This window comes from Ixodes scapularis, unplaced genomic scaffold, assembly GCF_016920785.2.
Source record: "Ixodes scapularis isolate PalLabHiFi unplaced genomic scaffold, ASM1692078v2 PGA_scaffold3__209_contigs__length_174095766, whole genome shotgun sequence".
Lineage (NCBI taxonomy): Eukaryota > Metazoa > Arthropoda > Arachnida > Ixodida > Ixodidae > Ixodes > Ixodes scapularis.
Genome location: NW_024609868.1, coordinates 124,163,895 through 124,235,983, shown reverse-complemented (window position 1 = coordinate 124,235,983; position 72,089 = coordinate 124,163,895). Strand labels below are relative to the sequence as shown.

At 46.7% G+C, this 72,089-nt stretch overlaps 1 protein-coding gene across 1 annotated transcript; it reads right to left on the bottom strand.

Annotated features, from left to right (window-relative positions):
• Positions 1 to 18,587: 18,587 nt before the first annotated feature.
• Positions 18,588 to 71,294, bottom strand: LOC115318696 (arylsulfatase B). Its single transcript, XM_042292868.1, has 9 exons — positions 71,097 to 71,294; positions 57,299 to 57,458; positions 44,816 to 44,928; positions 44,632 to 44,748; positions 43,638 to 43,766; positions 42,301 to 42,427; positions 31,319 to 31,615; positions 30,241 to 30,689; positions 18,588 to 18,740 (listed from the first exon to the last, which is right to left on the bottom strand). The coding sequence occupies exons 1-9, from the start codon at positions 71,292 to 71,294 to the stop codon at positions 18,588 to 18,590; spliced, it is 1,743 nt and encodes a 580-aa protein (XP_042148802.1).
• Positions 71,295 to 72,089: the final 795 nt, after the last annotated feature.

The window sequence follows — 72,089 nt, the reverse complement described above, 5'->3', positions numbered from 1 at the left end:
TGTGGCGGAATCCCATCCGGCAAAAGACACTCGTTCACAAGAATTCAATTGAATGGCTTGTCTTTTACCTTGCTTTTACTGTGAAATATAACTACGTAACACCTGGTGTCAGAAGTAGCAAACAAAATTTTTTACTCATATCAGAGTCATACTGTGTACCCGACGCCACCTTGAGTAACACTCATTTATAGTGCAGGCGCTATCGTCCGAATAAAATAAGCACACCATTCTTGAAGGTTGAAGACAGCAGCAAGGTCAATAATCTCACTTTCCTAGACCTGAAATCTTACACATGACATTATGCTCTGTTTACACATTGGGTCTGGTCATTCTGAAATATCATTGCTACAAAGCATCACACTAATTGAAGCAGGAATGACGGAGAGTAAAAAAGCGAACTGCTTAAATGGGTCATGCATTGGCAGGCACACATATTTGTTTTGCACATCTGTAAGTGGCCACATTTTCAGCTCCGAGGGCTGGGACATTACATCTATCACAAGGTGCGACGATTTGCATGGCACAGAGTACAAATCGCGCATTTCCAAATACTGTCGAGCAATCAAAACTTCGTCCTTCCACATGACATAGAAAGTTTTCAATGATAACTACACTACTGTCTTTTAAAAAGCAGCAGTTGACTCCTTGGCTAGTTCTGAGTGCAAAGTTCTCAAAGCAGGCTTTCCGAAACTGCAGGCTCAAGCATCCGCCAACAAGAAGTCCGTCATGATTCTCCATTGTGCAAACAATATCCTTGCTCTCCTGAAGTTTAAGAGAGCTCTTTATCAACTCTCTGATTCGATTGAACAATTACTCAAGTAGTTCCCTACTACTCCCGGCAAGTCTTTATGAGTTTACAGTGGACGCCTTCAGAGTCAAACGCACTGAACTCATCAAGTGGGCCGAACATGAAGACATCATGCCCAAGGTATACAAGACTGTGCACATTGTACGGAACGGCTTCTTTTCCATAAAGAACTGAGAACTGTTTTACAAAACAAAGCAAATCTTTCTGGGCATATTCACTGAATTCATAACAGAGCTGTGGAGTTGCTAGCAAAGAAATAGTAACATGTAGAACCAGCGTGCTACTGCTTATTTCGTTTAAGGGCTCTTAAACAAGAGGCCTTGTTTACAAAAAAAAAAAAAGCTGTCTCAGCTCAGTAGCTTTCCACCTGGAAATCTCGTTCAACGACCATGGCTTTTAAGAAAAGACTTAACAGGTACTGAAAGCAAGTCTTGACAAAGATTGCGTGATGTCAAGAATGACTTCGAGGACACACGACATTTTGGTATGCTTCCCTGCATTCATATCAGCAGCATCTTTCTTACAACGCCAAGGCATACCAAGGGCAGGTGTTCGCACGGGAATTGTGACACGAAGCCCACCGGCAGTAACGACGGAGGCGTGTCGTGGAAGTGGTAACCTGACTGAGACTTGTAAACTAAGTCTTAATTTGTGCGCAATGGTGCATTTGTTTTCAACAAAAACTACCCTGTTTTCAATGTTACTGCACTTTTGCTTGCACTAACCACAACCAAAATATCCAGAGTAAAATATTATGCCAAAAAAGAAATGCTTGTCCTAGGGTATCACATACAAACCACTTGATCGCTATTCCAAAGTTTCTTCCAGAGACTCGGAACTTATTCTTGACGAGTTCAAGCAATTCCTCCACAAGTTCTTTCAAGTAGTTATGAATCGAGGCTGGTTTACTCTAACCACGGTAGCAGGCAGTCACAAATATCCTAGCACTTTTGAGATCCTTCGATTGTACCAGTATTTGTGAGACTAGACTCCTGCTGCTTTTGCTTATTTGGACGCCATCGACATAAAACATCAGTCCAATTTGCGACGGAATATCTGACATATTAAGTAAGGATATTACTGCCCTCGTTGTCTGACGAAGGGAAAAGTGACAGTACTTCCCACGAACGAAAGCACGTGTGATGTCTAAGGCACCTAAGCAAAGAGGGCACAGGATTTTGGGGTATGTTGTGCCCAGTGCTCCAAGAAGAAAGAAACTCCCCGACGTTTTCGCTTTCACTCGCACCGACCTCAGTACTTTTCTAAGGCTGAAATGAAGACCTCTCTTCGCCGGACAAAAATATTTTAAATGAGCAAGAGCTCAAACTGTCACTTGGGGACGCGTCGCTTCCGTTAGAGCGTAACTCATCGGTGTTATGTATGAGCTCAGTCTTTGTACCAGGCGTGTTTTGAGACGAGTTCACTGCTCCACAAAACAAGTTGTTTTGCATGTCAGAACCACCTGGCTCTTTTAGGGAATCCAATAAGCTTCCTACGTGGAGACCGAGATGGCGCTGTCTTTGCTGCTTGCTGACGCTGTCAATTGCCTTCTGTCTTCTCTCCCTTTCTATCTGATGTTAAAGGGGCTGTGCAACGATATTCGCGTGGAATTTTTTTATCACTTTATACGAGCTTACTGGCAATAGTGGGACCCAAGTATACTCGCACGCAACGCCACTGACCCAAAGGCTCTTTGGTTGCGGTGTAATTTCAACAACAAAAGTGAGCGTTTTCTTTTAATATCTCCTTTGCAAAACGTGACGTAGCTGGGGGGTTACAGTACCTCCCAGTGACGATATTTGATTGCGGCTCGTAAATTGGACCTAAGCGTTGCGTTAGCACTCGATTGGGACTCGTGATCATCAATAGCCCGACAAGCGTTCGGGTAGTGGCCCGTGTCCAATCGCTGCAATGGCGACAATAGCCGAACAATAACAATGTATGGAACTCAGCGCGTGTCCTGTGCTTTGCCAACACCAGCGCGTAGTTCTGATGAACATTGGCGCATATAATCGACTCCAGATTACGTGGATGTTTGTTGTGACTGCGAGTTGAGGGGGGCGAACGCTGCTCGTTTTATTTAATTTGTTCGGCGAATTCTATTACCTGTTGTAAAAAAAAAAAAAAAAATGAACGCCTGTTTTATAGGTCATTCACGCCAGGGATTTGTTCTAAGCGGTATTTGCGCAAAGCACAAAAACCGTTTCATCGCCTCTTTAAAGAGCGCGTGTTAGTAAAAAGAAAGCGGCGAACTCGCATTTTTTTAGCTCCAACTCAAACAGTAGGCCCTCAATAAACAAACAGTGGATGAACGTCGTGTCCGCATAATCAGCGTAGGCTCTGCTTAATAAAGGAACACTGACACCCCCCGCCCCCGCCCCCTTTCCCCAGTCCCCATTTTTTAATTTTGTTGCCAGGTGATTTATTTTGGTGTCAGAAGATTACCCAGTCAATATTTTGCTACAGGGTCATATTTATTTTAAAGAAAGTAAAAGAAAAAAAAAAAAAAGCAAATGCTCAAAACCAAAGTTGAACTGGCGAAAAAGAAGAAGTGTAAAGAAGAGAGTTGCCGGAAGTGACGTGGCTGTACCCGACTGCGTTTTTGTTCCCCTTCACTTTTCCGGCAGTACGTAGCAGACGGAAGAACGCGCACATCGCACGTTGCACAAAAAACGCAAAAGTCAACCACTTCGTGCTTGAAGTTTGCTTGCTGTCGCAGAAAAGCCGGCATTGGTGTCGGCGTCCTGCCGGTGAGACAGGAAAATCCTGATTGGTAGATACGGTCAAGGCGTCACAGCCACATGACCTCGCGCGGGGATTTCAAACAACCCACAACGCTCATGTGGAACGGGACGTCACGGGTGGAAGGAAAGTGAATAAAACATGACATATAATGTGATCTAAAGGTCGCCGCATGTTTCAAATGATTTCACTTAATAAATTAATTCATTTGCTTTAAAGCAAAACTGCGAACAATTTTAGTCGGAGGCGGGATTCGAAAACACGACCCATCGGTTGCGCGCTACCGACTAGGCCACGCAGACACGCTTGCACGGCTTGGGAAGGAGAGGGCCACGACTTCATTGACAACAAACATCGCTGACTCGTCTGTAATGCCGATTAGTAAACGGGAAGATCTATCGAACGCTTTTGCGAGTTATTTTGCCTCTGTGTATTCTTGCTGCCGGAAAGGTTTATCTGCGTCTGACGTTACTGACAGTGGCAGAGATTGCCTATCAATTCCATTCTCTGAAAACGCTGACATTAAGCTTGCGATCAAAAAGTTAAAACCTAAGTGATCGGTCGCATTTGACGGTATCCCGAGCTTCATTGACAAAAAATGCTCTTCCATTTTTACACCCATTCGAGCCCATATTTTTAACCTTTCATGATCGACCTGCACTTTTCCTTCGATTTGGATAAACGCGATAACCATGCCGATATATGAAAGAAAGAACACATGATCGAAAAAAAGTATAGACCCACTTCATTATTATGTTTATTTGCAAAGGTCTACGAAATAGTACTTTCGGAACATATTTTGAGCTTTTTTAAACATAAGGTCCTCCCCTCAGAACATGGTTTTGTGAGCAGAAGATCAGTGGAATCAAACTTGGTCTCTTACCTTAATTTCAGCTCACCTATTGTGTGACAGCGGGGTCAGGTTGGACACTGTATATTTTGGTATGTCTAAGGCATTTGATTTGGTTGACCACTAGCTACTTTTACACATGCTGAAATCGTACGGTATGAGTACTTCACTATGTATATTGCTTCAGAATTATTTGCCCGATAGACACAACTTTGTACGCATCCTTGGTCATCTCTCCCGGCCTTTTGTGACCCTCTCTGGTGATCCCCAGGGGTCCATTCATGGGTCGATTCGTTTCAATATTTTTATAAACGACCTTATCTCATTTGTTGTACATTCAGAAATCCAGCAATATGCCGATGACATCTAGTTAATTAGGCGGATAGTCTCTGTAGAGGACTGTGTGAAACTAATGGATGATGTCAAAGCAGTGAGTAATTGGTGTGGTCTCAACAGCTGAATCTTAATCCCACTAAGACTGTTGTTATGTCATTTGCTAAGAAGCTAAGGCTTTTTCATTTCTTTTACCAACTCTGCAATGCCCAATTGCAAAAGGTGGATTGTACTCGTGATCTTGGAGTTTATATAGACCCTTCTCTGTCATTTAATACGCATGTCAATAACATTGTCAACGCCTCTTTACGTACGTTATGTGTCATATCCAGAATTATACGTGAGTTTTCCATTTCGGCCTGTATTATGCAGTTATACTTTTCATTCATTAGGTATAAGCTAGAGTTTTCCTCAGTTGTGTGGAATTCTATTGTGAGTAAGCACCTAGAGCCGATTGAAATTTACCAGAAACGTTTTTTTTTTCGAATTTCGTACGACCGCTATGTTGGTCGCACTGTTTACTTTGAATATAGAAGACTTCTAGAACAATACAGTTGTTCTACTTTGAGTGCCAGACTACGCGACAGAGATCCGATATTTTTGTTCAAATGCCTTCACGGAGTCATTGATTGCCCTGACCTAACTTCAGCGACAGATAATCATGTTCCGAGAAGGTTTTTGCGAATTTCTCTTCCATTTTATGTTAATCAATTCTTCCAAACCTTCCCCATGAAACGCATTCAGACCTTGTATAATACTTTCGATGATTCCTGTATTGACGTTTTTAACCCATCTTTGAGAGCGTTCAAGTTTTCTCTTATTAATTTGTACAATCATTCTTTCTTTTGCTGTATGTTAATTGTGCATCATTACAAAGGCGAAAGCTGTTCATGAGTACAAAAAATAAACAAATGAATAAGTGAATGAAATGAATAAGTGAATGAATGAATGAATGAGTGAATATGTTATACGACCGTGACATGACGTCACAAGGGTGCTGCGGTATGCGGTAGAACCAATCAACCGCAGCTCCACCGTGACGGGACGTCACAAGGGAGCTGCGTCAGTGTTCCTTCACCAAAAACTAACCCGCGCTTGACGCCTGCTAAATAGCAGCTGATCGCATTTTTAAAATCGGCTAACGGGAGTACGGGTCTTCACTTGGACGTTATATTTCGGCTGTGTTCATATTTCGTACCACTAAAGCGATACCAGTAATTAACTTTGGTTTTGCTTCCGACCGGAGGTTGAAATTACGGCGGGACTCAGGAGTCAGGACACCACAGCAATTTTGTCGAACGGGAAATTTATACTTACCACTACCCTCTTTCACGAAGAGGCACGGGCGACTGCTTAGATTTTTAGTGATTGGACAGATCAATCGGTAGGCATTTCATGTTTCTAAGAAACAATAGCCAACCAACAAATCACAATATCGATAGTCACCTAAGCACAATGGTGCAAGGGGTGGCAAACGGTCTAGGTCACTTGGAAGTGAAAATTGCTGTGTGTTGTTGTTGGCCCAGTCGTGATTTCAACCTTGAGTGAGCGGCCTCCTTCACTCTGTCTGTTGCACTGAGTGCTGCTCCCGGCGTAATATATATATATATATATATATATATATATATATAGAGCACAAACGAGCACGTACCACGTGACACAAAGCGTCGCACCGCGTTCCACGCGGCGGCGTGTGTTTCCAGAACACCTCCGATTGGATACATTTCGTTTCTTGTGCATTAATAAGACAGGTAGGAAACGCCAGAAAGCTAAGGTGGAGTGGTGTAGTGGTTAGAACACCCGACCGGACATTGGGAGGCCCAGAGCTCAAATCCTGGCTCCGCCAATTTTTGGCTTGCGGCGGGTTCCTGGAAACTTTGATTCTTTGATTCATTGGATTAAGTATGGTTCATTCATCTGCACATATTTGTTCATATCCTCCTCGGAGACCACGTACGATGACGTGAAGTGCCCGTGTTGTATACTCAATAACGTGGCTCTTGATTCTCGCAGATGATGATGATACCGTGTCTCTAAAAGCTCATAAACAAAGAATACTACATGTACACGGGGCGAGACAAACAGTGGGAGGATTTCTGGAGCACAAACGAGCATGTACCACGTGACACAAAGCGTCGTACCGCGTTCCACGCGGCGGCGTGTGTTTCCAGAACACCTCCGATTCGATACATTTCGTTTCCTGTGCATTAATAAGACAGGTAGGAAACGCCAGAAAGCTAAGGTGGAGTGGTGTAGGAGTAAGAAGAAGACGCCGTTTCGAACGGCTGCGTTTTCATGTTCTCCGCCCAAGAAAACACATCGGCCTCTGGCCGAGGTAATCCGTCTACTGCTGCAACTGATACCGTTACTCCGATGAATGACTACCGAGTGCTGATGCCACGCCTGCCTACAGGTAACCTCGTTCTGAATTCAGTGTTCCTGCATGGAGATCTCGCCGCTCGACCCTACCGAACTCCGGACTTTCGCGACGCTCTGAGTGGCGTCATTGACCGAAAGGACATCATCGCCATGGGACAATACCAAATGTCGCATGTCTGGATGGTTGTGTGTGCGACTTCCCTCGCGAAATCCAAGCTCGTCTCCTGCGGAGAGCTGAAAGTGAAAGGCAAAAAATGCCTCGTTGTTGACCCAGAGTCAAAAGAAGTGAAGCTCAGGCTTTTGTGGCTACCCCCCCACATGGAAAACCGCAGAGTCGTTGAAGCACTGGAACCTTTCGGTACCGTGCGCTCTATCGTACGAGAAAAATGGAAATGCGAAGGAATGGAAGGAATGGACACTCTCAACAGAGAGGTGCAGCTGACGCTCCGAGACGACATAAGCGTGAGCAAGATCCCTCACCTACTGACTATCTACGGGTGCCAGAGCTTGCTACTGATCCCCGGTCGGCCTCCCCTGTGCCTGCGATGCAACCGCGTGGGCCACATCCGCCGTCAATGTCGGACTCCGAGGTGCACGAAGTGCCAAAGGTACGGACACAGCCTCGCTGACTGCGTCCTCACCTACGCCGACAGGCTGAAGATCGGGACAGTGGACGAGTCAGCCACAGAACACCTGATGGATGCAAGCGAGGTGGTTGAACCAAGTGGGGATATCCCCATGATGACTGAGCCTCCAGACCCTACACTTCAGCCGCTCCCGCCAGAACAGCCAGAAGGAAGCCTCCCCTCTCCAGATGCGTGTACAGAACATCCCGCCAGCCCCCCGACCAACCCAAAAAGTACACTGAACATTTCTCAGACACCAGAGCACAGAGAGACTCTCAGACGACCAACGGAAAACAACCACCACCGAAGTTGAGGATGAAGGTAACTCAACACAAGAAACTGACGATGCAGCCGATCCCATACTCACACTTGAAGCCCTTACAAACGCAAAATTGAATGACGGCCCTTTAACTAGATCAAAACTGTCCGACAGACGACAAGCCGGAACGCGGCACAAGCCGTATTCGAAGCCACTTTCTGGCCCTAAGCTTGTCGAAGACACCCCAGTGAGCGATAACGCTCAACCATAAGCGATTGCATGTCCAGCGCCCCTCAGCTCCGTGTAGCTACCTTAAATGTGAGAGGTCTTAACTCTAAGCGAAAGCAGTGTCAGCTTCTTCAGCTCATGTCCCTACAACAGGTAGACGTGTTAGCTGTACAAGAAACAAAATTATCCGGCGAGGAAGAAACCGAGATCGCTTTGAAACCTTTTCTGAATGATTTCGAAGTATGTGTCACCCACGCAACGGGCACCTCGGCTGGGTGTTTTTTGTTTCTAAAACAAGGAACGGGTCTGACTGCTAAAGCTCTCACCACCGATCGGGAGGGGCGCTTCATCGTGTGCGATCTTACTTATGGCAATGACGAATGGCGCATAATGTGTGTTTACGCTCCCAACGCTGTGAATGCACGTAATGACTTCTTTTTACTTATACAACCATACTTAAACACCGATAGAAAATTACTGCTACTTGGAGATTTCAACTGTGTGTTAAATTTTAATGATCGTTCCCAATTCACGGCCAGATTTGACCCTAGTGCAGCGTTACTACAGTCCCTTGTTGACGAAAACAACTTAGCTGACATTGGAGAACACAAAGGCAGCAGAGTTCATTACACACATTTTCAACGCTCCTCTCACGCACGACTGGATCGAATATACATTTCAGGAGAACTCTATGAGGCTATTTCAGATTACACAGTGAAACCTGTATTTTTCTCAGACCACTGTCTCGTCTCAGCTATCCTTGGTGAAAAGAAACGGCATTCAGTACGTCCTGAATGGCGCCTATGGAAACTAAACATAACTCTTCTAGATGACGAAATATTTACTGACCGTATCCCAGAAATCCTTTTACGAGTGCAACAGATACCCTCACTACACATATTTTGCAAATGGGACATGTTCAAACAAGACGTTAAAAATTGGGCAATCGAACGCGCCAGTACTATCACATTTGAAAAAAGGCGAGAACTAAAGACCCTCTTTAATATGCTGTCAACGCTTTATGAGCTTGAAAGTAAGAAACCCGGTGAATACACAGAAGAAATAAACATGACTAAAACACAGCTCCAGCGATACGATGCTGAGAAGCATCGTGGCGCAGTGATTCGATCGCGCTCACAAAAATTTCTACTCGGCGAGACGCCCGGACGGAGGTCCTTAGAGGATGAGCGAAAGTATGCTTTAACAAAAGAAATAGTTGAAATTGAACATAAAGATAGTACGAGAATAGATACACCAAATATTTCAGAAGCCTTTGTCGACTATTACACTAGTCTTTTTTGGGAAGAGTATTCCAATCGAAGAAAGTACAGATATAGAAGAGCTAGTTCGCCTCGTGCCCTCCTTATCAGACGAGGAAAAACAAATAGTCGACGGTTCTCTGACCTTGCAGGAAATTCAAAGTGCCATAAAAGCTCTTCCTTCAAACAAGACACCTGGTCCTGATGGCTTAAGTGCTGAATTCTACAGGAAATTTTCTGATCTGTTAAGTCCATTACTACTTGATGTCTTTAAAGCTTCATATGAGCACCAAACACTACCACCAACCTTTTATCATGGCCGCACTGTACTAATTCCCAAAACAGAAGACACATTAGCTTTAAGAAAGGTCGAAGCTTATAGACCCATATCACTTTGTAATGTGGATTATAAAATCTTCGCAAAAGTTTTAAACGAGCGCTTACACATCGTAATACATAATCTAATTGGAGAACATCAAACTTGTGGTATACGAGAACGAAACATTCAAACAAATATTCACGTAGCGAGATCTGTGATTGACTCTGTATCCGATGAGCAAGATCAAGTAGCTATAGTTCAACTTGACTTGTCCAAAGCTTTCGATAGAGTAAGCCATTCATTTTTATTCAAACTACTTTCTCACGCAAACGTAGGGACCATGCTTCTAGAGGGCATTCGGCTCTGTTATAAAAATAGCAGCACGAGGCTAATTGTAAACAACTCTCTTTCCGATTCCATCCATATTAAATCTTCAGTTAGGCAAGGTTGCCCATTATCCCCGCTTCTTTTTGCTTTATACCTTGAGCCTCTATGCATGAGCATTATTACGAATCATAATATCCGTGGCTATACACTTTGCTTCACTGAGGTAAAGTTACTGGCGTATGCTGATGACGTGGCCTTGTTCTGTTCGAATAAGGAAAGTGTGGAAAAAGCCCTTCATGTAACAGAAAAGTATTGCGAACTAACTGGAGCGAGGTTGAATGCCGGAAAATCTAATGGCTTCTGGATAGGGGAGTGGGCAACTATGCCAGGACGTTTTGCTGGGTTGTCGTGGAATTGTTGTCCATTCAAATATCTTGTCGTTCCACTAGATCAAACAAGATCCAATAATCTATACTGGAATTCTGTTGTAACTGAGATCAAACGAAAATCATTGGCATGGAGGGCGCGAGATCTTTCCATCTTCGCAAAAGCAGCAGCGTGTAACATTTTTTTAATGTCCAAACTAATGTATGCCTTACAAGTATTACATTGTAGTATTCAAAAGTACAAGCTTTCCACAGAATTTTTGCGACCTTCATCTGGAGCTCATCTTGGGAACGGATGAAGCGTGACAACTTATTCCTTTCGTTGGAAACTGGCGGCTTAGGTCTGGCACATTTATTCATTCGACAGCTCGTTTCGCGACTATTTTTCTTTAGGAATTTATTCCATCCTTTACTGCTTACCGTAGTTCAAAGAAAACTAGCACATCACTTGCCCTTCATGATCATTTCAACAACAAATTCTACCCCAGGCAAACTCTGGGGATTTTGGAAAGAGATAGTCGATACCTTCATGTTTCTAAAAGTCCGCTTCTCGCTAGAATTCCTTTTTGAGGTATCAAGAAGAAGACTATCACAAGCCCTAATTGAAAGTGTCTTTCCTATTCCCCTATACAGAACACGGTTTAGCGATTGTGAAGGACGCGATGTTTTAAAACGAGTGAAACGAATGTGCGTATCTCCAAGTGCTAAAACATTTTTCTTTAAGTTGCACACATCAACGCTTCCAGTAAAATGGTGGCTCCAAGAGCGTGGTTTTTTCGTACCGTGGTCGGTTGATTGTCGTTTATGCCACCGACCAGAAACCATAGAACATTGCTTTATCTACTGTACAGATGCAGTTTTCTTCTGGGATGTCCTTCAACGAACTCTTAAGAAGGACATACACTTTACAGACCATAGTATTCGCTTTCTATACGTCCCCACCGAAACAAACATTCCTTATGATTTATTCATGCTGATAGGCCTACACAGCCTCTGGAGAAGCCGGATGATTGACAGGAATGCAGACACACCACGAACCACTAAATCCATTTTTCTAGAAGAAATATCTAAAGTAAGAAGTGTTTATGAAGCTCACCAACCGGTGCCTGACTGGTTTCCTCTTTTTGATGCGTGCTTAAGACTTCCAGATTTTTAATATCTGGAAATGTTTGAGACTATTGCGTACCTGAAACGTTGTTTGTGAAGTGCCACGAGTGAAAATGTGCTCCAGGACTGTGGTTCAGAAAGACAATCACCTTAACTTTTCATCTCATTTCTATCACTGTGTGCATAGTCATCTTTTCACCTTATGCCCTTGTAACCTGAATTTTTAGCGCAATCTTCCATGTATTAAAGAAAAAAAAAAAAAGGTGGAGTGGTGTAGTGGTTAGCACACCCGACCGGACATTGGGAGGCCCAGAGTTCAAATCCTGGCTCCGCCAATTTTTGGCTTTCGGCGGGTTCCTGGAAACTTTGATTCTTTGATTCATTGGATTAAGTATGGTTCATTCATCTGCACATATTTGTTCATATATATATATATATATATATATATAGATGCGTGTATGCGGGCGTACAAAAAATGGAAAGTACTGATGCAGGACATTTTTGAAAACAAAAAAAAATATTTCTTTCTAGACAAGTGTACGAGTAAAACAACATGAAAGTAATCTGTAACGTGACGAGTAAAGTAATCCGTTACCCTTCAGCGAAAGTAAAGCTTAACCATGATACTTTACATTTGAGGCTCGGTAATTTGTAATTGTAATCAATCACATTTTTCAACTAACGGGCACAAGTATGTCGCAGGGCCAGGATCTAGGGAAAGCTAGGGAACAACTCGCAAGCAGCACCAAAATTGGTGGGAAAGTTTCCCCGTTTGAAGCGGGCCCAAGGCCCCCTTAAGACGGGGCAATTTTTCTCAGCAATTTGACAACGGAACACCAGCCACACGGGTCGCCCGCGTTCGCACGCAGCAACCGAATTGCTACGACTTGCCATCATCATTTAATTTAATTTTTCTTGCACTATTCGGAAACGCAGTTACGCGCTATAAACGTGTATTATATATATTTAAATGGTGCAGAGAATACTAGCTAATCATTCTGAAACGGTTAATTCCCAGAAATGATCAATTTCAAACCAGAACCGAGTCTTTAATTAGCTATCATCACCACCGCCACAGGGATGTCAGGTGAAAGTATCGCGTCCCAGATTGACTGCGGCCGCTTCAAACGTCTCCGCGTTGTCCGAGTTGCTCGTCCGTTTGGACCTAGGAAAAACTAGGGAACAACTCGCCAGCAACACCGAAATCGATGGGAAAGTTGCCCGTCTGAAGAGGGCCTCAGATATTGGGGTAGTGCTCGTTCGTGTTGATGTTTGTGTGTCCCGTGTATGTGTATGCGTTCGTTGTATGTGTTCAGCCGATGCTCTGGTGCGCTTTATATATGCACATAGATGCGTGTATAAAAAGATGCTCTCAGCGTAATGGTGGCGCGTGCAATTAAAAATAGTTTTGTGGACTACGCATTAGGGTGCACCCGGCGCAACCTTGCCCAGCTACTTGCAATGTATGTATGTATTTCTGGCGGCAATTGCTCTTTTTAATGATCTTCTATAAAATAGGCATGCCAATAATGAAAAGGAGAAAGATAATGAAAATACAAGGAACTAGAAAATCAGAAAAATGGTTCGTAGGCACTCTGAAGTATCACGAGTGGACTTTCCACCATGCCTCGAGCCTCCTCTTTGAGAACATCACCATGTTTGTTCTCCTCCGTAAAACCGAGGGCCTGTTCAATCCGGGTGCCGACGTCTGTCGCAGGTACGATTGCCGGGCACTCAGGGAGCAAGTGTTGGATAGTTTCTTCTACCTCACCACATGCACTGCGCACGGTTTCGGTCCCGTTCACATCGTACCGCTGCCTGTAGATGCGGGTGCGTAAGGCACCACCGCGGGCCTCGGCAAGGAGTCGGCTGCCCAGTGTGTTTCCACACCAGCGGACGGCAGCGATGTTGCTCTTGAAAGCCGCGTATAGGTGCATGTTGGAATGTTCTTCCATGTCGGCTCTCCACCGATTCGTCTCGGCGGTGTTTATCTGTCCTCTCACCTCCGCAACCCAATCTTTGTTTGTAGAAGGCTCGTTGCTCATCGAAAAGGCGCCGCCCTTTGTCCCGAGTCGATTGGTACGCCGCCTCCATGTCGTGAGTAGGCTCTTTAAATTAATGTATATAAAAACTCTTCGTGCCCAGCGATCTCCGCCCATATCCCCTATAAAAATGATTTTTTACTTTTTATTGAAAACGGGTAGACTTCTTGCTGACTCTGATTACCTTTTTGACTTTGACTTTATGTTGACCATGGCAACAGAAAGTTTGTTGACTTTGTGTTGCAACTTTTCTGGTGATTTTCTTCAGCCCGAGTCAAAAGAAAATCTGTTGACTTTCTATTAACTTTATGTTGACTTTTTTTCTGCTGACTTTCTGTTGACATGGTCAACAAAATGTTTGTTGAATTTCTGCTGAAACTTTTTTTGATGACTTTCTTCAGCCTGAGTCAAAAGAAAAGCTATTGACTTTCTATTAACTTTATGTTGATTTTTTTCTTCTGACTTTCTGTTGACAGTGTCATCAAGTTGACTGCAAACGTTCTGTTTACTTTGTGTTGAAAATTCTCAGTTGGCTCTCGGTAGCTAATGCCAATAGAAAAGCTACAGACTTTCTGTTGACTTTTTGTTGAACATAGTAGACCCCGACTAGATGCCAAAAGTCGCTATGTTTCTCAGTAGTTTCTGACAAGGTGAGAACGGGAAGCAACTTCAGTCGTTCCGCATCCAGCGCGAACCTACTACCCTTGACAACGCTTCGGCGTTCATGCACCTTGAGCGCGCGCGTGCAGTCAAAGCACGAAGGAAGGTATGGGATGCGTCCTGGAGGCCAGGCATTCGAAAGGCATGCCCTGCCGTTATGACGTTGTGATTATAGGGACTTTAATGACCGCATTAAATAGTCGACTAGTAAAGAAAATTAAAATAACTATTTGAAAGGGGATAAACTGCCTTGAGTCGCTTCGTCCTGAGTCGCGCTATGTAGGGAAGCGATATTTTTTCTAGGAACCGTTTTGTGAATGTTGTTTTAGCGACTGCGCCGAATTAATATTAGTTGTACCAGTGCGTTTTAGTAATAGATATTGTCCACGACCTTCGAAACACTGTTTTGCCTTTGACAGACTCCCGAGGAGAACATTAAAAACTTGGAACCTTAATAAGTGCTAAGGTGGTCACCGGCCAAATGATTACCTTCAATATATAGGCTATATAAGGCTCTGGAGCAGTCAATGGGAGTGTGACTCAGGTGTTCCCTGTTTCATGGTGCTTGTGTTCGTTTCTGATATGTAGTTGTAAAATATATGTAGTTGCGCCTTCAAAGATTTATAATATAAAATATAAAATTCTGGGTGGTGACTTCTTCCCTATCATAGTCCCATGTAGGGACTGATAGTATTATGAAATAAATAAATAAATAATTTCCACACATATTACTAACATGTACTGATTTAGTAACATACTAACATAATATAAAAAAAATATTGGTTTTTTTTTTGTGACTACCTTGCGACCTTCGAGGCCCAGCCTCGAAAGTCGCAAGGTAGTTGCAAGAAAAGCTGTAGGCTCTGGCGACACAGAGGCTACAAGTGGTCTGGCGCCAATGAGTCGCCTTGGAGTCACAAGGTTGTCTTATGCTAAAGGTTTAGCTTTTCAGTGGAAACAAAAAGTTGACATCTAGGCGCCAAGAAGTCTACTGTCTTTCTAATAAACTTTGGGCCAAACGGCTCCTGGAAGTCAAGTCAAAGGCTAAATACAATCTACAGAAAATATGATGGAAAGCTGTTGACATTTAATACCTGTGTTGACTTTTTTCAGCAGACTTCCCACAAAAAAGAACACTTTTTTTTAAGGGATGTCACAGTCGGGCGTAATACTCCAGCTTACTGCTGGCCTCCCGTGCCTCAAATGAGGACCAGCCTAGGTCCCCTTGGACATGTTGATTAGGCACTCTCCCGTGACATCCCATCGCCTGGCGCCCGATCTCCCTTTGCAGTCGCTCAATGTATTCCCTAATCTCGCTGGGGACACATGTAACAGCACTGACGAAAGTGAGGCCTGGTACAGCGACAGCTTTCCACATTTTTGGAATTATTAAATAACGGTCGCAGCTCCACAGGCTCTTTCGACGAAGCACATTGCGCTTTCTCAGTGCCGACGTGTTGAGGTTCTGGTGGTGTTCTGCCAGATAATCTGCTGAACTAGTTAGTGTCACCCCGAGGTATTCCCGAAAACGGGAATACCTCTGATTGACCCTGCCATCTGGTGGCAAGCCATTTAACATTTTTTTTCACGCTTCGCGATATGCATTTACTTGTTACTGTGCAAAAACCTGCGACGTAGGCTGCATCGAGTTAGATCTCTTGAAAGCTGCTTTTGGTTTTGCGATCGAATGATTTACCACTCCTCCGTGACGTGCGGTCCTGACGAAATAATTTCGGCACGAGGAATAGAAAAGGTAAGGCGTGAAGTGCGCGAAATGTGCGGGTTTTGGTTGCCTACATTTAACTGCAGTGTACTAGAATACGGGGTAGTGTTTGGACCGGCGCGGCTCGGCAATGTGAGTTTGTGAGTCTGCGCCTGTAGACAACAATCGCGGCGCTGCAGTCGACAGGGCAGCATGGAAAGTTGCTGCAGCCCGCACGTGCAGCCGCGCGTGCTCGTGCACGCGGTGCACGGGCACAACCACCACCATACTGACCCTACTGCCGGTGTCGACACCTATCGCGATCTACACCACATGCCATACGCGAGCCGCTCAGGTCTCAACACTACCCTGTAATCTAGTACACTGTCATTTAACATCGCAGTGTGGACGACGATAAAACTGAGCGACTGAGTGACCGCGCTCGAAACGCGAGTTTTCTTACCTGCGCCGGAAGCTGGCATCGGCGATAAATACAGTTCGTGAAATGCTCGTGGTATGTTTTTATTTGCTGCTGCTCTCGCCCCGAAAGCGGTGACTTGTTTAGATAGTTGCGGAGCTGCTTACCGTTTTCTTGCGATAGCTGCTTGCAGACACTGGAGGACCGCCAGGTATCTGCCTATTCGAAAAGTGTGGCAACTATTTTCGGTTGATTCGAGGCAGCGTTGGCGTGTAAAGACCGAAAATAGAAGTAGCGTCCTCGCAAAGGCTTACTGAGCTTGATTCGCTCGATTCGAGGCCAGCATAATAAGATGCAGACGAGGGAGAAACTTTTCTCTCCTGCTTTCAAGGACGGCTTTTCCTCCCTTTCTGATGGAACGTAGGTTACAAGACCGTTTCCACCTTTATGGAGGAATATATATACACTCGTTTCTCCCAGAGTGCGTGCTCTAGTGAGATCTTCGGCCTTCGTCATTCCCGTCACGTGAGCCACACTTCTTCAGTCGGAAGCCACTGCGCGCGCCGATGGTCACCTGCTAACGCAGGCTCCCTTGAGTCATACTTGGTTCTGAAGCTTGCGTCCCCTTTCGTCTCCTTATGGCGCCGAGAAAATGCATCAGGCTAAGCACCGCACGGTTCGGGGTTCAACTCTCGCTGAGCCGCGTGGTGAATCTTGCTTGTTGCAATTAATTGCATCTAATGATAATAGCGTATGGTTTTATATGACTAAGTATGACTTCACTTTAGGTCTTTGGGTGCATGTGCATTGCGCGCTATTGACTTATTATTCTTTACATTACTTTGGCCTGTGTGTAACACTTTTTCTTGTCACTTGAGCTTGACAATTTTCGGCATATATAATCCAGTCAATAGACAGATCTGCGTTGAAAGCTCACTTCGCCGAATAGGGCACAAACTACAGCCCCAGCTTGCAGCACGCGTGCCGTAATTTCTTGAGAGGAAGAATCTACCGTACATCAGAACAGATCATCTCCCAAGACCCACCGGATAGACTCATCACTATCATATGAACACTCGCCCACTCCGCTGTACCAGGCAATGCAACCGCCTGCTTCTTGGCCCGAGAGTTATCCCGCCGGGCCCTGGAGACGAGAAGGAGTGGCCGGTCCCATAGGTAACATATCAAGAGATCACGCAGCACTATTGGATGCAGCAACGTACCTACCCACCCGCGCATGAACAACTATCGAAAGGGTACGAACGGCATCACCATGCCCTACAGACTAACACCTTCCCCCATCCGACTAAATGCCACATGTTTTTCCTCACTTTCTATTCCCCGCTATGCCGCTTTTATGGAGCCCCTGGGACCCTCTTTCATATGGTAGGGAAAAGCGATTAAAACCCCTCGCAATCGTCTAATCTCTCCAAGTTTTCATACGAGCTTTGGGAGAGGGCACTGACCAGCTCGAACCTCGATGACGAGCTCATGCTCGTGTCGAGGGCTTCGGAAGCAGGAAAAGCTCAAGGTGCCTTGGACTAAGGACTCCTCCCCACCGCTTTCTCATATTAAAGATGTTTATTTTCTCTCTTGCCGAATAGGCAGCACATGCGGCTCCCACGAGGAATGTTTGGAAGTTACCGCTCGTATTACTGGTGCAAGACTGGCTGTGCGGAAACGCGGTTGATGAGAGACGACACAAGGAGCGGGGATGCGTTTTCGGACCGCCTGCCTTGCGCCTGCTGCACGAATGCTAACTTCAGAGCCGCACCGCGCTTCTCGTGCGCTCCACGTGTTTCTACGGCTGATTTATTGGTCTTCAGAGACGCTCAGCAAGTTCCTTGTTGGAATGAAAGATTGAATGAACGAACTTGAAATTTACACTTCTGTAATTAACTTCGAAACATTTCGTGCCTAGTCCACATCACTATTGCTTGAGCCAATTACTACAGCATTTATGCCGCAGACAAAAGCATAGTTCCCTTTCTCGAGAACGCCCGTAAAAGCCAGGTTGGTCACCTTCCTTTGTTCTCTTAGCCTTCGTGTCTCCCGATGGCTGCAGCATCATAGGTGCCTGATACTCACATCATCATCCCTAGACTTGAATATGGCCAATTGGTAAATAATAAAAGAAGAGTATCATCTTGTCAAGTTGGGCCCTGAAACATCGTTCCATGCAACCCAGACGTTATTATGCAAGCCTGGGTTCGATCGTGGGTCATCGGGTAGGTTCGCTGGTTTCAGGGCGGTGGCCTCATAGCCAGCCAATTTTTTCAGAAGGCGCTCCACAACCTGTAAATAAAAAAAAAAGTACAACAAAATATATCGCGGGAACTTTCTGCAAAGAGGAAATAACCAAAAAAATGCAGATTAATGAACCGTACTCGATCGAATGGATCGAAGTTTACGAAGCCGCCGAAAGACAAGATTTTTGGCGGAGCCGTATTTGTGCTAACCACTACGGGTCGGGCGTGCTAATGTCACACAAAACGGCAGTGATAGTATGCGGAGGTCGGAGACAGAGACTCTGTCGACGTGAGCGGTCGCCTGGCTTTCCGGAGTCTTCCCCCATCTTCGAATTCTCCGACGCGTGCGGTGTTTTTGGACCCTTCGCTCGGTAGCTCCCTTCTCCTCACCTTCCCCTCCCGGGCTCAGTGGGAAAACGCGTGTGGCCCCCGGTTCTTGGCTGCCTTGCCGGAGGCTCGGGTTACTCCCGAAGTCATGGGCCGCAGACGACCGCGTCTATGGCGGCCACAGGCATAAATACTGCGAAAGACGCTGTCTCGCATCTCAGCCCCAAAACAAAACCAAACACAAGAATATAACATGAGGTCTTTGACCCTAGCGGAGTTGTGCTACTTTAAACAGCAGGGAATGTTTGGGTTTAGAGGGCAGACTGCTTTCAGGGCCAAAGGGAAGATCCGCAGGGCAATGACCGTCTGGGAGAGGGGAATTTCCGGGCTTGGTGTGGGAACCAGGGTTTGAGTGCGAGGAACAAAGGGCAGTGCGAGAAGAGACTCGAAGGCGAATGGACGCATCGCGTCGTCGAGCGGGGCGACGAGACCACTGTCAATGGTCTCTCGCCAAGTACAAGACGGAGTACGGCTGTGTGTGAGCGTGTCAGCTGAAGAAGTGGGTGCGAGGCCAGGGGGCCCCGCCCATAGTAAGCCAGCCGACGGCCGGAACTCCTCCACCTTGAGAGTCGTCAACTATTGACTCGTCAGATGAGACTTTCCGCACTCGCTGTTACTTCTTGAATTATCATCTTTTGATTCGGTTAGTCGTAAAATTTTCATTAGTGACTGTATAAGCCTCCGTAAACCTAGACTTGTAGACCCTGTTTTTAAAAACGTTCTACCCAATATTGCAGAATCAATTTGTCAAGAGTGTATGTGTCTTAATTTGCCTTCTGCTTTCAACTAAATCAGTTTCTTCCCATCCTCGCCCTACGTCTCTGTCTCTCTCCATTGGTTAGACTGTCTACCAAAACGTGGACCTATCCCTCGGTCAGTGGCCCAACCTTTACCAACGTCACACCCGGAAAACTCTCTCTCGATTTTTTTTTTTTGGGGGGGGGGGGGGGGGGCTGTGACAACTAACCGCTACTGAAAAACCAGGTGTTCAAACCCCGACTCCGTCAAAAAATGTGTCTTTTGGCGGCTTCATTCGATCAAGCATGCTGTTTACGATAAAAAGAAACTTCTTACAGGAACAAACAACCGGCGTCGGCGGACATGAAAGATTACAAAAATATGCTGATTAGCAAGATAATGAACTAAAATGTTCTAATTACCTTTTTACTTAGTGAAAATAAACAGACAACTTTAATTAAAAACTTGCAAAGCCTCATTGAAAACTACTATATCGATTCTTTTTGGAAAGATATAGACGCTTTGCAGCAGCTGTGCATGGGCGCCGCCATAACTGACCTTCAGTTTTTGTTTCCTCTTATTTCTTTTATTGAATTTCATCATTACCATAGCAGGCCAGGTTATTGCCACATTATATTCAATTGGATCCTTTTCTAAAGCATCGGCCTTTGTAGAGGATCGGCAACTACCGTTTCAGTTGCTCGGCACCTCGGTTAGACAAGAGGAGGTCAGCAATGGCGGCTGTAACTTGGCGCGTGTGTAAAGCGTCTATAAAGCAAAAACAGCACTTCACAACGTTCTAAAAAAACAGTTTGGAGGGGTTTTAAGTTTTGATATCTTATCGGAACGCATCTCTGCTCCCCCCGGTGCTCCTGCTGCGCAAAGCCACCGCCTCGGCTCCCTCGTAGGAATAAATTGCAGCAAAGTGGAAAGTTGAGCCAGTTGGTTCATGGTTCTTTAAATAATTAAAAGCGCCGAAAAAGACAAGGACAAAGAAGTGGAACGACACAAGGCGCACTATCAACGCTAACGCCACTGGAGGAACAAAACGTCGCTTCTTCGTTTTTTTTCGATACATTTCCTAACCGCACAAAAGAGTGGCTCATGCGGTACAGAATAAAAAAGATCTTCAGCATCCACCGAAAAGGCACTTTGAAATCCCCGCGCTCCTACCTCCAGAAATTCAATAACGCTCTCAGAGTTTCGCACCAAAAGAGGATCGTACAGCTTCATTGTTGACAAGTGCTTGCTGAGGAAGCTAGACAAGTGTACCTGCCAGGAGCCCCTTTCCGTTACAATCGCTCTAAAAGGGTTCCCAATTTTGTGCGTTTTGGCAGAAAAGAAAATGTTCAGATGTAGACCGGTGGCAGATTGCACGCTTTTTTGCAACCCGGCCAAGTGCAAATCACCACAAAGCTCCTTTGCGCGGGCCTTAACCTTAGACAAGGAACCCGGGCTCACTTTTTTGAAGTTCTTGAGGATTGCTTGTTGTGACCTTTCAGCAAACATGTCTCGCGTCACAACCACAAAGCCACCTTCCTTATGGGAAGTTAGCAGCTTCAGGTCGTTGTCCTTGAAGTAGTCGATGATGTGCATGTTATCCCATCCTTTCATCGATTGACCTTTAATTATTTAAAGAACCATGAACCAACTGGCTCAACTTTCCACTTCGCTGCAATTTATTTCTTTTACAACGAGCTCTTTTATTTGTTCCCCCACCCATCATCAGTCGGTGTATCCCATAATCAACCTAATTGCTGTGTCACGCTGCCGGGCTAGGATCTATACGTATGCCATTCGACGTGGATGCTTCCCAGAGGACGTTATTGCGTTATTTCATGGGATACAGCCGTCCATCGGCCACGCCAAAAGAATATGCCGAATCCTACGCTCTGAATCTTGGAAACAGGTAAAAAGATACAGTGACTGCCTGAAGATCCGTTGCTACTACGGGGGTGTTGCGACGCAGGCAGCGGGTGGGCCTACAAGGGTCACCTGCGGACAGCAGCAGAGTACACTGAAGTTTTGTGGCAGCAGGCAAGAGCGTCGATACCAAGAGCCCAAAAACGCGGCAACATACGACAACCACAGGTGTCTCTTCTCGGAGGTGCGGTCAAGCCATCGAACACCGAGGCAGCCTTGCAAAAAGGTCCAAAGTTCTGCAGAGAACCCAAACTGCGTCCTGTTGCCAAGCTGTCCCTGGTGAGAGGGATGGCGGAAAAAACCACCCCTGAGGACAAGGAAAGGTGCGTCGCGGACGGCGTCGATGTTCTTCGGCGCCTGCCAGGTCAATCGATGAAAGGATGGAATAACATGCACATCATCGACTACTTCAAGGACAACGACCTGAAGCTGCTAACTTCCGATAAGGAAGGTGGCTTTGTGGTTGTGACGCGGGACATGTTTGCTGAAAGGTCACAGCAAGCAATCCTCAAGAACTTCAAAAAAGTGAGCCCGGGTTCTTTGTCTAAGGTTAAGGCCCACGCAAAGAAGCTTTGTGGTGATTTGAATTTGCCGGGTTGCAAAGGAGCGTGCAATATGCCACCGGTTTACATCTGAACATTTTCTTTTCTGCCAAAACGCGCAAAATTTGGAACCCTTTTAGAGCGATTGTAACTGAAAGGGGCTCCTGGCAGGTACACTTGTCTGGCTTCCTCAGCAAGCACTTGTCAACATTAAAGCTGTACGATCCTTTTTTGCTGCGAAACTCTGAGAGCGTTATTGAATTTCTGGAGGAAGGAGCGCGGGGATTTCAAAGTGCCTTTTCGGTGGATGCTGAAGATCTTTTTTATTCTGTACCGCATGAGCCACTCTTTTGTGCGGTTAGGAAATGTATCGAAAAAAACGGAGAGGTGTCGTTTTGTTCCTCCAGTGGCGTTAGCGTTGACAGTGCGCCTTGTGTCGTTCCACTTCTTTGTCCTTGTCTTTTTCGGCGCATTTAATTATTTAAAGATCCCTCGTAGGATGGAGGGAAGTATGGCACTCGCAGTGATGTGATTGGCCTGAGCCGTTTTGGAGCACCTTCTGGAGCAGCCAAAACAGAGTTTTGGAGCAGCAAAACTGGCTTTTGGAGCAGCTAAAACAGTGTTTCGGAGCAGCAGAAGTGGCTTTTGGAGCAGATATTCTTAGGGAAAAAAAGAAGATATTCATTTCAAGTGGTGGACAACCGAAGGACACATTGCTCGCCGCAATCAACCAATTATTGTCGAGATAGGCCACCTGGGAGTCTTTTAACATGTAACTGAAATGCTAATGACATGACACATTTTGCAATGCTTCAGTTAAATGACATAAATGTATCGGACCAAACTGCAGATATTTAAATTTATTTGAAAATGACCAGCTTAGTACTAAATATCACATCGTTAGGTTGACTAGTAATATAATAAATGGGAACAGTCTCCAACTGGTGAAACACGTAACTACTGCCGTGCAATGCGAAATTGTCGCGCGAGCGGAGATGGCTGTTCGATCGAAACCATGCCATTCCGCTTCGTCTCCAACTAATTTTCAAAATTGTATGCAAAATGTAACTGTCCAACATACGACAAAAAAAAATTAAAAAAAAAAACAAAACAGTCCAGCGGCCCGTGCTTGCCAGGCCGGCAGGCGAGGCACAAGCTAAACACAGAAGAAAAAAAAAAGAACCTGAGCTTATCGATGCAAGACTTTTCAAGTCATCGCGAGCCAGGGTCCAAAAATTCTTGGAGCGCTTTGTGCAAGGACTGAACTCGAGACAAATAAGCACGCTGTGCGGGTTCAGCATGCGGAGATTGCCTACTTTGCTTTAGCTCACTTCTATTCACCAACATCTTTCGCGGCTGATTTTTCCCGTACCGGGGTACGTCTCGAAAGAAAGCCTACCGATAGAAACCTAGGCAATCAATACTTTGACACAGCAGTCTTTGAGCTGAAGAGGAATTTTTGTAGTAGCGCATTAAACGAGAACAGGATTGTTGATGAACATGCGGCAGTCCTTACGTTTCAGTTAGAAAGTGCCATAACTGGAGTGACGTGGGACGGCAACATCCGACGTCGCGCGACCATGGTGACTGGCAGGTAGGGACCAAATATAGTTTGGCCACGGCCGTTGCTTTCAGGAGCGAGCGCTTCAGCTCACAAAGTAACTCCCACCATGCAAAAACATGGTTTCGCTTCACAGCATGACGGCATGGCTGGTACCCAGCACGCTAGCGTCGGGGTGTCCACACACGCCCACGTCTATCATTGAATTTATTTTTTTTAAAGACACGAGACGAGAGACGGCGGGAAAAACCATGCAAGACCGGATGAACGATTGATGCAGGGTACTTTGTGTCGGACGGCTGCTTGCACCACCTAGCTTACGCGTGCTCAATTACGGTACTCAGTTTAGTTTCGGTTTTCAAAGGCGACCAAAATTGGTCCTTTGGCGCAGGCTTGGCGCAGATTACCCATATTTTGTCAAAATGTAGCAGGATGTAGCAGGGTTAGCCCCTTGGCGCAGTTTGGCGCGATTGGCGCAGCAATCACATCACTGCACTCGTGTGTTGCGCGTCTAGGCCACTGGGGAGCAAAACCGCGGGCGCTTCAATGCGCTCAGATAAGAAATCGAAACTTAGAAACGCGTCGAAACTGAGCGTTTTTTCAGAACGCCGTACAATTCTGCCCCTGCTTTATCTTTCCAAAAAGACTTGATTTAGTGGTTTTTGACAATGCTTAGCAAGTTTCTCATTGGAGTCATTCTTTATTTTCACATATTAAAAAGGTAATTTGTCCATTTTAGCTAATTATCTTGCTAATTAGTCTATTTTGTAATGCTTAACTTCCGCCGCCAACGCCGGTAATTTATTCCCGCAAAGAGTTTTTTTTTAGCTCGAATAGTATCTTTTACAAATTTTTGAAACCTTTCGCAAAAACGCCATGCATATATACGTTGACATCCATTTCATCCCATATTCTGCCTCACACTCACACCATACACTTTAAGGGCTAGCCTTGTCATCCCTTTTAAGCTCACATTTTTGTTTCGAAATTCACGCATTGCATTGCTAGGCACGATTATTTTCGCGCTAAATTTAGCAGGAGAATTGACGTGACGTGACCTGATATTGGGTAATTGGGTAATGTCAGGTGATATCGCGTTGATTCTGTCTCTAAATTCAGTGCGAGAAATTGGTATCACGTGGCCTCCGTCAAATTTCCTAACGTCGCCCGACAGCGTCACGGTGTTAAAGGGATCATGAAACGATTTTTCAAAATTTCCCTTCTTTGGCTTTCCTCCTGAACTCACAAATCGCGCATTGTACCATGCAGTCCAAGAAGGCGGAGAGGAGGAACTCCTCTCTTGTTGGGACCCTCGTTTGTGTACTCGGACACTGCCATTCTTCCTCTAGTAGATTGGCACGTCGCTCAAAACTCGGACAAAAGTTGCTTTCCCCACCCCGTTCACCCCTAAGCTGACAGTGCTGTGGTAGCTACGTGCTCGCTGGGACATCCACACTTTCGCCGCGTGATCACGCTCTGTCGCGCATACCCACACACAGAGAACGAGGTCAGGTAATGAAAGGGAGGCGGCTGGTTGGTCCGGCAAGCGCATAACTTCTACCGCACTCTTGGCTTAGGTGTGAAGGAAATAAGTGAGGTCCGGCGTCGTGTGACGAGCATTTGGGCCGAGTGACGCGCTTTGGGTACCGCAAATGTATCACATTGAAAAGGCAGAGAGCTTTCGAAGGGAAGAAGTTACGACAAAATGTTTAGCTGGGCTTATGGGTTCATGACTGGAAATGAGCGCCAAAGGAATGGGGACTGGTGGAGAGGTGTACGATATTCCCTTTTCTTCCTTGGGTACATGTCTCAGCTGATCGATGTGTTGTTTCCATGTAGATATTACCTTTTCCTCCTTGGGTACAAGTCTCAGCTGATCGATGTGTTGTTTCCATCTATTTACATCGTGCGAATCTCTTATGTTCCGTTTCCTAGAACTCGGACGACGACGCCTTTTGACCATTTCTTGCCGTTCCTGTAGTCTACTGCCCAGACTTGGTCGTTGTGATGTAGGTGTGTTCTTTAGAGTCACGCGAAGCCGCCGAGACGTGCTTTTTTGCCTGTTTGGTCGCGCGACATCCGTTACTGATGGTCTAAGAAGATCGAACCTTGTGCGAAATTCGTCTCCTGTCATCATTTTGGCAGGTGTTGAGCCCGTTGTTGTTTGCGGGGTCGTCTGGTATGTTACCAATATGTTATGGCATGCCTCTTCCATGGTCAGCCCGACTTCAGGCTTGCGTTGACAGACTTCTTGAATGTTCCCACGAAGTTTCTGCCGTACCGTTCGTTGCGGGATGGTTTGGGGGTAAGAATGGCTGCTGCAGTCCGTTTCTTGACATGACATCCCGAAATTCGCTTGATCCGAGCTGCGAGCCATTGCCTGTCACAATCCTTTCTGGCAGTCCATATCTTGGAAAGGGAGTTAGAAACACCGTTATGGTGGCTGCCAAAGTCGCCGAGGTCATGGGCACTACCTCGGGCCATTTCGAGTATGCATCACTGATCAGCAAGAAATTTCTTAATTGAAAGGGGCCTGCGAAATCTGCATGCACTAGTTTTCATTTCTCTTTGGGTATTCCCACGGGTGTATGGGAACTCTGTCTGCCTCGTAGCTCAATTCCTGGCACGGTCGACAACTTTGGACCGTTGTTTCGATGTCATGATCTAAAAGCGCCCACCACACGTAGTGTCGTGCCACTCTCTTCATCTCTGTCATTTCCGAGTGACCTTGACGCAAATCGTTCAAAACGTCTTTTTCGGAACCTCGAGTGTACGATGACGCGTGCTCCCCCATGAAGCAGTCGAGCTCCACGGTTAGTTCCGTTCCGCGAGAGAATTAAGGCTTCAGGTCATCAGAATTTACATATTACAGCCATCCTTCCCTGGTGAATCTTAAAACCTATTATAAGTTTATAACCCGGTGTTCTTTCGCGTTGCTCTGCTGATCTGCTTATGTGTCAGTGCGAGTACTTGAAACGTTTCTACATAGAAACATTTGATTTCATCCATTCTTGCAGTTTGATTCTGTGGCGCCCTTTTCAGTCATTGGGAGTCTTCATAGCAAGTCCGTGACAACGTTCTTGTCGGTTGACAGATACTCTATGTCGAAATGGTACCCTGACAATAGGATTGCCCAATTCTGCATTCTTGCTGCAACCGTGCCAGGATTCCCTTACTGGGATTAAAAATGGATACCGGGGTTTTGTAGTCCGTGCACAGCGTGAAGTGGCGTCCAAACAAATACCGGTGAAATATATTTACGCCTTCAACTAGGCTCAGAGCTTCTTTATCGATCTCGGACTAGTTTCGCTGACCTTTGGAGAGCGTTCTCTACATAAAGGCGATCGGTTTCCGTTTTTTGTTGGGCAGTACGTGTTGAAGTACTGCACCAATGTTATGGCTCGAAGCGTCGCAGTGCAGTTCCAGAGGAAGTGCAGGGTCATAGTGCACTAGCAGACTCTTCTTGGCGAGTTGCTTCTTCTCTCTGTAGAAGGCTCTCTGGCATAATCTCGACCATTCCCACTTTTTGCCTTTTCGCATCAGTTCATGTAGCAGATGTAGGGTGTTGGCTATGTCGCTGATGAGGTTTCTGTAGTAGATCGGCAGTCCCAGAAATGCACTGAGCTCTTTTTGGTTTTTCGGCTTCTTCGCGTGTAGGATCGCATCCTTCTTTTTACGATTTGAGTGAATTTCCTGCTTTGCTACGACATATCCTAGGTGTTGGATGAAGTCCTACATGAGGCAGCAGTTTTGCTTTCCCAAGTGAATGCCACCTTCCTTAAGGTTTGCAGTACGATGTGCATGTTCCGCAGATGATGTAGATCGTTATTGCCACTTACCACGATGCCATCCTAAAATGCACTTGTGTACGCAAAATTCCCGACGAGTCCTCCGATGACGCGTTGGAAAATAGCTGATGCCGGGGTTATTCCAAATGACACTCTGTTCCCCTGATAGACCCTTTGTGTGTATTGATCACAGTGAGATCCGCTGAGGGGATCTGGAAGTAGGCTTGTTTGCAATCCAGCTTGGTGAACTTCTTTTTATGGGCAATCTTCAGAAATAGATCTTCAGTCTTCGGTACTGGGTACCTATCTGGCTTCAAGGCTGGGTTGAGTGTAACCTTCTAATCCCCGCATATTTGCACTTGTGTTTTTGTCTTTATCACTGGAATGATTGGAATCGCCCACTCACTCCTCATCACAGGAGTTATAATGGGCTCCTTCTCAAGACGATCCAGCTCCTCTTCTATCTTTTGTCGGAGGACGTATGAAACTGACCTTGATCTGAAAACATTTTGGTTGAGCTTCTTCATTCACGTCAGAGTTTCACGGCGTGGGCCTTCAGTTCTCCCGGACCTTCAAAGATGAACCGTGTTTCTGTAGCACACTTGCGAGAGTTAAGGTGCCTGCACGCACGTTGTGTACCTCCTCCCAGTTTACTTCAAAATCCTGAAGCCATGCCCTTCCCAATATGGGAGGTCCCCCCATTCTTCACCCCTTGGATTGCATGACGTTTGACGTGCTCGTTGTACCGCATTTCCACTTGAACCATTCCCTCTGGAACAATGGCCTTGCCGACATACGGCTTCAGCGTCGTTCTCGAAGGTTTCAACTGGTTGGCTATCTGGAAGAATTTCATGAAACGTCTCAAAGTTGATCACAATCACGGGTAAGGCTGTGTCGATCTCCATCTGAAGAGGTTTGTTGCACATCTCCACAGTTACGGCGATGGGTTTCGGGTAGCTTGAGATGATCAAATAAAACGGAGTGTCGTCTCCCGAGTTCCGTGCGGTAACAGGGTTGGTGATGTTTGGTTTATCCTTGCTTCTTGAATCTTGTTGATCTCGTGTTTTGTCACGGCAGGCCATCTGGAAGTGTCCTGTTTTTTCGCACAATTTGCAAGTCTTGTTTCTTGAAAGCAGTTTTCAGGGTCGTGAATCTTTTTGCCCCAACGGTAACATGGGGTCCTGTTTGTGCGAGGTTTTCCTTTATACTCGCTTGCCTTTTAGGAAGTGACGTCTTGTATTTCATCCTTTGAGTCAAGCGGTTGACACCTTGTTGGGTCCCGGTCTCGTTCTTTATTTCCTTCGAATTTTTCATGGCTACCTCCATCGATGTTTCAAGATCCACCGCTGCCTTGAATGTCAGCGTCGGTTCAGCCAGCAGCATTTTGAGGATGTTTTCGTCCTTAATGCCGTCAGTGAGCTTGTCTCGAAGCCGGTCGTTGAGGGAAACACCGAAGTCGCATCGCAGTGAAAGCTGTTCGAGCTCAGCTAGGTAATCTGCGACGGATTCGAATTCCAGTTGCTTAGAGTTATGAAATTCATAGCGTTCAACCACTTCACTGGGCGTCGAGTCGATGTGGGTCTGCACTAGTTGGGCGATCTGTACGTACGCCTTGGTGCCTGGTTTGGCAGGTGCCGCAAAGTTCCGTATTAGTTCGTACATTTGTCGTCCGAAGATGGTGAGACGAACATCGGCTCGCTTTGGTTCGGGAATGTCGTTCAGAGCGTAGAACACATTGATCCTATGGTTGTACGAAGATCATGATTCCGATTTCTGATTGAAGTCTTTGATTTTCCTCATGCGAGGCATTCTTTAGGGTTGAGATGAGGCGTCACTCCTGTTACCGCTGTCACCTTTGTTCCGATGTCGCTCAGTTGCTTAGATCCCATCCCGCCCTTATTGCATATGGATCCCATCCTCGTCGCCATTGTGATGTACCGGTTAATTGATAATGCAAGGATATATTTCTTTAACTGTTTAGGATAGAATTGGTTGAAGTTACGAGCAGCATCCTTTCTGTTCTGCAACCGCGCCCAGTCTGCCTTTCAAACGTCCCGTGCTGCTCCACGCTCGCTGCTCGGCTCTCCCCTGCCGGTGTCTCCGGTTGCATCCGCCGTTGTTTGGGCTCAATAGGTCGTGTTCGCTATACGTGGCGAACACGCATATAATACACGGCAGATACTATATAATATCACACGACGTCAAATTCCCTGCTCAGTTTGGAGGGGAAAGGTACGAACCGATGGACGGACAGGTATCTGAGACAAAGAAATTCGTTAAAAAGCGCTTCATGCTTTAAAGTATGAAAACCGCAATGTCACGTTTTGACATTTATCAATTGAATTGTTATTTCATCTGAAAATCAGAAAGTGTCGTGAACTCCCCTATATTAAACAGAAGAGTGAAGAAAATAACGCCACAAAACTACTCCTGGAAAGTGCCTTATCTATCACGCACGCCAGTTCAGTGATTTGATTCATTGAATCATGCTTGACTCTTATTCATTTTATCTAGAAAGCAAACTAATAAAAAGAAAGCTGCCAGACACAACTGCCAATGTCTGGCTTATTCTGGTGGAGATGAAACTTCCACTCTAGAATTTCTTACCTCTGGATGCTGGCCAGAAACATCATTGTACTCGCAGGGGTCCTTCGACAAATCAAAAAGGCAGGCTGACCTCTCCGGTGCACACGACTTCTCTCTAGGGTCCCTCTGGCCACAATCAACGGGAACGGCGTAACGCGTGCGGCCCGCACCGCACACGGGACTCAAACCGATGTTCCTCAACACTCGGACGACCACGGAGCTTTCGCACTGCTTTCGAGGCATGTCCGAATCCCATGTGACGTTTCCGGGAATCGAATACCACTTGTCAAAAGCACTGCCCGACGCACGACCTTTGACCAGCTTGAAATGGCCTTCAATTATTGCCGAGTAATTTTCCACGGGGTCGATGTTGATTAGCAGTTCGTGCCTTGGGGGCTCGGTTCCACCAGTGAGCGAATGCAGGTGGCTCAAGCCGTCGATGTCGTCGGCCATTCCTTCGGCAAGGCCACCTGAAATTTCAGAAGTGAGGTCTATACCATGGTTGGCTAAATTAATCTGATAATCTAAACTTCGCTGCCTCCTTCCCAGGTTTGCGACCTCCATATTAGCGTTGTGCTGTTTCGGTAGCGCCCTCTTATGACCATGACGTCACGACCGGGATTTGCCTCGCTGTGAAGTTATGAGGGGCTTGCTATCCCGGCTACTTTTCATCACTTTGGACAAGCTAGATGGCACGTTTAAAAAGCATGGTTGAAGCTTGCAGCTATTGCGTTCTTGAACTAACACTTTCTAAGTTGTCAGTCTAAAATGTCCCTATGCCCGTTGTTCAGTCAATTGAGGAAAGCCGATAACAGCGACGCTTTTGGTCAAGTAGACTGCAAATAGTCACTGCCAGTAAGATGTTCGTAGAGGACTTCGCCTCAAACGGCAGCTTCCTGCCTTTGATAGAACCTTGCAGCTATATCCCGGCGAAAAGCCACGAGCGCGTGCGGGAGGCTACTGGGCTCTTAACCAGTTACAGACTATAAACAGGATGCAGTCCTTCACATCTGCAGTTAAAAGATCCTGCAAGTTTATTATACCTTGGACATTTTATGCGCCACTCTCGCCAGCTAGATAGAGTGAATTACTTGCTTACCGGCAAGTTGATACAGCGTCGGAAGCCAATCAGAGATGTGGAACATGTTGTTGTATACGGATCCCAGTAAGCCAGAGAAAAGTGGGCTCCAGATGACGGCCGGTGCGCGCACTCCGCCTTCCCAGGGTGTGTATTTCTGACCTCTGAAGGGCCACGAAGAGGCCGAGTTGGCGGTGGCACTGTCGGTGTCCGCGCCATTGTCCGAACTGAACACAAAGACGGTGTTGTCTAGCATGCCCCGATGATTGAGGGACTCGAACACGCTGCCCACAGATTCGTCGAGGGCCGACACCATGCCTGGAAGCAAACACTTGTGAAATGAAATAGCTACTGGTTTTCCCTATTCTTGTTAAGCGATGACATCATATGACACCCCTTCAACCTTGCTTGCTCGTGCTCGTCGCACGGCAAGGGAGAGGGGAGTGTTTGCGCATCGCTTTCTCCACCCCCTCCCTCGCTACCTTCCTCATACGGTTCGATCACCACCAGCATGTACACTTTCCATTCATATACACTTTACATTCACTATAAACGTTTAACGCAAAGTGTAATAAACTTACTTTTGTATGTTTAAAGAGTAAATAAATATAAAGTTTCACACGGATTCAAGCAAGGAACAGATTACGAAAGTCTTATCGGCACCGACATCACAATGGCCCCCAACTGCCAAGGACGTTTAAATACCGCAGAACCCCCCGTCATTACGCCATGCTCAGAGACGCAGGGAAAAGAACTCAATCTCAGACTGCTTTGAGCACCAACGTCACGCGCCACCGACGTGCAGCTCCCATCGTCTGCGCGCGTATCGATCGTCTGCACCGCGCGTGAGATCTGCTTCGTCTGAATGCAGTCACGCCTTGCTTTCGGTACGATCGGAGCACGAAAGAAGTTTCGATGCGAACATGCATTCTCATTACCACAGAGGGAAACGAACTGCTGGAAGCATGGCTTGCACGGTTTTCTCAACCCGCGGTGCCGATCTCAGCGTTCGTGGATACGACGCGCTCGCTTTCCAAAGCCGCGCTATGACGACCCCCTCTAGATGGCGCTCCCGGTGCGGTATCGAGAGTGTCCGCTACACGCTGACTTCCTTATTGGTCAGGCAAGTGTTAGGCTCCAAATGTCACGTGTTCGACACCGATTGAGTCACCGTTACTGGAACAACTCAGTGCTGGAACTTCCCATAAAGCTGTACATTGAAGGGGGTCCGGAACCGTGTCCGATTTTTTTTTTCGTCAGCGGGGAGGGACCAAATACGATATAGCTTCGGTGGCGCTGCCCGCGCATTAATGCACGCGTTTTCGTCTGCTACTGCTCCGCCGTTACAACCGCTTGCGAGTCCCGACTCCCGTCGAGGTTCAGCATGGTTTTCGGTTGGTTTTTGCCCTTTTGCCTGCGAAAAATACAAGTTGAGCATGATAAGCGGTAGGACCTTTTTGGCACACGCTTTGTATCATTGTTAAATGATGCCGCCTTCGCTGTACTGACAGCGTGAAACGCTCCAAGCAGCCAGAATTCGTCGGAGCCACTACAATCTGGTGACTAAAATCAAAGCGAGTTTCTACGGTAGTAGTAGATGGGCAGCCTTATCAGGGCAATGCCATTGCTGGCCATTATCACATCACACCAATGCGAGCGTATAATTATCCGAACGCTTCGATAGCATTGGGGGCATTGCTATAATTCTGTCGCCGTTATAAGAGTTTTTAGCAGATCTTTTCTTCGCCCCGATAACGATACCTCCTCTCCCCCCCGGCGGCATTGAGTATACGCCGTATCTTATCGGATGACGTCATCGGGGCAAAAAAAAAAAAACGATCTGTCAAAACTTTTATTATCTTTGCTATGTTTATTGTCGATGAACGGACTTAGTTCAACATAGCCAATTTCCCGCTTCCCTGGAGCTTTTTTTGTGGCATTTTTGACGAGAGGAGGAATGCGCGTGCGGCGCGTAGAGCTACGTAGCGCAATCGCTCCGTGCTCGCGTCTTCTTTGACTGCATTGCCACAGAAGGTAGACGCCCTCGCAACTCGGTGCGGTCCAGTCTCGGTCGTGCAGTGAATGTGCACTGTTTGAGGCCTGTGCTCGCGCTTTTAGCTGCCGCTTCGCTCGCACTTGTTTTACTGGTCAGCGTCTACCAGACAAGTTCTGATTTTCGAGAGAGGAGTTTTGAAATGTGCCGACCACCCTTCGAATTCCCTTTGCAGTCCAATTGCTGCTAGGAATTTGCAAAATAAAGTTGGCTGTGAGGTATGCACTTGTTCTACATGTTCTGTTGGACCAGAATCTGAGTGTATTTCCAACTCTGCTGTTGTTGAGAGACTTTCTGGATCCTTCTCTGGTTCACAGAAATAATCAGCATTTTTGAACAGCCTTCCGAGGGATCTTCATGGGACAGGTCGGCGCCCGCAGGCAAAGTTTATTGAGCGCCTCCCGAAGGGTTATCCAGGACATCTTCGCACAGAGGCGTACACTGTTAGCAAGTCCCGTGTATTTGGCGAATATTTAAGGTAAAAAAAACACGCTATTTACACAAATTACCATAAATTTACAAGATGAGTAACGGATAATTCGTTCAGAAATCATGCGAGGTTGTAAAAAACGTGTTTTGGTTCGGTCATACACGCATAACCGTGTAGCCGACCTCGATAACACGCATCGCCCCCGGCGACGACCGCGGCATTGCCGGCTATCGAAGCACCGGAGCGCTTGGGGACACACCTAGAAAGGACCGTGAGACAAATGCCGCGGAACGAAACATGTCTCGGAGACAGATATGCACCAAAAGCAATTGCGCCATGTCGCAGGACGTTGGCGAAACCCGCGCTTACCGTGCTCGCCGCCATTTTCTGGTCGATGGCAATGCGGCTTCCCTCATGTCGCCCATGTTTGTATTTAGTTTAGGGGTCTTGATAATAGTTTCTTACACACCACAAATAAAGTCATGGGTCTAATTATTCGTTCCAAACAGTTAAAACGGATATAAAAAGCGTGTCCTCGATGTGAACACGTGACATTGCAGTTGGTTTCGTTTTTGCTTCAACCTTCAACTGCAAACGATCTGGCCACGGCGCAAGCGCCGATGTACGCTGGAAGCAAGAGCCTGTTGGCTTTCGTTGTTTTTGTTTGACCGGAGAAAGTCTGTCAAGTACGCATGGCGCCGCTACTGTTTTGGTTTGACGGGACGCGAGAAGCTTCGCATAGAGCTTCGGAGTTTGCGAGCACATAGTGAAGACGTGACCGGAGAAGTGCCCCTGTGGTGTTCCTGGAAGACGGAAAGTACCATTCGTAATCGTCGTGTGTGCTTTGAAAGCGAAGGGAGTCACAGGGTTCACGAGTTCGCAACCACACGCCAAGGTTCACGACAGCGCGGCGTTTACTTCGGCGATCTCGTTCTGTTTGGTGCAACCCGGCGATGCGAAAAAGAGCTGAAACGTTCGTCGTGTGTGGTGCGGTGCTTTGTATTCCGGGTCTGTTTGAACCACGCTTTTAACACGGAGCGCAAATTGTTTGTTGCGGGGTGGAGGTTCAACGGGTACAGTCCCGTCGTCGTCAGCTGATCCGGTCCAGCTGGTCCGGGAGGACGCAGCGAGCGTTTTTAAAAGTAAATCTTCCTTCGTTCCGTTTCAAACTGTGAAAGTATCCCGACACATACCGTCAGTAAGAAGCAGCGGGCGTTTTCAACAAAATTACGTCGTTTTAATTGAATAATGGACTCCGGATTGTTGTCTTAAATCTGCCGTTTTTTATGCTTCGTGTTGGACTGCGTTTGCATAGCGACGCACACCGCTCGAGTAAATGATTCGGTCCTGCAATGAGCTAGTTGCGCCAATCATGCGGCGTGAATAAATTAGGGCAAGGTTTCCTACCTGCCCACAGATGCATGTACTGAGACCATTTTTTTACGTTGTGAACGTAGTGCTCTTTCTTTATTTTGGAAGAGGCGTTGGTGCATTTATTATGGTTCAATCACTTGAGAGTTAAGAAATTGGAGAGCGAAAAAGCTTTCCCAACTTTGTCTCTTTCTCTCTGGCACTACCCTGTTTCAGTTTCAGTAGGCATATCTACTAGCAGGTACAAACTGCTCTAAAGCAGGTAAAAAACCGGAAGCTTGGGACGGTGCGGACTCCGTGTTTCGCGCTTTTCGTAAGGTGACAGGGTAAATGCTTTTGTGAGATATGCGGAATATGCAAGCGATTTTCTTATGCCCGTCGTTTGCGTCTCTCCAGCAAAACGAATAAGATGATCTACTACAAAGGCGCAATCACAAGCCAAGATTTAAGATAGCAGTGAGTTTGCTTCGGTGATCCGTGTAGCTGTATTTTACCCTGCTCTCTGCAACACCGTGTTATGACGAAGAGCTGGAACGGTCACGGTTTGTGCTGGACTCCCGGTTGACAGAAACCTGCGTCGCCCGCATCGGCACCGAGTGCGCTTGGGCTGTTGATGCTCAAGCCTTTCATCCGCGGCTTGTCGCCAGCTCATCCTGCTGCTCAACGGTGAGGAAGCGACGAGGGTAACCTCGGAAGTGAATGTAAATCCTCGTTCATTCAGTTATCCGGTGTCAAAGTGTGGAAGATGTCCAACGTCTACTGAGGGCGGGAACTGCGAGCGTTTTGCCTTGCTTTTATAACCGAAACCAGACCAACGAGATAACTGCCTTGCGTACTATAAAATGACGGAAGCAATAAGTTTCAACAGGTCGAGTACGTCACCGGGGATGTAGGCGAGACGGTGCACACTGTTTAAACGCTTGCAGTATTCACGAGTGGTACCAGGAAAGCGACGTCAACAGAGAAGGAGCTCGCGATTCAGCATAATGCACTGCTACGGGCCCGTGTATCTTCAAAGTTCGGGGTGGTGGCAGTATAAAAAAAAGACGCATCAGCGCCCCAAACCAGTGTTCACGAATAACACCGGTCACAAATTCCCACTCCCACCGCTCCACTCGACACCGACACGACATACGACAACAAACTACAGCAAAACGCCCCAAAAGTGAAGGCGTCCGCTCCCGTACTGCAACTAGCGGAAGTGAAGTGTTGGGCGGATGTCCGGATGTCCTTCAGAGAAATATATGAAAAATGCTTTGCGCAAGGATCATTTTCATTTATTATTGTATACGTAATGCCAAAATCCCAATAATTTGTTTTCCTATCTGATTCAAGCTAGTCGGACTGCTCATAACACTGGTCAAGCAAGAAAATAACAAAAATTTGAACTTTTTCATGACCGGTTTAAGATTTATTGTTAACATATCGTTATTTATTGCAACGGACTAACATTATAGATTTTGCCTCCATACTTTCTAAATGCAAACAGTTCTAATACACGGCTGTCCATTGCGCCGTGTTTTGTGTATTCTGCTATAAATCTGTAATGGTCAGCGACCAAAGAGCTCACCCGCACATGTCAAACTTATATGCGCCGCGGGGAGAAATGGATAACGAGTAGGAAGTGTCGGGCGTAGTGTCGTTGTTGTGTTTGTGTACATGTCGGTGCTGTGTAATATGTGGTACTGGTGTTGCCCACGTTGTATGTAGGGTTGCTGTGTAGTCGTGGTCGTTCGCAGTGTTAACAGACTCGTCTTTTTTTTAAATACAGGCTGCTAGAAATCTCGATAGGTCTCGCAAGTTACCGCCCGATTCTAAATAGTTTGCTCAAGTTATTTATCCATGTGAGTTCGGCATTCGTTTTTTTTTTTTTTCTCTAGCGGCTTGTTGAAGCTACCGACGCCGCCGACCGCCGACAACGCACGTACGTACCTTTGCAAGTAGCTACGTCCGCCGCTTGGAGACTTTACTGTGTATAAAAGACATCGAACGAGAACTAACGCGCCCTGTGTGCTTTCAATTCGGCTGAAAGGCGCGCGGCTCGCTGGGCTCGTCTCTCGCCTGTTCTCGGCCGCTGGCCGCCATGTTTCATAAGGAACACGCTCAAAACGGTTTTACGAAAGGCAGACACGGTGTAGCGTGTTAAGTTTACACAGCACCTCATGTGTAGACGAAAAACACAGATGGCCTCGTGTAAAACGAACACGTTTCGACGTGTCCGCTATGGGACAACGGTTTACACGTCTGGGCGTGTTATTTTTGCTAACAGTGTATCAGGTGACCCAATACTTTCAGGCTTCGTTTGGAACGCGGCAAATGTTCCGGGAAGGTCGCAAATAGCCTTAGTACGGCGTCAGGTTTAAGACTCCACTTACCCCGCGGCATCACTCTAAGAAAATATGAAGGAAAAAGCAACGGGCGCGTCTTCCTCCCTTCTACTGACGCGCCCCCAAGCGGACACGAGAAAAAAGGAAGAACGAAACGTTTTTCTCCTTCTCCAGGCAGACGGGAGAAACCCTTCGCCCTCCTGACGCATCTTCTTTCGCTTTTCGAGCACGTCGCGCACGTTGTTTAATAAATGTTGTTGAGTTGATTGAGCTTCAGGCGGCACCAAAGGCCGCCTGTAATTCCGTCTTCTTGTTCAAACGTGCAGAACATTCCGGTTGCATTGACGTTTTTACCACTTATTTTATCAAACGAGCAAACGAAGCCGCTAGAAACAGCGAAGTTCCGGAGCAGTACCAGCAGCGCTACATACACTGGGTAAGATGGCCGTCACCGGTTTGCGGGACCTAATTAGATGTGCAGAAGTGGGAGCACGTGGAACTGTGTCGACGTTTTCGAAGCTATGGAAGTCGCAGGAACTGCGTCCAAGACAGGCGGATTTTGCTGCCGGCTGTCTGAGTACCTTCCGTGCTGAGTTCGGCTCTATTTTTCCATGCCGAGTGCCAACCGGCAATCGACGTGGTTCTGTATTAGTTCGTGTCTGAAACAAAACAGCATCATCGTGATGGCAGTGTTCTGCGTTGTGAATGGAAGGCTGGAATTATCGCCGATGTGACCGTGTGTTCGCGTATCAATGGTGTAGCAAGATGAGATGACGTAAGCTGTCTGTCATTGATGCCGCAGGTCGGGCCGTGATCGGAGGAAGCGGGGTGTCGCAGGTTGACATTCCGCTTTACATTACATTAAAAAGTTTTGGGATAGTCATGTTGGAACGCTGGTCTGAAAGGTAAGCTCCTATCGTACAGTGGCCAATGTGACTGTCAGTCCCCGAGAGCGATTGCGCTCTGGGGAAAGGAATGAAGAGTACGAAATTATGACGGCAAGTACGTATATCTACAGTGTGAAATTTTAGCATTAAAACAAATAGTAGGTAAAGTCGAAAAAAAAAGCTGTCCTTTATTTTGCTGTTTAAATATAGGTACTACGGTTTCTGGAGAAACTGCCCTCCAAGTGGCGCACTGGGATGAGCGCTAAAAGTTTTCGAGCTCGCCACGGCGTAGCTGCGTACACTTAAAACCTGCCGCAAGTCGCGGCTTTGACTGCATTCGAGTTGATCGAAAAGCGATTTCTCTGCCCGTGAAGCATCACTTCCAGCTGAGTGGTGAATATCCGCTCTACAGAGATTAATTCAAGACGGTAATTGCGGCCGTGCGCGAAGAGCACAAATAGAAAAACAAACACAATAGAAATACTGGCTACGAAGTGCCGTGCGGAGAAACAAACTCATGGCTTGGAACCGCCTTGGAGCGGCTCGATTTATTGGTTTTCAAATAATTACGGCATGATCGAGCGTTTTCTTTTTATTAAGAGATTCATTCCGTGAGCCATTAAAACTACTCTCAGAGGTATGCCATTGCTGGAAAGAAATCAACCTGCTGGGAATATTTTTTGTTGCTTAGGCAGTCACCGAGAAATTCCGTACGTTCAAAACGACCAGTATAAAAGACGGGAACGAAGTGCTCGAGTGTGGTGATCGGGTAAATGTGCCGTTGTATTGACGTTTGTATGTGCCATGTATTTGTATGCGCTCAATGTATGTTCAGCTGATGCCTGAAGTATGCGTAATGCGTCTTCATGTGTGTATAATAGAAGTTCCCGAAAATCCCGAAGCGCAAGGCAGTGTAAAAAAATATTTTTTGTAGAACATGAGTTGGGCGGTACCTAGCGCCACCTAGCCTACCTAGTTGCGATTACTCTGCTTGACCCTGCTATCTAATGGCAAGCGATTTGACCTCCTTTTACGCTACGCGCTACGCCAAGGAGGTTATGAGTACTAGGATAGGGCACGTTGCAATATTGGTGAAGCCTATAGTCCGTTGCAACTCAAGAAGGTAGGGCGAGGGAAAGAAAGGCAAGGGAGGAGGAAGCAGAAGGTGCGCTGGGGCTCTCCAGTATTCCGTCTGCTTCCTCTTTTCTGGCCTTGCTTTCCCTCGCCCTACCTTCTTGTGTTGCAACGGACTATAGCCATAAACAGTTTAAACGATGTTGTGGCCCACGTGACCGTAGATCTCTCTGACTATTGGCGCGCATGACATGTCACGTGTGAGATGGATGGTTGATTCTAGAAGGATTAATTGCAGGCTTGCGCGCGCTCCGTCCGGTAGGTTTTATCAGATCGAAGGCTAGACGAAGGCTAGCTACGGTCAAGTGATGTGGTCACGTTGGCCTGATAAGTGGGGAGAGTAAGGAGGAAAATGAGAAAGAGGCGAGGCGTTAAGGGCGCATGGCTTATGGAGACTACATGGCTGACGTCATGCCCTCTCCTACCCTTCTATTCTCCATGGGCTACGCTAAAGTTTCTTGTTACCGTGCTGAAATGAGTCAAGAGGCTGCTTCGGATTTCCTGTTTTTGAGAGCGACTTTTGGTTTTGCGGGCGAATGGTTTACCACTCCTCCGTGATGTGCAGTTGACGAAGGAATTATGGCTCGAGGAATATCAAAGGTAAGACATAAAGTGGGCGAAGTAACTGGGGGCCGGTTGTCTCCGTTTAGCATCGCAGTGCTGACGAGGAGAAGACTGAATGACTGCATGCTTTCAAAACGTAAGTTTCTTTATGTGCAGGGCGAAACCCGCTTCGGAAGTAAATACAATTCGCGGAAAGCTCGTGTTGCGTTTTTATTTGCTGCTCCTCTCGCTCCGTACAATAAACTTAGTGTTCTCGTTAAGCCTTATTGAGCTCGATTTGCTCGATTCGTGGCCGCCATAATGAGATGCAGGCGACGGAGGAATTTTGCTAACCTTCTTCCAGGGACGAAAGTTTCTCCCTTTCTGAAGGAACATATGTGTCAATAGCGTTCCTCCCTTTAGGGAGGACTATACTGACCCTATTTCCTAAGAGTGTAGGACAACGTTTCAACAAATATCGTGCTCGAAGCACTTCAGAATGTCTTCGTCCCTAAAGTTGAAATCGCAAGGAAGTCTTTGTGCGATAGGTCTCTCTAGGGCAAGTTTCTCGCCCATAAGGCACGTCGTTTCTCGTCGAAAGTAACTATGAAGAAAGTCTCACCCGCGATCTCCGGTGCGATGCACGCCACCGGAGATTGTAGACTCGCAGATTGTCGCTTCACAGGCTTTGAACAATATGTGAATTCTAATGTTCTGGTATAAGTTTTTCTGCATTATTTCTCCGAGGTGTGAAAAGCGCGCGGGCGTCCCCGTCGCGGCGGTTGCAGGCGACCGAGGGAATGCTCGCGCGCTCGCGATTATCATTTTGTGTTGCTGGCAGACGACATTTGAAATATGGTCCAGGCTCAACAGGAACACAGATTCAGTGTAGCCTTGTAACCCTCAACCACAAAAGATATTGGTATTCTGACACTTTTGATATTTGCGCTCAGAATATTAAATCTCATGCTCGAAAACTAAGGTTTGATCTTCCATAACATTCTACTTAAGTAAGAAATTTAGGTTTTTCCCGTTTCTTCCATGCATTAGCTGGTGTAAAGCCATGGCTGCCGGTGGTGCCGCTCGACCAAGACAAGCCTCGATTCGAAATCTAGCCTACTCCAAAATATATCAGTGGGGCTTCCGCGGCGTGCCGTGATCATTTTAGTGGCAGCTTTGGCCCCGAATCATATCTCTTCCGGCAATATTTGCTGCTACAATATTTTCAAAATGCCTCCCCCAATCTTTCGCAATAGTGAGTGCTTCGCTGGCGCTGGTCATTGGCGGCAATGAGGCAGACGGCGCAAACTTTAGCCGTATTGGAGCGAACCCACATCAGTTAACTGAGGTAGGCCCAGCTCAGTTGAATTCATTAATCGTTAGCAGCTCAATGACAGTTGGCGCCTTCGTGTAACTACGGACGATCGCGATTGAGTCAATTGTCCTTGGCTCAATGGCAGTTGATAGAGAGCTCGTGTATCTAGGGTATAATACGGCCATTTTTTAAAAAGGAAGTGTGCGAATATTTGCATTCTAAATAAAGTATACAACATTAAATGTATTTTAAAAAATAGGACGAGAGCATTATTATATAGGGTGCGGCAAGCGAAATTGCATGTGAAATGTTAATAATATAATCAAACCACATATAATGCGGGAACGAACAAGTGTCTTGTTTTCACGCTGCGCGTGATTTTTTAAAAATTCAATAAATTAAATTTAGTCACAACGCTCCCCGGTAAGTTATTCTACTCATATTTTACACGCAGTATGTGATCTTCCATTAAAAGAAGATTGGTTGCGTGTTATTGCTTTCACTTTCCGAGAATGATCTGGGCGCAAGAATATGATGGAAAGTGAAATCAGTCGTGGCAAGATGCAGGATGACAATGGGTATGAAAGAGTGATTGATGACCAAGTTTACGGCACCCCGATAAACCTCACATTTTTGCCCGATATTTATGCTTTCTGGCTGGAGGACTATGGGTGATCTGAAAAAAATGAAATGAGTATCACAATTATGCAGTTGTAATAGATTTGGTCAGGAACCTAAGAAGCAGGAGCACAAAATTTTATGACGCAGCAAAGCAAAACTTCTTAAACACGCGGGAGCCTGTTTACGGTAGCGCTTGAGGAGAACGAGTAAGAGGTTAGCGAATGTAAATTAAGGTTATCAGTAGGTTCTTTTTTTAAGGAATGGCCGTTTCCGAAGTCGCTTCAATCAGAATGAAGACAGAAATGTTGCGAAATGAACCTACCAGCATAAAGTGTTCTTTTCCAGGACCCAATGTCGCGATATTGGTCGATGTGTTCCTTGAGAGCTTGCAAGCGTTCGTCCGGATTAGCCGAGTGTGGTGCTTGGTGGGCCAAGTATAGGAATAAAGGCTGTCAATAAAAACACAAGCGTGAGTTTTTCTTATATCTGGTTTGAACGATGACTCAGCATTCTGAGAGAAAAAAAAACGTCAGTAAAAAAACTTCACAAGATATTTCAGAAATATTGTAACAAAAGTTTTGACACCCCCCCCCCCCCCCTCTCCTTTTTTTCCAATTCTGACTTGGGGTTTCTCAGTGATCAACGATGGTTAACATGTATTGTACTTGTCTCGTCAGTGGCCAGGAATATCACCCATTGCGTAATGCCCACGCGAGCCTTCAAGGTTCAATAAGCGTTACTGATTACCATATCTCGGAAGTACCTTTTCCTTATCATCAGTCGAAGATTTCTTTCATGCATATAACATTTCATCCCATTTAAAACATGATCAGCATTAATTGTGGCATACACTTTTTCAAACATCCGAGGAAAAAAGGCCTGTCACATAAATCTTTCCCAATAAATGCTAGGCGGAAATCTTAGGTTTTTATATAGTGTGCGAGCTGTGTTAATGCGGCAAAAAACAAACTCAAAATCCAATTTAGTGTCCGATTAAAGTGGCAGCGCAGAAATACCCGAACCACAATATTGTTTATACGGGCAACGTGTGGACACTCAATGAGAAAACTTGGTGCAGCCGATATTGTGTAGAAGGTTGGTCAATATAGTGAAAGTTGGTGAATAAAAATAAATAAAAATAAAATAAAAAGGCGATACTCGGTGGATGGAGGGTTAATATAGCGAAACTTGGTTGAGCCAATATTGGGAAGCAACAGGAAAAGGTTTGTAGACAACATTGGGTGAAGGTGGGTACCAATGTTGGCCAATATAGGTAGAGTTGGTGCAGCCAATATTGGGTAAAAGGAGGTTATCAATGCCGGCAAACAATATCTCCGAGCGGAGAGATAGTTTGGGCCAATATCGGCGGTTTAGAGTGGCCCAATTCAGCGCCTGGTTGCATGTGCCGATATATGCCGACATGCATACCACTGTTTATGATTGTAGGAGCACTCTCGGGCCGATATTGGTGTGCAGCCGGGATCTCTGCTGTTCTCATCATGTCATTGGCTATAGGGTGCCTGTAAGTGGGTCATACGCCGAGCACGCCCACGTTGGGCTTCAATCTTCTCCCCGGAGCAAACTCCTTTTAGTGCAAATGGCTACGGTGTCTAAAGCAAAAACGGAGGTCTTACGGTCACTCACGAGGTAATGACTAACCTTGTCGATGGGGTGGTTTGCGATTACGGCTTTGGCCTCTCTTGTCAAGAGTTGGGTGATGTACGTGCCGGACTCGTTCGGTGATATGGAAAGATCCCGACGAAAATCCAGACCTGTATCTCCACCCGGCTGTAGAAGCAATACAAGTTTTTGAGGCCGAAAGAAAACTTCGACCACAAAGAAAGAAAGAAAATCGCACTTTCATATCGATTCTAGCAAAACTTCGATAGTGAAAAAAAAATCTAAAAATGTTATGTTACTGTGTGCTTCTGCTATTGTTTTAAGGATGGATCAGCTTGAACACAGTGATGTAGGTAATACTTCCTTGTAATTGCTATGAACATTCTCAAGCTTTCCTTTCGATCAGGCATTCCGTTGTCATGCGTTTCGAATCCGCATAAAATAAAAGTTTATAAAGTTAAATCAGCGACAGCCATAATATTTGCTAAACGTTAGAAGAGCACCGAAATAATTTGTATTGAATAATTTTAAGTTACTAGTTTCGAATTTAGATGTCAACAATGTAAGTGTTTTATTTGTTCATAAGAATAATGTTGAAGGCTCAAGTGCATAGCTGCAATAATAGAAAGCGACGATGCACAGGGAAATGACCGTAAAGTCATATTTTGCAGTCAGTCCGAAATAGCTCATACCAATAGTGCTACAAGATTTTGGCAACTTTTTCAATCGCATTGCGGCATTGCTGGAATGAGAAAAACAATTAGTTGGAATGTTGACATATTTGAATGGCGAAGAAAAAGTGCATAAAATATTTTATGTTTCTCTTAACATTAGAACAGATTAACAATATTTTATCATAATATGGAAACACGGATGGTTTAATTCTTTTTTAATAAACGATGCTTTCCTATGGGGGTGTCACGTCGGAAATGTTTGCGCAGTACCAACTACTCCAGTGCAGTAGATTATAGTATATATGCATAGTGATCTAGAGAAAAGCTTCTTACGAAAGGAATCAGAAGTTGTTACCTACCCCCCTGTACGTTTTCTCGTGAGTGAAGTAGTCGACGAAGGCGCCCCAAAGGCCAACGTGTCGGTGAAATCCACGCTTTGTCGGTGTGTATTCGGTCTTGTGGAAGCCTAGATGCCACTGAAATATGTCGGGCGTCAATTTTTGTGAATGTGGCCTGCCTCTCGTTTGGCTTCATGCAACCTACCTTTCCGATCATATGCGTGGTGTATCCTCGCTCCGCGAGCCACTGCGGCAGGAGCTTGAAGCTCAAAGACAGACCCCTGGGTTCCTCGTTGAAGATTATGCTGTGCTGCATGCCTGAATATCCAAAACAATGAATAGCCTAGGTTCACAGATTGAGCCACAAAAGGTGCTTGAGCAAGTCTATTCTGTGACCTGAACAGGAAGATGCACCACCCCGACAAGTTCTCTAAAACAAAAAGCAAAACACAAAACAAACAAAAAAAAAAACAGCTAGGTGTTTGAAGTTACATTTTCAATATACCGAGTACTTGCGGCGGCTCATGTCAGTTCTTTTTCTTGCAGTTTTTCGGGCTTAAGGCTTGTGCATAACAAAGTCATGGATCCCTGGAAAGTAGCGCCAAGCGTCCCATATGATCGTTACTGTGGTCCATGGAATGAAAAGCGTTTCCTTGATATCTGCATTCTTGGTGAGCCGATCCAAATTCGTGGCGACAGATTTCTTTATAAAGTCGTTTTTGTGTACAGAATTTTGACCCTTCATAAACCTGCTAGCGGCCACAACATCACCGCAAGACACGGGCCAGACGGAAGTTGGTTTGGGGTTCCCAGATAGGCTTCTCGAGCCCTCAACTCTCCGGGCCTCTCCGTCAAGTAACAGGAGCCTCGAGCCAAAGAGCCATGTCCTCTCCTTCACTGCATAAAGAAGAGGAGCGGTCTGCGGGCATTCCCTTCAGAGACCGCCAGCCCGACGCCTCGCAGACGGCCCATTTTCATGTATACTTCTATGTAACCAGTGGAACCTTTTAAAATGAAATTTGAATACACAATTAAAAGTAATTGCACTACAAATAATAATTTAATTGGACCGAACGATCTAACACACCGTCCAAACAAGCACACATCTTCGCATCGCCATCACATGTTGCGCCGTTGCCTGACGGTAATAAAAATAATTTTCTTGTCTTGAAATGAGCAACAAAAACAATACAGTTGTAAGTAATCTGTGGAGATAAACATGATCGATACATTGACAGCGTACACAGCGTCCAGGACGCTTATATTGACAAGGAAAACTTTCAGCGCGATGATGCTCCATAGCGAATTTTGGGCGAGTGGTAGCAAAATGACCTTTTAAAAGCTTCGAAGATTTGTATGGACCGTGATGGCGATTGCCATGGTAGTGTAGCCTGATCAGCCATTCGCCTTGTAAGGTTTTATTGCCTGCATGTTAGTATCTCTATATGTTCTGCTAGAAGGCAGGGAAGGCAGTGTAGCTATACTTACCCATGACCCAGTGACTCTAGATAATCTACACTTCAGAGTAACAACACTGCAGACATTTTGGTGCTTACAATCATCGTCGACAGTTATCTAAAGCTTCATATGACATTAAAGAAAACTGTTTTTTGGCCTCCAGAAATCTTAATTGGATTAGAATAGACGATATCGCCTGAGCCTGCTGACACCATATCTGAAAGAAAGGAATTCGCATTTTTTAATCACGCCTGTCGCCTATTGCACTCGATCTACATTGAGCACCAAAACGATGTCGACCAGTACAGAGGCGGGCAATGGTGTGCCGATTACATAAGGGTTGCTTAACTCTAGTTCAAAGATTTGCGCGGACTGTGTCCATAACACCCAAAGCTAGAGCAGACCGGGAAAACAGTGACTCTTGACTACGTCACGAAGCTGCTCCTTTAATTGCTTTCCACGTTGTGTACGGCAGACTGTTTTCCCGGTGACAATGTCATTTCTCACGTTACTGTCATTCCAAACGAAACCAACACACCTGTCTGAACCAGGCATCATAAAAGTTACTTTCAGTAGACCGCACGCTGGAGCCTTGCGTTGCTATTCATTCTTTCTCGGGTGAGTTGAAACGTGGTGGCGCCAGTGTGCAAATAGCCCCCAACCACTTCTGGTTCTGAGGTGGACGGCGGGTTTCACTGTATTTGCGAAATCAAGTATACGCGCTATCCTCTGGAAATGGCCGCTTATAGCACTGTCAGATTTAATTAACTCCTATGATAAAAATATGATGAGTAAACAATTAGGAAATATACGTGAAACGGAAGTGTGCTGGGGCTACCCAATAGAAAGCGCCGCTGAGTTAGTTGTCAAACAAAAAAAGGGGCGAATAGCTAGAGCTTGTGCCGTCACTTTGAGGCATGGATGTAGCAGGCGCTCCCTAGGCCAGCAATTCACAGCGTTCGGTTTACCAAAAGTATCCAATACTACCGCACTTTACGAGCAAAGCGGTGCTTGGGAGCGATATTTTCGCGCATAAGTATGGGGGATTTATCTATCCTCGCGAAACCAACGTACATTAATTACGAGTTGCGGTATCGAATTTCGTGAGTTGTAACTGTCTGTGTTTTCGTAATAAATACGCTGTTAGCGTTTTATCTTCCCTTCGTCGGCGCCTTTTGATAGCTGCAGCCTAACCAAGTAAAAACCTTAAGTTCCCACTCCCAGCTAGAAAGTTAGTATCACGGCAGGTTATACACATTTGGCTGCGCGAGCGCGCTCGAGGTGTATGAGACGTCGAAGCGTTATCGAAGTTGGGGAGCTTGTGCTGGAGGTGGAAGAAATGAAAGTCCGCCGTACCGTTTTTATCCTACACGCTAAACATTGTAAAACACTTATCCGCGTAAAAAGTATGTAAGAAGGGTGCAGGATAGGAAGAACACCCTTCTTTAATTCTTTTTACACAATATCTAAATATCGGAGGGTGTAAGAGGTGTGTGCTCGTATTTTACACCCCTTACATGCCCTTTTTACGCACCACTTGTAGCGACGGTATCTGAAATCGTCTGAAAAGGGTGTGTGGGCAAATTGTACGCCCCTGATTCGCACGGTGTGAAAGGGGCATTTATGGTAATGCGGTCGATTACAACCACGATTTCATAGCCTTTTATGTTTATTGCTTTTGTGAAACTGTTGCTGATGTGCGGCGGTACAAGCACAGAGTATGATTAATCGCCACGCGAACTCGCGTATTATTTTAGAGTGCTAGAGAATAGTTTCGTATCGTATACCTGCATGAGTTTTATCAGTTCAACTTAGATATATAAAATCGTCTCCGCTCGTGAAATATGAAAGAAGACGTGAATAGAGCCTGCAGGTAGCATGGAGTATTGCTCCAATATTGACCTCAAATCGGAAATATTGTACCGATACTATTTTCATCCAGCCGATGTCTGTCAAGGATCGGATCGGTCGCGCCAACGCCATTTCGACTTACCGTTCTTGACGCCAACTCTAACAATGCCTGAAGCTCAGCACGCGTTTTCTAATTTTCCGACCCCAGTGAGTGGCTATGATTAAAGTGGGCGGCACAGGATAGGCGCCAGGCCACGTGGACGCTGGTTCTGGCTCCGAATTGAAGGGATGAAAGATGCTCACATTTCTCGAATTTATTTGCCGACTCTCATTGCATGGAAATAAAAACTAGGGCAAGTTTATTCGGTCATTAACGTTAGGGAGTGATTCTGAGTAGCATTTAGCGAAAGCAGGAAAATCGTTTCATGGCCCTTTTAAGGTCTTGGAGGAGGCAAGTTGGTTTACAAGAATGTATATAAAAAAAAGAATGAATAGATACCAAGCAACTTCTTTCTTTTGGCGGTCACCTGGAGAATTAATGGTTAAATGTTAAAGTGGTGTTTGTTCGCCATTCTTATGGACTGGAAGTTGTCCGGGACAGAAAAGACTGGAAGACCACCTGTTGTCGTTTGTCATGAAAAGGGTCTATGGACACTTGCCAGCATGGCGCCTCACTGGTGCCCCATGCGTGCAAGCGTGTGCAGCGTGCGCGTGAATATAGCTTTGGCCTTTGACAAGCTTGTAATTGAACGCATCTGCTCGCACGGGCAGAGGTATGGAGGCGTCCAGATGACCTGATCGCAATCGTCTATAGAGAATTTAGTGGAACCTGGTAGAACCTTGATTGCAAAAATAAAGAGTGAACTAGGCATGTTTCGACGGGTGGTTCCCGTTTTAACCCATTCCCATTTCAACCTTCCCGTTTGTACTTTCCCGCTTTGACCCGGCTCAAAACGACCTTCTCGTTTTATCTTTTCTCATTTCGCCCTATCCCGAAACAATTTTCCCGTTTCGACCATTGTTACCTCACCCTGTCGACGAGGCGTTCGTTATCAGTTGAGTCGGTTGAATTGTCCCATGTCTGTCTTCCTTAGGGACCTCATTTCACCCTCTCCCGAAACAACCTTGTTGATTTGATCGCCAGCAGTCACTTGCGAGGGTTAGTTACCCTCAAAAGGGTTACCCTCACGAGGGTTACTCTCACGAGGATTACCCTCACGAGGGTCATGAATAACCCTCACGTTAACCCCTTCCCCCCCCCCCCCCCAAGAGATATGCAAAATACATGCAAATATGTATCGAGATGCAAATACAATATACTTCGTCAAAAATGTATTTAATTACACATCTAATTACATTTCCAAAAAAACATTTAAGTACAAAATACAAATACAACCAAATGTATTTGGTCTCCTCCAAATACTTTTTTAAATACATTCCTCAAAGTTTGCGTCAGCGACTTCATGGCACCTGCAACGGGTTTCTGGGTGTCTCATTTTAATTTTGCATCGCACACTCGGGAGTTAGTGTGCGAGGCTCTACTAACGTAATAGAAATATAATCACAAAAAAATGAAATCAGCTTGGACGTAATAGGTGAAAAAAGTACAGAGCTTCAAGCAGTTTTTTTTTATTACATTTTGGTATAGACCAACAAAGAACCGAGACGACCAAGACGCGCAGCACTAGCTACAGAATTTTTCATTGTTGCAACTCACACCAGTTACGAAAATCTGGACGACCCGCGCATTTAGAAGGTTCCAGGCAAAAATATGGATGGAAATCAGGCTGGAAAGCACCACAAGTTGTCACAGGCACTTATTTAGCCAGTCTGCCAGTGAATGACGATTTCATCACTATACTTGCCCTGGACTAGCACCGTAATCACAAAGTCACTAAACGCTTGTGCTTGATTGAGACACACTGCATTCGGTGCAGAACGTAGTTTTCTTCCTGCTCTGGACAGTGACAATAAATTTGAGGGATGTATTTTCGCCCACAAAATTTTATTTAACTACAATTGTATTTGAAATACCAACGTTTTAGTATTTAAATACACACGTCAAATGCATTACCCAATTCGTAATTAAACACAAATGCAAAACAAAGTATTTGAAATACGTATTTCAAATACTTGTATTTGAAATACTGCCCATCCCTGCCCCCCCTTCCCCCGAGATCGCGTGACCCTCCCTAGGGTCACACGACCCGCCTGAGGTCACGTGACCCCTTCCACCTTGCGCTGAGGTCACGTGGCCTCAGGGAGTCACCTATCCTTCAGTACCCTTCCATCCTCTTCCTTAAGAGCTGCGCTCTAATTCGGCGTTACAGGGAGTTGTAAACGGCTTTCATTTTGTAATGAAACTTTCACGGCACGGCTGCACCATACAAAGGTCGAGCCTTAATTTTCCAAATGCAGTATGCCCCTAGCCCTTAGATGCTAAGGTTAACTACCGTTTTATTAGGTAACTGATTCCACCACTGTTCCTTATATCTAGTGACTACAGCAACCACCAACTTGGCCCCAGGGACCCTATCTCACCTTCCGTTTCTTTGAAAATTTGGTGCAGCTAAAGAAAAAAAGAACACGGCATGTTTTCATGTCTAATCAAGTTCATTGACTAAGGTCAAAACTGTATTTAAGCGTGGCCGACGTTGTAGCTGAAATTCCAACTTTCGCAAACCTGAAGAATGCCGTATACAGGGAGCGACGGCGTCACCAGCCGGAACTTCCTGCAACTGCGGATGACATTCAACTGAGCCCGTTGTACCAGCAGACAGACGACAGCCATCCCTTCTTTGTAATTGATGACACTAGTGTTAGTAGTTCTCGGATCCTATAGCCTTTGCATTATGGGAGGGTTTGCTGCGCTTGTCATTTGCGAAGATGCTCTTTGTTGTTGTTATGTCTCAATTTTTTTATGAACTCCTGACCATTATTGTCGTGTCGGATGGCAAACTTTCAACCGGAGTGTACTTTCTGCTGTCCGGTAGATTTCGTGAGACATATGTTCGAGTATTTCAAAACTCGAGGAATGTATTCGCTGCTTCAGGCGTCGTGTTTCCGAATCCTGGCATATATTTTACAGACTTCGAGCAGGTACTCATCGCAGACGTGCTGACTGTGTTCCCAACCTCAATCTATCGCGGATGGCATTTTCATTTCACAGAAAGAGTGTGGGCTGCAGTACAAAGAGCCGGACTCCAAACCGCGCACGGATGATACTATTAGATCTTTTGTTAGAAAGATGGTGGCACTGTCGCTCGTCCCAGTTTTTGACGTCTAGCGTGCATGGCCGTTTTGCGACAAGAACGAACATCCCTCGATGTTTCAAGCATCATCACTGTGCTTGACTATTTTGATGGCACCTGGTTGATTGGCCATTTCTCCATTCAACAAAGGAACAACCACGGAGCCCGAGGACCACGAACAAACAACCACGTGGAGGGCTGACACCGTTTAGATAAACGCGGAGTCAGGGAAGGCTCACCCGAAAATTTACAGCTTCATCGATCCAATCAAACGGGATGAGGCTTTGTCTAGGATATGTTTGCAGCAGCTTGCGAATGGGGATGATGTGCTGGCCAGGCGGCACAAGTGGGTCAGCGAGGACCGCAAACTATCTGAACTGGAGCAAATGTCGCGTTGCTGATGAAATGATGTCTTTGTTCGACTTTTTCAACAAGGCGTAGGCATTTTGTGGTCTATGATGTTTTCCTGTGTGCGCGAATGTTCAATGGTTGAAAATGTAAAAACAAAATAAAGTCGCAATCATATACTTGTCAACCTGTCTGATTTATCGCTCGCCAAAATATCAAGTTCACTGCTATGAAGTTATAGAATAACGTACGCAAGCACTTTGGGTACCTTAAAAATAGCGTCGCGATGGCAACGCTGATTTTAGCTTACATGATGTGCTTGTGTACATACGACTTTAGTATTGTACGTAGCGTGACACTGGTAGCGCCAACAAGCGATTGATAGAATTAAAAGGCTGTCATAAAAACTATTACTCTCTTTGGAAGAGCTCATCTGAGCCACTAGCCTAAGTCTTAAAATTTGGTGCCTCCTGATACCACACCAAAGTAAGATAAAAAACAAAAAAAAAAAAAAACAAAGCGATAACGTCGTTTTTGCAGTAAAGCGCGAAACACATGTACGACGAAACCTTCCAATCCGACGTGCGGACTGCCGGAATGACCTTGGGGGGAGAGGGTTTTCGTAGCACCGGAGAGCGTTGAAAACCCTCGCCTCCGACCGTCGTATTGCGCGGTCGGACGTCGGATCGGACGGTTTCGTCGTACATGTGTTTCACGCTTAACAGTGTCGCAGAGTATACATAAACCATTTCGCGGTTTAACGTTTTAAAGATCATCTTGAAACAAAAAAAAAAAAACTTTAAGTGGTTGAAGTACGAATAATATATTACTTCGAAGCTTGCCTGAAAGGGGTGCATATTTTAAAATACATTGGCACAAAAAATATTTCAGAACATATATTCTTAAAGGGGCGGTGCAACAATATTCAATTGGAATGTTTTTCACTTTAAACAAGCTTAACTGACACTAGTGGGACTCGAAGATACTCGCACCCAACGCCACTGGCCAAGAAACTCCTTTGTTGTGGTGTAATTTGAAGGACAAAAGCGATCATTTTCATTCAATCTGTCCTTTGCAAAATTTTATGACGTAACGTGGGGATCGCAGTACACCCCAGTGACAATATTTGAATGCGGTTTATAGATTGGACCCGAGCACTGCGTGGGCACTCGATTTGGGTTCGTGATAATTACTAGCTCGAGAAGCTCTCGAGTAGTGGCCATTGTCCTATCGCTGCAATGACGACGATAGCCGAGCCATAACAATGTCTGGAACTCGGCGCGTGTCCTGTGCCTTGCCAACCCCAGCGCGTGGCTATAATAAACACTGGCGGCATATAATATCGGCTCCAGATCACGTGGGCGCTTCTTCTGGCTGCGAGTTGAGGGGGCGAACATTGCTCGTTTTTCTTCAATTTATTTTCTGGGACTTCTATTGCGTCGAGTGAAAAACGAACGCGTGTTTCATAAGTCATTATCGTCAGGGATCCGTTCTTAACGGTATCTGCGGAAAGTAGAAAAACTGTTGCATCGCCCCTTTAAGAAGAAAATATGCGCAGATCAATGTTAGAACAATTAGACTGTTTGTGAAAAGGTTGTGATGCGCAGGGTCTTATATCAATGGGTTGAAAAGGAGACGGGATCAAATGCAAAGGGTGTTTTGGTTATTGGTTGAAACGGGACGGGTTCGAATGAGAAGGTCGTTTCGGGAATGGAACAAAACGGGACGGGTTCAAACGCGAAGGCCGATTCGGGAATGGGTCGAAATAGGACGGGTTCAAACGGGAATGGGTTGCTTCGGGCTACACCCCTTTGGACTCATGTGCAGTCACTTTTGTCGTGCACTCTTTCGGGTTATTAACTTATTAAACCCTATTTTACTGGTGTTGTTCATTCGCCTTTTACACCAAAGCTGTTAAGGGCTAGTTTCCCCAGGATCTTGTCCCCCACCAAGAAATGTCGACACAAAACTCTCGACAGCTACCGCCATCAATGCTCGACGACGGCAACCAGACAATCGGCTTGCCGGCCTTGCTCATAGGTGGCGACCTCTCCAGCCTTTCCACTCTGGTTTTCGCCAGAGAGGAAAGGCTGAATTTCTCTAGGTGTCGTCCTAAATGTCGTCCTCGAGGTCGTCATAGAAGTCGTCATTGAGGTCGTTCTAAAGGTCGTCCTTGAGGTCGTCCTAGACGTGTTCCTCCAGGTTGTCCTAGAAGTCATTCTTGAGGTCGTCCTAGACGTCGTCCTCAAGATCGTCCTCAAGGTCGTCCTTAAGGTCACCTCAGAAGACGTCCTTGAGTTCGTCCTAGACGGCTTCTTCGAAATCGTTTTAAAAGTCGTTCATGAGGTCGTCCTAGACGTCGTCCCTGAGGTCGTCCTAAGCGTGGTCCTTGAGGCCGTCCAGATGTCGTCCTCTAAGCGTCGTCCTCGAGGTAGTCCTAGATGTCGTCCTTGAGATCGTCCTAAACATCGTCCTTGAGGTCGTCTTGACGTCGCCCTTAGGCGTCGTCCTTGAGGTCTTCCAAGAAGTCGTCCTTGAGTTCGTCTGACCATAGTACACTCTAAGAAAAAAGTTGGCCTCAGGGGACTAACGGCAGCACTTGGTCCTCTGAACATCCAGTTGTTCTCCGTAAGGACCATCTGGTTCAAGCTAGGTACAGCGCGCAAAAGCTGGGGACTAACGGCGCTCGACTGGGACTAACCGATAGGCGTGCGCGAGCAAAAGCAGCTATTAGTCCACCTCATACAGGGTGCATTTGTAGGATTTAGTCCCCGAAGGCAAACAAAATGTTCGCCAAGAGGACGGATAATATTTCGCTTGTCTTGGGGATCGGCGAGGGTCTGCCCAGGACGGCTGAAAGTGTTGACAAAACTCGGACGAAACTGGCGAATTTGTTTGATGTGCCACGAACGTACAGACATTACATGGTAGAGCTTCGCGCGTTGTTCGAATGCGAGGTAACGAAAGTATTGACTCTACTTCACCCAACTATCTCGTCAAAAATGATCTGTTGACATTTCACAACTCCCATTCACGTAATTTGCCTTCGCGCAAAATATGAGCATTAATCCAAACGCAACAACTCCGAATACTAACACTTTTTGTTTCCTTAAATGAAACTTAAGAGTTTGTAGAAGACGCGCTTTCAACACCGGAGTCTCGCAGTCAGAATAAATGGTCACTTCACTCGCTAAAACTGAGTTACTGAGAACAGGTCGAGCCTCGTCTCTGCGTCTCCCCGTAACCAAACTTTCTTGGTAGTCCAATGTCTAACCCAAAATCCGCACTGACACACTTGATGCACGGCACGTTCCACTCAAAAAGCACATTCAGGGGTAGTATCCAGACGCCTTCATGCCATCGTCGTCGATGTTTCAGATAACATTCCAGATGAACAACGGAGAACGAACCGCGCCCGGACGTCATTCATGGCAACACCCTGCTAATACAAAACAAGTGCGAACTAAAAAAAAAAAGGCCCCCGAGAAAACTGAAAAGAGAGGGAGAGAAAGAAAGAGAGAGAGAAAAAACAAACAAGAGAACGTGTTTGCTTGAACGTCACTTGACCGGCGTGTTGAAAATGGCGACCTTCGACCTTCTCCCGTCCTTCGGGCATAGGTGTGCCCGTGTGTCGTGTGTAGTGAAAGGGGGAAAAGAGATTTTCGGGGAAAAAGGGATTTCCCTTCCCCCTCCCAGCAACCCCCTACCCCGCATTCCTCGCTCACGCGGGGGGCAGGGCAGATGGGCCAGAGAGAAAAACGGGAAAACGGGAAGGGGTCTTTGTTTGAAAAGAACCTGTTTTTAGTAGAGCCGTCGTCAGGACTTAGAAGCTGGTCGTCTCCGATCGTTGCGGGATCCGGTTTGGATTCGCAGTGCTGCAACACTGCATTTGATCTGTTCTGAAGTCACAAGACAAGGTAACTCGATTAAGGTATGTCAAAGTACTTCTGTTTAGGATATATTCATTAACTGCGGCGTCAGAAAGTGCTTTATTTTGAGCGCGTTCTCTAGCTTTCAAAGCACGCGCCATGCTCTATTCTTTTTGGCACCATGGTTGCTTATTTTGTTACGCAGCACAGAGACCTGATATTCAATCGTATCGAGAAAAACGCCAGTTCTACCGATCGCTTATTTTTTGTGTTTTGCAGACCCTGGCAGGATCGCTTTACCATAAAGGCCTGTTCACACATGCAGCAGAGAGCTACAAGCATAGCGCTGACCTAGCGCTAAGCGCGTTCTCACGAGAGCTTTCATTAGCTGTGTATCGCACCGTCAAAACTGTTGCTCATGGGAGACGAAAAGCAGCTCACGACACGTGAGCAGCGCTACTTCAGAGCTTCGCTGCGTGTGAGAACCGGCCTTAATGGAGACATTCATTCGATTGTACAGATTTTCGCGTTGATGGCGGGAGCTCGTTCCGTCACTTTGAAGCATGGTTTGACACGCACACGCGGGGTCTGTAATTTGCAGCGAACGGTCTACTAAAAATATAATATTGCGCTGGTCTGCTGTCAACAGATCGCATGTTAGATTTGAACCATTCTAGCCTATTTTGTTATTTTATTATGTGTGTGTTATATGATATATCTCATACTTTTGCTGAGCGATCGGGTATTTCACGTTGCCCCTGTTGCTAATAATCCAAATTCCTCGCAAACAGGCAAGAAGCTGCAGGTGCCCCAATAAACGGTGCTTGGACCACGACCGGTTTGGACAGCCGTCCCAGTGTTCAAGCCATCGTCGACGCAAGTGCACCCTTCGGAATCTGGCCTTACCGTGGAGTCTACCACTCAGGAACTTTGACTTCAGTCATCCTTGAATGCGATGTGTATTTACGAGGCAATAAAGCTACGTTTAACCTGAACTGCACGATTTCGTTTTGGAGATTTGTGGCTCGGGACCAAATGCAAAGGATAAACCTTTAGCCCCAGGGGTCTATATCCAACGGTGCAACGTTTAGACCCAGGGGTTCAAGTGCAAGGGCCTAACAGTCGGTTTTCGGGGTTCATTTGAAACGGTGTAACAGTTAGTCCTAGGGGTCCAAGGGCAAGGGCCTAACAGTTCGTCCTCGAGGTTCAATTGAAACGGTGTAACAGTTGGTCCCAGGAGACCAAGTGCAAGGGCCTAACAGTTGGTCCTCGAGGTGCAATTGAAACGCTGTAACAGTTAGTCCTAACGGTGCTAGTGCGAGAGACTAATGGAGGGGCGCAACTTTTACTCCCCTTCCCGTTAGTCCCCGAGGGGACTAATGGTTGTAGCAACGCACTTGCTCCCTTCGGGGACTAAGTCGCGCTCCCCTTTTTCTTAGGGTGTACAGCTTCGCTGGTCTTCCTTCTTCAGACTGGAAAGGCTGAAAGTTTTTTTACTACCCTTTGTGGCGGTCGTACAACTGATATAGAGGGCGTGCGCACCGTAGTCATAACACCCTAATAAAAATGTGTGCTGTGGAATCACACCTTAATTTAGACCGTTTGGAAAAACGCCTTCCTATAGACCGACACACTCTTTACGAACAAGCCCGCGTTTGCCCACACCAGGTGTGGGCATTGCGCATGCGCAGAAACCGAAATCGCGTGAAGTGTCTGCGCATGCCCAGCGCCGTCGACAGCGCCACCGCAGCTGCGCGACGTCAAGCGCGTGTTGGTCTATAGGGGTGATAGGATGAACGCCCTTTTCTTAGAGCGTTTTGGTCCACCAATATGGGTGTTAACACCCTTAAGTGTGTAACGATATTTAGTGTACCAGTGACTACAGTAAACAAAGGATCGCGATGCACTCACCGGTGTGAATAGGATAGCGTCCGGTCATGAGCGTGGCCCTCGAAGGTGTGCAGAGGGCCTGGGTGTAGTACCTGCTCAGTCGGACGCCATTCCAGGCCAGGGCGTCAATGTTGGGCGTTCGAATCTGGGGGCAGCCGTTGTAGCTCACATCGTTCCAGCCCTGGGACGTGTTGGAGTCACGCACGAAATAAAAGGCCGTGTAAGCTGGGCACTCGAGACGGTGATACGGGTTTCTCCAATATATCCCTCACGCGCTTACGCGAAGACATGCGAGAATGCACATCCAAAGGACCATTTATCGTCCCTTGCGCTGTACAGTGCTGAATTCACACACACTATTTTTATTAACGACACACTAGAATTCCTCTATTTAAAGGAGTGGTGCAATAATATTGAAATGAACGTTTTTTTCACTTTACACGGGCTTACTGGCACCACTAGTGGGACTCAAGAATACTCGCTCGCAACGCCACTGGTCAAGCAACTTCTTTGTTGCGGTGTAATTTCAAGGACAAAAACGATCATTTTTATTCAATCTCTCCTTTGCGAAACTTGATGACGTAACGTGGAGATCGCAGTACACCCCAATGATGAAATTTGAATGCGGTTCATAGATTGGACCCAATAATTGCGTGGACACTCGATTTGGGCTTGTAATAATTACTAGCTCGAGAAGTATTCTGGTAGTGACCCGTGTCCAACCGCTGCAACGACGACAATAGCGGAGCCATAAAAATGGCTGGAACTCAGCGCGTGTCCTGTGCTTTGCCAACACTAGCGCGTGGCTGTGATCAACATTGGCGGCATATAATCGGCTCCAAAACCGCTTGCTCTGCCTGCTAGTTGAGGGGGTGAACGCTGCTGGTTTTTCCTTATTTTTTTTCTGAGACTTCTATTGCGTGGGGTGAAAAACGAACGCATGTTTGAGAGGTCATTAACGTCAGGGATCCGTTCTAAGCGGTATTTGCGCAAAGTGCAAACATTGTTGCATCGTCCCTTTAATGCACGAAACATTTTCAAGATTACCTTCACATTTCCCGGGATTGACTAATGTAGTATAGGATGTCCCCCAAATACATTTACAGTTTTGTTTTCACCGCCAAATTCAACTACGCCTTGCCGAACGCCCATTCTCCGCCTAATATTTAGCCCTAGCGGGCCGAACCAGATGTAAATGTTTCGGAACTAATCGTTATTTTATTAAAAAGGTATCAGTGATGCTTAGAAATTTTCGAAGGAAAAATGGTGGCCAACGGAGCTCTTGAATACTCTTAAAAATAAAAATAATAAAGAGCTAGTAACTGCAGCATTTAATACCTGCTTGCGACCGTTACTACCGTTTTACTAGGTTTTTAGTACACGACCAACTCTATACTTGCGACCACTCCATCTGAGCGCTCCCTACGGAAGAGCCTCCTCCCGGCTGAAGCGTGTTTCACATGCAGCGGTTTTGGCCCTATAGGGCCACCCACACTAGCGAGAAAACGCGCTCGGCGCGCCGATAAATCGGTTAAGCGGCAAGATAAAGGGCGTGTGTCTGCACGCGCTCGTGGCGCTGACTGTGCTTCGGCGACATTTTGTTACTTGCCGCGATCGGCGTGCCACGCGCGTTTTCTCGCTAGTGTGGGCGGCCCTAGCGGCGCGATTTCTGCCGTCGCGGCGCTCGTGCCGCAGAATTGCTGGTGCTGGCCAGAGCACCGCGACGGCAGAAATCGCGCCGCTCTAGGGCCAAAACCGCTGCATGCGAACTAGGATTGAGGGCCGCGTTTTAGCACCGTCTAGTGAGAGGCGTTCTCACTAGGCGGCACGAAAACTCAGTCCTCCTACCATGTGATCTCTATGCTCCTACCTCGTCGAGTTCTTCTGTTATCCGTGGGTGCGCGGCAGCTGATCGCTCTCTCTGGTTTCATGCAAGTTCACGATGTAAAATGCTAATACTCTACGTAAAGGATACTGAAGGAGTCGAATTCGTTAATAGACCCTTTCCGAAATTCACTCTGGCCACTTTGATCACTATCATCATCTCTGAAACGGCATCTGTGCGATACCAATGGCGGCCTTCTAGTGACTGATAAAGGAAGACGTTGAAGATGCTCCTAAGCGGATGATGCGAGGCCTGTGCATTCGGGGGGTCAGTACGACGCGACTTAGGAATGGAACACAAGAGCTACGTAAGCGTTTAATTCTAATAAATCAGATTTAGTCATTCTGTGGGCGGCACACAATCGACTTTAAAGCACTTCGGTGTATATAATTTTCTCGAGGCATCTGAGTGGGTTGGAGCTTTGTTCTGAATGCAGGGGGGCTATGTTGCGCTTTTTGCACTCCCAGGAGACTAGGGAGAGGGAAGTGACGTCAACGACACAGCAAACGCAGATTGAGTGTTGATTTCGTTTTCTTCTGTCAACATCCAATCTGCGTTTGCTGTGTCGTTGACGTCACTTCCCTCTTCCAAGTCTCCTGGGAGTGCAAAAAGCGCAACATAGCACCCCAGGCTCTTGGTCACCATCGAACTGAGAGAGAGAGAGAGAGAACATGTATTTATTTAATGAAAGGTTCACTCGTCTATGGGTTGGTGTCCCTGAGGCGAGAGGGAAAATGGATGTAGGGATTTATAGGAAAGGGTAAGTGACAATGAATAGATCTAGATGAAGTGATGGACCCCAGAGTTCCTGATATAGCTGATCAGGGAGTCCAGGATTTCTTTTCTGTGCTGCGGCTGTCCCTTGGGGTGGGTCCAGTCTTCAAGGTTCGTGGGCCTTTTCTCGATTGGTAGCGAGTCCCATGACTCTACTCTAAAGTCTTCCAGGCCTTTGCATTCCCAGAGCACGTGTTTGGTCGTTGCCATGGATCCCTCTGTGCATGTCTTGCACGTTGGATCCTCGTGGTGCTTCAGTCCGAAGGGTGCTTTTTTCGCCGGAGTTAGGTCCGTCCCTGTCCTGATTCGCCGTAGCCGAACCGTCTCCCATCTCGTGTACCCTGGTGGTATCGGGTCTTCCTCTGTTAGCAGAAGACCCTTCAGGTACAGTTTCCTCCCTTCTTTGGCTTGCTCGGCCATTTTATCTGGGTCTATTGACATTTGATTCGTCGTTTCGACTCGAGAGGTAAGGCCTGGCGCGGAGCTGGTGCTGCTAGCTGCCTCCACTGCGGCCTGGTGAGCCCTCTCGTTCCCCGGGATATCGTTGTGTCCGGGTAGCCACTCGATCGTTATTTTAGAATCCAGCTTCCTGAGCTCCTCCGCAATACTCTTGATCTTCTTGACCGTTCTGCTTCTCGTTCTGCAGCTGCGGCAAGCTTTCAGCGCCGTCTGAGAGTCTGTGAAGATCCAGGCCCTGTTACCTGGGTCGATTCTTTCACGAATATCTTTGGCTGCGGCTAAAATTGCACGCAGTTCAGCCTCTTTAACCGAGGTCTGCGTTGGAAGCGTCTCTGACCAGGTCCTGTCCCTCGCAATGTCGACAAAGGCTGCTGCGGCAGCCCCGTCGTCCTTCGCGGCATCCGTGTACCCTATTTCCTTACATTCAGTGTTCTTCGCAAGCCACTAGACGTGTTTCTTGGCTGAGAATTTTCTCTGTTTAGTTCCTTGTCCCTTGAATGTTGGCTTGTGATCAGTTACGCCTATGTCTCGCCATGGTGGGGAAGCCTCCTCGATCGGGGGCCTACCTTCCGTGGAGTATCCTAGGATTTCCAATAGTCTTCGCCCATGTTTAGTCCTTTCGAGGTGTTGAAAGTGTGCGATTTGTTGTGACTCTGCTTTCCCCTCTATCTTGTTCATTCCTGCATATTTCCTTAGTTCGTCGAAGGGTGTGTATCTCGGTAGTCCAGTTACCACTCTCATTATTTGATTGTTCAGTCTTTCAATTTGCTTCCACTGAGCCTTGGTGAGGTTCATCCAGTTGCAGCAGTAGAGCGCTCTGGATGTGAGGAGGGCTTCTGCCATGGTCCGGATTGCTTTTTCGTCCGCCCCCCACGATTTACTCGTTGTCCTACGAATCAATTTCAGGGCCTGGTCCCATACCTTCCTCAGTTCGGGTAGCCATTTGGTACTCCCAGCTGTTTCTTCAAATGTAACTCCAAGGATTTTTATGCTCGGACGCCGTTCTAGTTCTTTTCCCTTGAGTTGAAGTTGCACTTGCTGTGCAATCCCTTTTCTGTGGTCCTTTGGTCTCGCAACGACCATGTATGGGGTTTTTTCAGGGGACGGCTCCATCCCGACTTCCTCCAAGTACTTTGCAACTTCCTCGATGCCCCGTTGCATAGTGAACTCCTGGTCTCCCAGCGAGCCTCCTTTGGTCCACAATGTGACATCATCCTCGTATATTGTGAACCCGAGGTTTTCAATGCGCCGCAGTCTCGTTGGTAAATCTGCCATTACCATGTTAAATAATGTGGGCGATATCACTGCCTCCTGTGGTACGCCTCTGTTGTTGAGTGTCTCCGGGCCCATTGTGTTCCCGATTTTCACCTTAAACCTTCTATTGGCCAGAAAGCCTTTGATGAATTTTAGTGCTCTGCCCCTTAGTCCACATCTCTTAGCTCCTTCTTTCACCGCCCAATGCGGAACGGAATCAAAGGCTTGTTTTATGTCAAGTACAACTACAAGTCTTGGATCTATGCTCTTCTTGTCTGCCATCACGTCTTCGTATAGCAGCTTGAGACTGTCTGGTGTTCCCATGGCTTCTCTGAATCCTGTTTGCCTCGGGTCCAGCCTGTCGTAGGTCTCGAGGTACCATTGTACCCTCTGCAGGACCATTTTCTCCAAGACTTTGCAGATGCTGGACGTTAGTCAAACTGGTCTGAAATTTTCGATTCTATCCTGCGTCTTTCCGGGTTTAGGTATTGGTGCCACCCAAGAGATCTTCCAAGAGTCAGGGATCTTTCCTTTCTTCCATGTTTCGTTATATTTCTTCAATAGCTCTTCTTTGGTCTCGCCTGGGAGGTTACTAAGAGCCGTATATGTCATCCTGTCGGGTCCGGGTGCGCTTCCTTGTTTGGCTGAGTGGATGGCCTCAAGCAGCTCCCCCATGTTGAAAGGTTCGTCCATTCCAGGTTCTTTTGGTGGTTTTCCAGCCCAGCTTTTGAGCGTTTTTTGCCTCCCTGTTTTGCCGCCGTGATGTGCGGGAAAAATATCTGACTTGCTTTTACCGCCAGCTCCTCCTCCGTCATTTTCAGGCGAAGCGCAAGGTTCTGTGCTGCGTTCCGGCTCTTGCGTTTGTTCTTGTTCATCCCCCTGTAAGTCCGCCAGGCCTTTCCGAGTCCGGTATGTGCGTTGAATGATGCACAGTGGCTTCTCCATTTATGCCGGCATAGCTCTTTGGAGTATTTCATAGCCATGGCAGTCGCTTTGTTGAGCTTGATCTTTTGCGCCGTCGCCCTGCTTCTCCTGAATCTTGTTAACGCTTGTAGTCTACTGGCCCATAGGTTCAGAAGGTGGGTGTCCGGTGTCGGATCACCTTGTTTGACATTAACGTGGGTTCTTGCCTCCTTCATCGCCTTGCAGATGCTTTCCTCGATGTCTTTGTGCCGCTCCAGGCTGCTTAGAATTAGCTCCCGGAATCCGTCCCATTTTATGATCGGTCGAAGCTCCTTATCTTTCCGCCCACTTGGGTGTGTGACTGTGACCTCGATGGGGTAGTGGTCGCTGCCCTGTGTGTCCCTCCTTGGTGTCCACTGGGTGTCGAGGCGCTTTGCGGCCCACGTGAGATCTGGTGTAGTGTCCTTCTGGCGTTGTTGTTTGGCTAGTCGCGTCTTGACCCCTTGTTCATTGCGGAGTTCAAGCCCGGCTGTTTGCATGGCTGCGATGATGTCTCGGCCTTTCTTTGTGTTGGTGTCGTATCCCCATTCGCGGTGTTGTGCATTAAAGTCCCCTCCGACAATCAGTGGGTCTCCATCCGCCAGCTCGGATAGCTTTCGGATCCATTCTGCCGTCTCTCCATTTTTTAGAGTGGTATTGGGCTTTATGTAGACAGTTGCCACCACCAGTTTGAGTTTACCTCTCTGTAGTCGGACAGCAACTACCTCCCTCTTGTCCGAGCAGAGTGCAGTGGTGTCTAGCTGCGTCTGTGGTATGTTCTCGAGTACGCAAACTGCCACCCATCCTTTCTTTTCAATGGGATTTTTCTCCCTGCAGCTTGGCTTAGATTTGATGGTCGGAGTTAGGTAAAGGCTGAAGCCGGTGATTGCCATGTCCGGTGTTTTAGTCTCCTGCAGCAGCAGAATTTCTGGTGGCGCATTTCTTTCGAAGCGGAGCTTGAGCTCCGCTGCTCTTGCCGAGAACGTGTTGCAATTCCACTGTAGGATCTGTGTCGGTGCCATCTTGGTCTGTCCGGGTTCGTTCGTTCTATCTGCTATGCTTGAGTTCAGCAATTTCCTTTTTAATCTCTCCGAGTACTTGGAATACCATATTAAATCCCATTTCCACGTCTTTCTCGAATTTGGCGATTTTGGATTCTTGCTTCTCGAACCTTGCTTCGAGTGCTTGTAGTTCCTTCCTCCAGTCTGGTTGTTCGGTGGACTTAGCCTTCGTGCGCTGGGCCCATTCTGGGATCCAGTTTGGGGCTGCCATTTTCTTATTGCAGTCAACTGTTGGCTTTCCTGGGTTGGGAGGAATTCGAATGACCTCCTGCTCTGTGTTTTGTTGGCCGCGAAGTTGGGCCTGTGAGGTGGCAGTTGCTTTGGCTGCTGCCGCGTAACTTTCTCTCAGTAGCTTCGGCTGTGGTGGCTTTGCGGGCTGCTTCTTTTCTGAGATCTTCCTCTTGGGACAATTGTTGCTGGTTGCCACGTGGGCCCCACCGCAGTTCTTACACTGTGGATCCCTTGTGCACTCCTCCATCTCTTCTTCGTGGATGTGCCCGCATTGGTCGCATCTGCTCTCTTTGCTTGGGCATACGTCCGTTTTGTGCCCAATGTTGTGACAACTGAAGCAGACTATTGGTCTTGGACGGTACGGTTTCACGGTGAACACTTCGCGGCAGAACATGACTTTCGCTGGCAGCCAAGTTCCCTCAAAAGTGATCACCACAGCGTTGCCTTTCTTGCCCATAAGGCGGGCGTAGACTACTTTGGCCGTTCTGCATTCCAAATCCGGTAGTAGCCTTTCGGGTGTCTCGTCGCTGTTATCACCGTGCAAGTAGATGACACCGCGCACTTGGTCGTTCCCCATTGCCTTGTATGGGCTTAAGGCGTACGAGTCTTTGCCTTTCGTGATCTCAGTGACTTTTAGGAGATTTTGGATTATCTCTTCGTTCCGCGTTTTTAGCGCAATGGTGTTCGTCTTCGTCTGAATTTGAATTTTGTAGTCATCACGACTGGCGGTTCCCGTCTTTTCCACCGCTGTTTTTATATCTCGTGTCTTGAAGTCCTTGACATTCTTTTTGCATATCGCTTTTAGTACCACTGTCTGGGTTGATGTGGGAGTTTCCCGCCTATCTTCCTCAGATGATGTTCTCGGTTTTTGGACTGTCGAACACCGGCGTTTACGTCAGCGTTTACTGATATACATTTCAAACCCTTCGTCTTCGGGGTTCTCCTCCACGGGGGCGGTTCCTAAGCTGTTAGGCTTAGCTTGTCGTTCTTCTGAAGTTAGATTTTCTGGTTTATGTAATTTCTGTAGTGGTGGAAATTGGAAAGTATCTTGAGAACTCACCTCTTCGGATTCCATGGCGTCCCTTTGCTGGCTTGCCATCCAGCCTGGGGTCAACGTCCCTTGTATGTAGCTGTGCAAGAGTGTGGTTATTAATTTGCCGATGTCCTCTTTGGTGATTCCCAATTTTCCGAGGAGTCCAGCGTCAAGCTCGATGGCTGTGGTCCTGGCGGGTTCAAGCTGCTGCTGCGCTTTTACTTCGGCTTGTTGACCGCGCGTTCCCGAAGTCAGGGGGGCTATGTTGCGCTTTTTGCACTCCCAGGGGTGCTATGTTGCGCTTTTTGGACTCCCAGGAGACTAGGAAGAGGGAAGTGACGTCAACGACACAGCAAACGCAGATTGGATGTTGACAGAAGAAAACGAAATCAACACCCAATCTGCGTTCGCTGTGTCGTTGACGTCACTTCCCTCTCCCTAGTCTCCTGGGAGTGCAAAAAGCGCAACATAGCCCCCCAGGAGACTAGGGAGAAGGAAGTGACGTCAACGACACAGCAAACGCAGATTGGGTGTGGATTTCGTTTTCTTCTGTCAACATCCAATCTGCATTTGCTGTGTCGTTGACGTCACTTCCCTCTTCCAAGTCTCCTGGGAGTGCAAAAAGCGCAACATAGCACCCCAGGGCTGCTGCGGTGTCCATCTTTTCTGGCTCCAAACTCGTCGAAATGACCCCATCGGTTGCAAGATCAGCGAGCGGAGCGTCGTCGAAGGTCCTTGGTGATTCACGACACCTTCATAAACGTGGCGCTGTTTTGGGGGTGTCGGGACCCCCTAACGATGTCACGGAGCGTCCAGGTTTGATCTTCAAGGTAGTTGGAAGTCCAAAAGCTATAGAAAGCGCCAAACATAGAAAATTATCAGGAGCCAAAAATTCCGTGTTCCTTTGCCAGGGCACTTTGTCGTCGTCCACCATCGAACTGAAAGTGATCGAGAAAGAACTCACAATGAACAATTCCTCGCGTGCCGTTGACTTGAGAAAGTGATAGTGCCGATACAAGTTCCCTTCCGCCATTGATATGGCAGAACTTAGACTGCTTTACAAACCACCAGATGGCACTGAATTTCGAAAAGGGTCTATTAGTTCGCTTTTTTTTTGTAGTTTGCGCAGTCAACACCAGATGGTATTGGCTGCGACCGCGCGCCGCCAACACCATCGAGCCCAAAACAACCTGGTGCAGCGCGAAAAATACGAAAAAATATACAGAGTTCCAGGCCTTGCCACGAGGCGCCGCTGAAACTCGGCTTTCCGAAAGGTGCGTGCTGGAGTGTTTCCAGATGGAGTGGTCGTAAGCATAGAGTTGGTCGTGGTTTACTACACCAAAGGCGCGGACAAGATGGCGGCGTCTACTGCATCGCCGATGGCTACCGTTAGCGAAGCACTTACTGTTTCGGAACGTAGCTGGAGGTATCCACACACAATCGTAGCAGCAAATATTGTAGAAGGGCATGTTTCAGGTAATTGGAGCTGACTTTATAACGATCGCAGCCTCTTTTACATCACGTCGTGGAAGCCAGCGCTGCCGCGAGGCAGCGCTGGCTTCCATTGCATCAGTGATGGCTGCCATCACTGATTCAATGGCCATGCGGTTTTCGCCGTGTGTCTTGTGCTGTTCTCGAGTACCCGTGTTGGAGTGCAGTGTTAACGTTCGTGCGCTCGACTGGGAGAGTTTTTGCGTGGACATGGGCAGCTTCGAGGACAGTTTTAACGAGCCGGTGTCGCTCGTCACCGGATCCGCTGCTCGACGGCGATCGTTCGGTCGGTTTTGTGGCATGGGTTTCGCCGACCAAGAGGCTTCGCTTCTTCTTGACACTGAGAACGTCTTTTTCACGGTCTGTGTGTGCACGGTCGTTGAATGATTCTAATTTAGCTGTCTTCGGTCGTGACAGCGGACTGTGATGACCGTTGATATGCGTCGTAAATAGTGTATCTAGCTTTTGGAGTAATGAAAAAGATGTTTAAGCATTCTACGACTCTTTCTGAATTTGCTTTTATCTAGGGTTCCGCGTTTTCGGTTTTTATTTTTTTAAAATTCGGCGTACTTTTTTCGGTGTTTATTTTAAAATTCAATTTTCGGTTTTTTCCGGGGTATACACCAACTCGTGTTTACAAACAAACCGGAGTGCCCCTAGCGGACGCCACCGGCGCCGCGCATGCGCAGTGGGCGGTGGGCAAAAAGTCCGCCGTCGCCCATAAACAAACCATTGAATTGTGTTGTCGTCGGCGTCGGCGGGAGTCCCCGCGCTCTTTTTCGCGTTGGAATTATTGATTCTACGTCCTCCTAACAATGTCTGACTACTTGAGCGGCTTCAGCAAAATTAACGAGGCAAAACTTCGAGTGAATAATATGACGTGCGGCGATTCATTTCACGTGGACGCCGCAGAATGGGCGCTAAAGCCTGACTCCCACGATGAGATTCTGCTCGCTATTTTCAGTCGCGACGTCGCTCGAGCTCCAGATGTGAGAACCATAGCTGAGATGATGGACGTCAATACTAAAAACCGCAAGTAGAACCGGGCATTAGAAGTCGGCGATGGCCACTGGTAACAATGATCAACATCTCCTTGTATCTACTGTTTACATGTAGCCTACTTACCCGAGCATATATACCTTCTAAAGTGTTTTGAGGCCTGCACTTAGTTCTTATCGCAATTACCGGGTCAACGTTTGGTTTATGGGCCGCTGTCATTTGAACGAGCTCACGACAAAAAGCAGACAAGTTTGAAAGAGCAGAAGACAGTTCGAACGCATACGCAATTGAGTGCGGGCAAGAAGCACCGCGTCCCGCGTCAACAAACCATTGGAAGGTCACGTTGTCGGCGTCTGTGGGAGTCTGCATACTCTTTTTCGCGCTGGAATCGTCGATTGTACGTCCTCATAGCAATGTGTTACCACTTTAATCGCCTGAGGGAAATCATCAAGCCTCGTTACGGCGCTAAACTTTGCGTAAAAAATTTGACGTGCGGCGATTCATTCACATGAATGCCGCAAAATGGACGCCAAAACCATGGTGAGATTCTTCTAGCTATTTTCGGTCGCGACGTCGCTCGTGCTGCAAAAGTGTAGATTGAGCGGCGATGATCGACGTCGATACTGAAAATCGGAAGCGGGAACAGACCAAGCGTAACAAGTTGGTGATTGCCACTGGTACCAATGATCAACATCTTGTATCTACTTTTTACACGGAGCCTACTTAAGTCGTTTGAGGCCTGCAATTACTTCCTATTGCAATCATTGGGTCAAACTTTGGTTTACGGGCCGTTTTTGTCTGAACGAGCAGACGACAAAAAGCAGACAAGTTTGAAAGAGCAGACGAAAGTTCGAACGATCAGGCGGCCGTGCAAATTTGAAGACGCACTGAACCCGTGGGTGGTCCGGACAACTTGGCGGTTTTCTCTCGTTCATGTTGGAACAAAACAAATATATCTGGCGACAACGAAGTGTTTCCCGCGCAAGCAATCGTAGTTCGACAAGTCTGGATTTCCCTTTTCACGGCTACTATCCACGTTCTCGGACGAACGGAGGGGGCAGAAACACATGAAAACTGATCTTCAAACCTTACCAGACTCCCTTGGTAGAGTCCCCGTCGCAGCATTTTGACGAGAAGGCAGATTTTTTTGTCTCGTTTCTTCCAAAAGACACAGGAATGCATGTCTCGCACGGCGACTTCTGCCCACCACCCCAGACCGGAAGTGCGCCCGACGCGCCACCACCGCGGCGTGACGTAGGAGAGTTGAGTTCGTGTATAGTTATTCCGAAAAACGTTCACCGTTGTTTTTTTTTTCGGCGAATATGAAAGAAACACATTCGGACACCGGATAAGATAATCCTTGTAGCTGTGATATTTGTGATCATTCAAGCGCTCTTGTCTGTTTACTTCCTCGTCCTTGTATTTTTAGCGCTTCTTTAGGTGGGCATTCAAAGAATAACGACACATATACCTACGTCGTCTTCGCTACAACTTCCGTCAGGACACACCTCAAAATCGCGGAATTCGCGGGCATAATCTTAGCGCGCTTTTTTTTCCTTCCCATTGTGACGACGCGACCGTCGGGGGCGCTGGTACAGAAACCAGCGAAATGGCAAAAAAAAAAAAAAATTCATTGTTTCTGTTTACAATCACAGGGAAGTTTAAAAGAGGTGTTAAGAAAGGTATTAAGGGCTTTCCTCGATGTCATCTGAAGTGCATGAAGCGAAAAACCTTATACTAGCCCACATCCGAACTTTCTTTTTTAGGACGGGAACTTGACACACTAAGCCCGATCACGGAAAGGACACAGATGTCCCGCGAAGGAAAATTCAAGCCCTCTTTTGTTGCATGTTGAACATGGGAGAGGGCAATCACGAAGGCGTCACATAATGTCGAACTTTGTAAAGCCCTCTCTCTCTTCCCCTTCCCCAGCCACCTCGTCGCGGACCAAAAAGCAGACCCTTTCCGATTAAAACCAAATGTTAGAAAAGGAATTAGACGTTTTTTTATCGGTTTTTGTCGGTTTAAACCGAAAATGCCGAACCTACAAAATTACCTTTTTCGGTTAACACCGAATTTCCGAAAATGGATTTGGCGTACTTTTATCGGTTTTTATCGGTTTAAACCGAAAACTCCGAGCCCTACAGTTATATCTTACCCACAAACACAAGCATTTGTCAGTGGACTACTCACAAATTACGATGCAAGCTGCATCCGGTATTGATTGTGCATCCATTTCTGTCGCGCAACGCGCGAAAGAACTCCAGCTGCCGTCGTACCCAGCGTCAATTAGAGCCTTTGTTCGCCGCGGGTGACGACAACAAAGCAATCTCTCGCCGGCAACAACCGCATTCGTTTTAATTCTCGATCAACGCATGCGACGAGAAAGCTGGTTTGCGGCTGCTATGCGGGGAAGCGCACACATAGATGCTAAGAACCGGTGGGCGAGGTTGTTTTATCGACCGTCGCAAATAATGTACGTTTTTACCTTCGTTATTTTCGAGGTGATAGAAGCGTTGGATCTTTTTAAAACTTGCTTGAGGAAGAATATTGGTGCGAAAAGAGCATTATATTTGCAACATTACTCACTGAGGTAGTGTTACACGACGAGAAGTTTGCGTACCCAAAGGGGAGTATAGAAGACTGGTGGGCAGTAAAGGGAGTTAGAAATTAGAGTGATAAGAGTAAGCGTGTCACGTATGTTCCTCGAATCTGTATCTGAACTGCATTGAATGCATTGTATCAATAGACCGATCTCACCAAGCGTTCGGCGCATGCGTGACGCCGGCATAACTTTTGTTCACTGGAGGCAAACGGCAGTGCATGATAGAGCTCGTGCCGTTCCATGCTCTACACGCGCAAAGCTCCAGCAAGGTTGCCGCACGCGTGCAGAGACTAAAGTTACCTAGATGCATCGCGGCAGCGGTGGCGTAGTCAAACTGGCCGGTGAAATCGGTCTCTTTTGTGCTGAAAATGTTTGTGTGCAATATGTGAATTTAGTTGCAAATGTGGAAGCGCCGAAATAAATTATATATAATCGGTTTTTGTTTTTGTTTTACTTTTAAGTGAACGGTGAGTAGCACCGCCTGGATTAGTAATTTCCAGTTTTTATTTTTGTTGCACCTGCCATCTGGTGCTAAATGGTATAAGTAGCACACTTTTTTTTTTTTTTTTTTTGCTGGACTTCACGAGAATTGTTGCCGTTTCGGTCTTCTGTCTTGAGGTAGTGCAAGGCACTAGTTAGAAGTAGTGAAATACACAATGTTCTACTTTGAGGCTAGTAACAGTTACTAGCTTCTTGACCTAGTAACTGTTACTAGCTTGACCGTTACGACCTACTGTTGCTATTTACTTAGTAACATATGTGACCAGCAATTACTAGCTTTTACCTAGTAAATATTACTAGATTTTTCTTTTAAAGAGTGCATGAAGCTGAATGAAACCATTAAGTGAAAACTGGTAAAAACCAGCCCTGTTATCTTACTAAAAGTTTTCAACGAATCACTTGTAACTTTTGATTTAGATAAGGGCTGGGTCTGAAATTTCGGCATCTGGTTTGGAGTTTTGGCACTATTTTTTTGGCGGTTAATGATCGTTCGTCAATGGGCAGTTTCATTCCGGGTTAAAAAGAGAACAATTGTTTGGGGAAAAGGGAGGAGGGGGGGAGGTTACATGTAGTATATCGCTTACCAGATCATCCGCAAGAATGAACACAATGTGGGGCTGCGGTGACTTCCCGGCAGACAAGAGAAACCCCGTGGCGACGGCCCCGGAGATAAGAAGCAGGGCAACGGAGAAGACCACCAGGGGCGTGAAACTCGGGGCATTCTGGTTCTCGTGAGTCGGCGCGACGGCCCCCGGACTCTCCAGAGCTCGACGTCTAAGCATCCGCGACCGTGTAGATCCTCTGTCAGCGTGCTCTTGCCGACAAGACATGGAAACAAACCTCACAAAATACCGACGAGTAGAAGACAGAACGAGCCGTGCAAAGTCGCTGATAAGGTGTCGCCCTATATATAAAGACGAGGGCCGGAAAAAAACGTCCTTTAAGGAAAAAACAAACAAACAAAAGACAGGTGTCGAAATCGGCACAGATAACTGTAGTCGGCTTGTAGCGGGGATTCCTCTCGCAAGACGTTAGGTTGTAAACTAACCTGACAACGCGGTGAGGGCTATGCGATTATGGGTACTTGTCATGAAAGCAAACAAGAATATAGGAGGCATTCACAGGACGCCATATTTGAGGGCGATGTTTAGAGCGCATGCTTAGAACGAGCTCACTTTAATAGCCTGCTAAGACCGGCAACCTTGATGGTGCTAAATGCACGCTCCAGAAGGACTGCGAAAGCTCGCCGTCAGCACGCGCTTAGCAGCAGCGCACACGGGTATGGCCGCCAGTGAATACTCCCTATAATAACTATGGCAATAGTGCTCAATTGCCACTCTGAACTCGAAGCATGTCACAGATGCCCACAGGGTGTCCCCGAAATTGAAATGGCGGTGTTCTTTTAAGCGCGAAAATAAACTACCTTCATCGAACGCTGATTCTGCTCCCAAATATGACGCTAGCAGTCCGGACTACATGTTAAATTTTCAGAATGAATTGTTAAATTGTGAATACAGTTAGTGTCACTTTTCGGAAATATCTTATAGAAAAAGCCTGGCCCGACGAAGCCCAATAAT

What these genes read in the sequence shown, in the direction of transcription:
- LOC115318696 (XM_042292868.1), bottom strand. Translation starts at nt 71,294, where the DNA reads ATGCTTAGACGTCGAGCTCTGGAGAGTCCGGGGGCCGTCGCGCCGACT. An exon ending in ACGAGAAAACGTACAGGGGG is followed by an intron (nt 43,767 to 44,631) that starts GTAGGTAACAAC and finishes TTGCTTCTACAG; the next exon opens with CCGGGTGGAGATACAGGTCT. An exon ending in CAAACCACCCCATCGACAAG is followed by an intron (nt 42,428 to 43,637) that starts GTTAGTCATTAC and finishes TTTTATTGACAG; the next exon opens with CCTTTATTCCTATACTTGGC.